Source organism: Zalophus californianus, chromosome 13 (genome assembly GCF_009762305.2).
Source record: "Zalophus californianus isolate mZalCal1 chromosome 13, mZalCal1.pri.v2, whole genome shotgun sequence".
Lineage (NCBI taxonomy): Eukaryota > Metazoa > Chordata > Mammalia > Carnivora > Otariidae > Zalophus > Zalophus californianus.
The window spans coordinates 57,193,410-57,265,498 of NC_045607.1; the positions used below are offsets into that span (position 1 = coordinate 57,193,410).

Below are 72,089 nucleotides of genomic sequence, written 5' to 3' on the forward strand. Positions count from 1 at the left end.
GATGTGGAGAAAAAGGAAACCTGTGCACTGTTGGTGGGAATAAAAACTAGTGCAGCCTTTCTGAAAAACACAGTAGAGTTTCCTCAAAATGTTAAAAATAGAACTATCCTACAATTCAATAATCACACAACTGGGTATTTATCCCAAAAATACAAAAATACTAATTCTTTGAGTGGTTCATTATAAAAGTGTGTATGTGTGTGTGTGCATGTGCGTGTGCATGTGCGTGTGCATGTGCATGTGTGTGTGTGTGTGTGTGTGTGTTGGGGGACAAGGAAGGCAGGCTGGAATAAAGGGGTGCAATACCTAAGGAATAGGATATTTCTTTCCTGCTAAGTAGTGATGATGCACTCCTGGAAATCAAATAGTTATTATTAAAAACTACAGGATAAGCAATTTTTATAACAAGCAGCTGTGTAAATGTTTAATAATTTCCATTGTGATGCAAGGTAGTTTAGACTGCTTGGAGCAGTCTGGGAGCAGGATGCCCCAGATTCACTGTCTTTGTTCTAAATCTTCAGCTTGCCAAATATTCCTATGCTGGGGACACTAAACTAACAAGGAGCTTCATTTATATATATTCAAAAAATATTATATATTATAACTATAAGTATATATATATAAATAATTCTTATCTACAAAAAGTCAAATATATTAATCCAGGGTTGTGAGGAAGTGGTTCACCTTTGTGAAATAAAATTGCAGCAGGATGCTTTCACAAAATACACCCTGAGAGAATAAAGTGCTACACTAAACTGAGGCCTGTATACTACTTCTATGAAGACTCAGATCTTTAATGTTTTTCCTGAAGTGCAACATTATGTGTCTCATTACACAATACTGTCTTTGTAATGTAAAAAAAAAAAAAAGTGACACCAGCATTTTTTAATGGAAGCATAATAATAGGTCTATGTAACAGGCATTTGCTTGGAGTATATGAAACAATGGTGAGCCCTCTGGACATATTGGTACATTGACATTAATTATTAAGTTCTAGTTAGTAGAACCACACATTAAATACTATAGTGGGTTATTTTCAAATTCATTATTGAATATATTACTAAGCCTTGATTTACATTCTTGGGGTACATTAAGATATCAGCCTTCTTATCTCTACTGAGGAAAATATATAACATTGCATGAATGATAACTGTTCTATTCAACAGGTTTTAAAAACAATCTATTATTTCAAGTAATACAGAAAGAAAACCTGCTTTAAATTAAAAATCTTTTTTTAATACAAAAGTAAAGTTGTGCCCTTTATTGAAGAACAAAAATGATAAATCCTTAGAGTCTAGTCAGATGCACATAATAACATTAAAAGACAAAGGACACTCCAGTAGCAAATACATACATACATATATATATATATATATACATACAATGGAATACTTTGCAGCCATCAAAAGGAATGAGATCTTGCCATTTGCAATGACATGGATGGAACTGAAGGATGTTATGTTGAACAAAATAAGTCAATCAGAGAAAAACATGTATCATTTGATCTCACTGATATGAGTACTTCTTAATCTCAGGAAACAAACAGGGTTGCTGGAGTGGTGGGGGGTGGGAGGGATGGGGTGGCTGGGTGATAGACATTAGGGAAAGTATGTGCTATGGTGAGTGCTGTGAATTGTGCAAGACTGTTGAACCACAGATCTGTACCTCTGGAAAAAATAATACATTATATGTTAAAAGAAGAAGAAGAAGAAGAAGAAGAAGAAGGAGAAGGAGAAGGAGAAGGAGAAGGAGAAGGAGAAGGAGAAGGAGAAGAAGGAGAAGAAAAAGAAGATAGCACAAGGGGAAGAATGAAGGGGGGGAAATCGGAGGGGGAGATGAACCATGAGAGACGATGGACTCTGAAAAACAAACTGAGGGTTCTAGAGGGGAGAGGGGAGGGGGTGGGAAGAGGGGTTAGCCTGGTCATGGGTATTAAAGAGGGCACATTCTGCTTGGAGCCCTGGGTGTTATACGCAAAAAATGAATCATGGAACACTACATCAAAAACTAATGATGTGATGTATGGTGATTAACATAACATAATAATAATTAAAAAAATAAATAAATGAAGAAAGTCACTATTTTAACACACTGGAATTTTTTTCTTAATTTTTTAAGTGAAAATCTATATTCTTGCCTGATTTTGCATCTCTATTTCTCATTTATCTTTGCTGTTTTTTAAACACCAGATTGTGATATACTGGTTGTCCCAGCTTTGCAAACATACAATCATTTGTAAAGGAATTGTTTTGCAAATTGGCACTGGACAATCATTCATTTTGCAGTTGAGGTAGCTATTTACAAAGTTGAGAAAAAAGGAGTATCTTAAAAAGAGTGGGTCCACAAGTAGACAGCATTACAAGGAATTAGTCTCTTACTTGGGAATCAAAACTTCATAGTTCTTATTGTAATTTTTATATACAGATAAAACAGAATAAAAGCCCAAACAGAAATATATTTTCTTTAATACCACTTTAAAGATGTGTGTGAACAGCAGTTGACCTCTGAGAGTTGACTATATTAAGGTTCAATTCTTTTATTATGTCGGATTACTTTGTGACTAACCAAGAGTGTGGGGGAAACTCTATGATAGTAAGCATTTGAAATTTATACCTTCTACTGTGTCACATATTTATAAAATGTAATTTGATTATGTTGCTTATGTTTTGTTTACATAGGCCTATGTTTGGTATATTACCATGTAGAATGAATTTTCCCTTTATCTTATTTTTGAAATACTGTCCCATTTTTCAATTGTGGTATTGTGGACAAATTTGTATATCTATATCCAAGCAGCTAATGAAATGTCAAGTTTAAATTAACGGTTTGTTGTCTGATTCTGTGAGTTATCTATAAAAGATTTTTTTATTGGTAGGGGTATCAGCATGAAAATACTTAAAATGAAATTTGAATAGTATCAAGTGAAAACAATAACTTCCAAACCTTCGATCTGCCATTCAGATACACAGAGCTTGAGGCTAAAAGAAAAGGAGCAAGTAGAGAAAAGGAAAAATACTTCCAAATGAAATACATATATACACACAGGAGATTCTAGACAGTTCCCTAATGTGTGAAACAAGAGAATACATATGTTCTAAGAGTATGCTGTATATAACCACAATCGTTTAAAAGATAGACTATAATATATAGGCACTGTTGCACACATATTGCAGTATTAATAGTGATCCCATTTTTAGATAACCTTTCTATGTTTCTTAAGATAATTGCTGATATTTTCATATTACGGTATTTTGCTACAGATATAATTTTGCAGCACAACTCAAATGCTACTTGAGGAGGTGTTATAATCGACCAGCTCATTTGTGTGAGAGTTTCAAAACTCTCATGATATCTGGTCTTCTCACTCTTCCCAATGTGAAAGGAAATCTTGAAAAACCCAAAGGTTATGGATTTCATTTTTTGAAAATCAAAGTTTTAGTTCTCATTCTTTTAAATATTGCTTGTGAGACCTTGGGAATATCTTTTTTCTCTCTCTTAGAACTACAGTTCCTCCATCTATAAAATAACAAGTCATTATTTTATGGAAAATGGACCACAATAGACTATGTGAGTCTTCAGTAGATGTATATTGAGTTGTTTCCCTATGTAAAAGCCTATTCTCTGCTATTCAATGCTCTCATAGGCATAGATTGCCTTTAAACATCTCTAAAATTGTGACAACTTACTCCATAAAAATATGTCGAAGTACTTTTTAAAATCCAGAATCAAAAGTTGTGATTTAATTTTTTAAAACTTAAAGATGTTTAACCTATTTAGTGTTATTTCGGCATCTAATCAACCAATTTCCTTCTACTTGCAGTTCTTAAATTATGAATTCAGAGAACTAATGGGACTGATACTTCAGCAGATGGTTTAGCCCTAGAGTTTCATCTGAGTCTGAGATTTTTAGGTTCCTTGGCAGAATAAAAGATATAGCTGTTTGCTCCAAATTTAGACAGTGTAATTTAAATAAAGAAAGAGTGATATGATTGGAATGATTCTAAGAAAAGATTATAAAATATATTAAGTATTAAGAATACCTGATAATTATCAGAATTGGTAAGTAAAACCAATAAACTCATGGGAGTGTAAAACATAAGAAAACCTATAAATTTCCTGACTTATTAAAAAGGCAGATGCTAGTGTGTGATGATTTTTCTGAATTATCAAATGGGATGGTCTCTGACCATTACCTAGAGAGGAAAATAAGGAATAAATTGAATTAGCCTCTTCAGCTGCAGCTATGTGAGGCAACCAAACCAGATTTATCAATAGTGAAGTTATATTTAAGAATCAAAATTTTTCTTTTAATTCTTAACACATGAAAATACAAAGATAGAAATATATAGTGAGAGACTTTATTGTATACTCAGACTGACTTCTGTCACCAATCCTAAATGTACATTCATTCCTGAGGATATGTATTGAAATTTTTTATCTCAAATTTAATAATGGATTTTCATTTATAATGATTCTTCTCTTCCCACTGAACCAGAAAACTAATTATAAAATATTTAATTATCTTTCTAGTAGGTGTGTTTCTTTCTAGGGCTAGGTCCAAGGAAACCTGGTATGAGTGTGAGAACTTTCATAGGTCTCCTAATCAACCTTTTTCTTTCTAGGACAATGTTTATCAGTCACACCATGTCTCCCTGGGGACTGGCATTTCTTCCCCAGCTTTCTGTATGAACTAAACAGATACAAAAGGCTGCCATATTGTTTTTTTCTTTTTAAATAGAGTGCATTTACAGGAAAATTAGGAGCTTTATAGAGTTTCAACTACATACAGTATATTAGAATATTTCACTATCATAGAATCACTCTATTCTCAACTCCCAGTGAGGAAAAGTCTGTCCAAATAAAAAGTTGATGTGATTGAATTGGTTGCAAACCAAGGCCAGTCCAAAAACTCTTATAAGCCACAGGCTAGTGAAGAGCCTTCCACAAGAATTGGAAATGATTAGGTGAGTGTTGATGCTTTCCCCTAGCAGCATGGCTACATTAATGCCACTGTTGTTTAGTTAATATATTAACAAATGAATCTATCATATGTAGGTTATTTGAGGGGTCGAAGTATTATGTATTAAAAATCTAGGCTCCATAAAAAATCAAGCAGTTTATTGCTTAAATAAAGACAGCTGCAAAAAAATCTAAATGAGTGTTCAAATGTTCAAAGTACCTATATTTTTTAGTAATATGTCAAGCCCTTTCCTTGTATGTGTTTTAATTATTTTCTTTTGAATCTCACCTTTGATAATATTTGGTTTTAGATTTAGAAAATTATGAACTTCTTGATCATCTTAAAAGAAACTTTATTTCTTCTCTGTATTTTTTTCTTCTTCTTAAATGACATTATATCTCATGTTTTCATCATGCTATGTCTGGACTATTGCTATACCCTAAAACATGACTTAATTTATTTGCTTTTAGAGCATACTGTAAAAACAATGGACTTCATAAAATGTTTGTGACCTCGTTGACTTTCATTGAACTGGAGTAAAACACCTTCTCTGTAGTGTAATCATATACACAGTGACAAAGTTAGGCCTTTCTTTACAGGGTTAAAACTGTAATTTTGGTCCTATCAAGTAATGAGAGTTGCACACTCTTTATTTGTTCTTTTATTAATAAAAAGCATGCCTATATTGTGAAGAACAATCTGAATCTGCCTTTTAGCAAATTTCATGTGGTAAGTTCCTCAGCATCACTTGAGTCCACATTGCAGATTTGTGTGCAATCTGTATATATGAGTGCCTAATACAGGGTCACAGTGGCAAGGAGACTATTTGCTAGTGTTCCTAAATTGTGATAAACAACAACAAAAAATTTACAAGTGAATATTATAAACATAATTATTTCTTTCATATTCTATTTTTGTTTGTTCATTAATTCTGTATTTTGGCAGCCCCAATGGTTTTGGTAGAGGAGCGGATGCATAGAAAAACAATGGGCAAATATACTTTATAAAAAAACAAATTTTATAAAAAGTTTGACGAGTTGGCTTTAAAGTATACATTTCACTGAAAACTCTAAATATGTCTATATATTTGTCCCTTATAGAGGTAATTCAATTTATTTAAGTCAAACTAAAAAATGTCTCCTTTCTAATCTCCTTCCCCACCTCCACCAAGTACTGAGGAAATGATGATGGCAAAAGAAAGACATATTTTTGTTTGTTAGATTTCTATGTGTGACAAGAAAGAATTGAGGTAAGGGGTCTCAAATTTCTTCAATGGAGACATTCAGACAAAACTCTGAATTATGGGGGAAGTACCTGTACATACACATGCACACATATACCCTGTAAAGAAAAAAAGAAAAAAGAAAGAAAAATATGGCACCAATAGCTAGATTTGGATACTTTTCTGAGAAAACAAGTTGATGATTTACTGATCAGATCTGTAAGATGCTTCACAATGTAAATCTTATTAAATATTAGGCTAATGTCTGCTTTAAAATCAAGATAATTAAAAACTATTTCTTTGGAAAGGACCCACAATCATGTATTTCTAAAAAAATTAAATAGCTTCTGTTTTAAAAATATTAAAATAAATTAAATTTTAAAAAGAAAAATAAATTTTAAAAAATTAAAAATAAATTTCAAAATAAACAGTTATTTTTATTATTCAGAGTAAAGACAAGCAGAATTTATTAACATAATTGAAAATATCAAATGACTTTTAAAACCAGATTTAAACATCATTAATTTAGAAATCCTAAATTGGTCAGAGCTACTATCTATTGAAAAAATTTGCTAGTGTCAAATGGAATGAGGTAAAGAGAAAATTATAAGACACCTTTGAACTCTTTTCAGACAACTCAGAATAACAATTCACAAATGAAGAATACATGTTTATTGTAGCATTGTAAAGCTATCAAGAAAGAGGCTGGTATTTTAATTTATTCATAATAAACTATAATTTTCTATGCATCAGGCCTAACCATTACTAGATAATACTTTGGCAGTCTTAGTCCAACTTACTTATAACAAAAAACAAAACGCATCTATATGTTGCCTTCAACAGAATCATTTTAGACTGTAAGACACCCCAGATTGAAAGTGAGGGGATGGAGAAATATTTATCATGCAAATGGATATCAAAAGAAAGTCATAGTAGCAATACTTATATCAAACATATTAGACTTTAAACAAAGACTGTAAAAAGAGACAAAGAAGGGCATTATATAATCATAAATGGAATAATCCAACAAGAAGATCTAATAATTGTGAAATATTTATGCGCTCAACATGGGAGCACTCAAATATATAGAACAATAACAAACATAAAGCAACTAATGATAATAACAAAATAATGGTAGGGAACTTTAATACCCTACTTACATCAATGGACAGATCATCTAACTAAAAAATAAACAAGGAAACAATGGTTTTGAGTGACACACTGGACCAGATGGACTTAACAGATAAATTCAGAACATTCCATCCTAAAATGGCAGAATACACATTTCTTCCAAGTATACATGGAATATTTTCCAGAATAGATCACATATTAGATCACAAAACAGGCCTTAATAAATACAGTGAGACTGAAATCATGCCATGCATCTTTTCCAACCACAACACTATGAAGCTAGAAGTCAACCACCAGGAAAAATTTGGAAAGACCACAAATATATCAAGGTTAAACAATATGCTACTAAATAATGAATGGTCAACCAAGAAATCAAAGAAGAAATCAAAAAGAAAATACATGGACACAAATGAAAATGAAAACACAATGGTCCAAAATCTTTGAGATGTTTCAAAAGCAATCCTAAAAGAGAAGTATATAGCAATATAGGCCTACCTCAAGAAGCAAGAAAAACTAAAACAACTTAACTTTACACATAAAGGAGCTAGAAAACGAACAACAAATAAAGCCTAAACTCAGCAGAAGGAAGGAAATAATAAACATTAGAGCAGAAATGAATGATATACAAACTAAAAAAGCAGTAGAACCAATCAATGCCACCAGGAGTTGGTTCTTCAAAAACATCAATAAAATTGATAAACCTCCAGCCAGACTTTTCAAAAAGAAAAAGAAAATAGACCCACATAAATAAAATTACAAATCAGATATGAGAAATAACCATCAACAACACAGAAATATAAACAATTATAAGAGAATAATATGAAAAACCATAATTTCAGAAGAGTTAATACCTATTCTTTCAAACTATTCCAAAAAATAGAAGAGGAAAGAACACTCCCCAATTCATTCTATGAGGCCAGCATTGCCCTGATACAAAACCATATAAAGACACCACCAAAAAAGAGAACTACAAGTGTATATCCTTGATTAACATTGATATAAAAATTCTCAGTAAAATACTAGCGAACCAAATTTAAAAATACATTAAAAAATTCATTAACACCATGATCAAGTGGGATTTATTCCTGGGTTGGAGGTATGGTTCAATATTTGCAAATCAATCACTGTGATACAACACATTAGTAAAAGAAAGGATAAGAACTGTATGATCTTTCCAATAGATGCAGAAAAAGCATTGGACAAAGTACAACATCCATCATGATAAAAACCCTCAAGCAAAGTAGGGTTAGAGGGAACATACCTCAACAAAATAATGGTCATATATGAAAAACCCACAGCGAATATCACCCACAATAAGGAAATAAGGAAAAACTGAGAACTTTTCCTCTATGATCAGGAATAAGTCAGGGATGTCCACTCTCACCACTTTTATTCAACATAGTACAGGGACGCCTAGACACAGCAATCATACAACAAAAAGACATAAAAGGCATCCAAAACAGCAAGGAAGAAGTAAGACATTCACTACTTGAAGATGATGAGATACTCTATATAGAAAACTTGGGGCACCTGGGTGGCTCAGTTGGTTGGGTGGCTGAGTCTTGATATTTTGCTCAGGTCATGATCCTGGGTCCTGGGATCAAGCCCCGCACTGGGTTCCACACTCAGTGGGGATTCTGCTTCGGTATTCTCTCTCTCTCCCTCTGCCCCTCCCCCCCTCTAAATTAAATAAATAAATCTTCAAAAAAAAAAAAAAAAAGAAAAGAAAACTCAAAAGACTACCCCAAAAACCCGCTAGAACTGATAAATGAATGCAGTAAAGTCCCCCAAAATCAATGTTCAGAAATCTGTTGCATTTCTATACATCAAAAATGAAGCAGCAGAAAGCAGCAGAAAGATTCCAAATTAGGAATCAATGAAATTTACAATTGTACCAAAACCAATAAGACAGTTAGAAATAAACCCAACCAAGAGGTAAAAAAGATCTGTACTCTGAAAACTATATGATACTGATGAAAGAAATTGAAGATGACACAAAGAAATGGAAAAACTTTACAGGCTCATGGATTGGAAGACCAAATACTTTTTAAATGTCTATACTACCCAAAGCAATCTACACATTTAATTCAATCCCTATCAAAATACAACCAGTGTTTTTCACAGAGCTAGAGAAAAGAATCTTAAAAATTGATGGAACCATAAAAGATACCTAATAGCCAAAGTAACCTCGAGAATGAAAAGCAAAGCTGGAGCCATCACAGTTCCAGACTTCAAGTCATATTACAAAGCTGTAGTAATCAAAACAGTATGGTACTGGCACAAAAATAGACACATAGATCAATATAACAGGATAGGAAACACAGAAACGAGCCCACAAGATATGGTCAATTAATCTTTGACAAAGCAGGAAAGAATATCCAATAGCAAGAAGACAGTCTCATCAACAAATGGTATTAGGAAAACTGACAGCAGCATGCAAAAGAATGAAACTGGACCACTTTCTTAGACCAAGCAAAAAACAAATTCAAAATGGATTAAAGACCTAAATATGAGACTTGAAACCATTAAAATCTTGGAGGACAACTCTTTGACATTGGCCATAGCAGCTTCCTTCTAGATATGTCTCCTGAGGCAAGGGAAACAAAAGCAAAAATAAACTATTGGGACTTCATCAAGATAAAAAGCTTCTGCACAGCAAAGAAAACACTTAACAAAACTAAAAGGCATCCTACAAAATGGGAGAAGATATTTGCAAATGACGTATCCAATAAAGGGTTAGTATCCAAAATATATAAATAACTTATACAAGTCAACACCCAAAACCCAAAAAATCCAATTTTTAAAAACGTACAGAAGACACGAAGAGACATTTCTCAAAGAAGACATCCAGATGACCAATGGACATATGAAAAGATATTCAACATTACTGATCATTAGGAGAATTTGAATAAAGACTACAATGTAATATCACCTCACACCTGTTTGTATGGCTAAAATGAAAGAAACATAAGAAACAACAGGCATTTGTGAGGATGTGCAGAAAAAGAAACCATCTTGTACTGTTTGTTGGGAATGCAAACTGGTGCAGACACTCTGGAAAACAGTATGGATTTCCTAAAAAAGTTAAAAATAGAATTAACATATGATCCAGAAATTGCACTAGTAGGTATTTGCCCAAAGAAAACAAAACTACTAATTCAAAGGGATATATGCACCCCTATGTTTATGGCAGCTTTATCTACAATAGCCAAATTATGGAAAGAGCCCAAATGTCCACTGACTGATGAATGGATAAGAAGTGATATATATATATATATATATATATGCAATGGAATATTATTCAGCCATAAAAAGAATGAAATCTTGCCATTTGCAACTGTATGGATGGAGCTAGGGAGTATTATGTTAAATGAAATAAGTCAGTCAGAGAAAAACAAATACCAATACCATATGGATTTAAGAAACAAAACAAATGAGCAGGGGGAAAAAAGAGAAAGAGGCAAATTAGGAAATAGACTCTTAACTATAGAAAACAAACTGATGGTTACTGGAGGGGAGGTGGGTGGGAGGATGGGTTAAACAAGTGATGGTGATAGAGGAGTGTACTTGCTGTGATGAGCACCAGATTTTGTATGGAAGTGCTGAATCACTATATTGTACACCTAAAACTAATATTACACTGTGTGTTAACTAACTGGAATTTAAATAAAAATTATAAAAAAATATGACCAGGATCAGAACCCAGTGGTTAAAGATTCTGATGGAGGATGTCCTTTATTATGCAATAGATGTAGGCTATAACATAGATAACCAAAATGGCACTGCAACTGCAAAGTTAATAAGTACCTCAAAGGATGTATATACAGGAATAATAGAAATTGACAGACAAAACTACTAACAACAGAGGGAACAAAGAAAGACGTCACTAATTCGATACTATTTGAGTTTTGTATTCAAGGTTATGTAGAACTTGAATGCATGGATATTTAGGTTAACAGCATGGAAGGTGGAGGAAACATCATGAACATAGACACAAAAGCAAGGGAGGCTTATTGCAAAGAGGAGAGTTAATTCAATCAATGCAGAGATATAGAACGGTAATAATGAAGAATAATAATGGAAATAAATGTAGGGGCTATATTATAGAAGACATGAAAGGCCAAGATAAAAATATTAAATGACATATTTTGAATAATCATGAACAATCATGAAAGATTTGTCAGGAAAGGACTGTCCTCCACAAAATTAACTTTGAAGAAGTAGATAAGATGGACTATGTAAGAAAAAAAAGGGAGAGAGAGAAACGTAAGAACACTAATTAGGAATCTATTGTTATCTAACTATTAAAGTAGTGAATCCTTGGGTGGGGGGTGCCTGGGTGGCTCAGCTGGTTGAGTGTCTGACTTGGTTTTGGCTCAGGTCATGATCTCATGGGTTGTGAGATAGATCCCCACATTGGGTGGGCTCCACACTCAGAGGGGAGTCTGCTTGAAGATTCTCTGCCTCTGTCCCCCCCACTCTCTCTTTATTTCTCTCTCAAATAAATAAAAATCTTTAAAAAATAATAAAAACAAATAGTGAATCCAGGGGGGCGGAAATGGAATTGAAGAGAGATCAGAATCCTGATTTATTTGCATGCAGTACTGGGAGAATTGGAAATTCGTTGGAAATGGATTAAAAACAAACAAAAATTTTGAAATGTATGCCTCAAATTTTGTAGTTATTTTGTTAATAGAAAAAATCCTGAGAGGTGATATTCAAAATATTCCCTAACTACTATGTTATAAATACTAATCATATGGAATGGGCACTGGTTTGGGGCTATACTGTTGGTATCAGGTCTGAATTTAACACAGGGGAAGATGATTGAAAGAAAAGAAAATGCAGTAACTGTTAAGAACTATCAAGATTATCAAGGTTTGAGTTGCTCGTGGGATATATATTGGTCATGTCCTAGAGTCACATGCAAATTGAGAATATTACTCTACAATCTGGTATATTTCATATAAACCATAAGTGGAAAAATTCCATTCAGGTAGAGAAAGGGATAATTTGAGCTCCAAGGTACAAAACACCTTCAAGCAATTATTGCCAGTAAAACATTACAGAAGTTTTTCAGCTTGTAAACACTAAGGAAGATGGCAAGCACTAATTTTTGGTGGGGGAATAAAATATACTGTCTTTACTCCACTAAAGAACTCATGGTATATTAGGTGAAGTGTTTCTGATTATACACTTTCATTAAGATAAGGAACATAATGCAGTGTGTTATAATGGAAGAAATACACAATTTTAATTTATATGCATTTTCCTGCAAATTTTAGATACCTAAGTTTAGGTAAGATAATTAATGCTTAACTTCTCTGAGACTCTTTCCTCCCACAGAAGATATGAAAAGTAATACCTTAGGGTTTGTAGTTAAGGTTCAAGTGGATAATAAATGTAAAGGACTTTAACCAACACAAAATGCCAGAGTAGTTTCCCCACGAAATCCAAAGTTTACTTTATCATGCTAAAGCAGCTGGATGGATTTCCATTATGTTATAGTGTATGCTTGAGAATGGTCTGACTTAAAGTATACTTCAGGGGCACCTGTGTGGCTCAATTGGTTAAACAACCATCTCTTGATCTCAGTTTAGTTCTTGATCTCTGGGTCATGAGTTCAAGCCCTAGGTTAGGCTACACACTGGGCATGGAGCCTACTTAAAAAAAAATGTTAAGTATATTTTATATGGCATAATCAATATTAATTTTGGTGGCCTTTGGAGTATGTATCAAAGTGAAAGGAAGTCTTCTATCTGAATGGCTGAAATCAACATGCTATATGTGGTTGGCAGGACCATCTTTTAGAAAAACATGAAATACTTTCTAAAACAATGTGGACTGTAAAATCAACAGTTGTTTCAAAATCACCAGTACAAACTCATAGGGCACAAGGACTAAATTCTAGACTTCAAAAAAGTCAAGATTTACTTATTCAACACATATGCCTGGATATTTAAGTTCATGATAAGCAATATTCTTTTAGATGAAATATGAAAGTATCATCTAAGTATTTAAGTTATTCTTTCATAGAAGTTGAGCCTTAGAAAACATTCTTCCTTTTGCAGAATACAGGATGTTGTACTGATTTATGTGAAAGTAGATTGACAGAAGTAACCTACCTCTAAGGCAACAATCTCAATGTGAGAGAACAATTTAAAATAACACTGGGCATATCGAGCTTTAAGGGTAATAAACATGACTGTGTTATTGTCACCAAACTAATGAAAATGTGGCTAACTCCCTGTGGATTTGAATGGCTTAAAATGGGCAAAAATTCCTTTTTTTTTTTTTGAATATTTGTGATCCAAGTCAATTTTTTTCCCCACTCATGAACTAACCTCATCAAAACACACTTATAGCAGAGAATCTCTTGTGTGAAATATACTGAATTCTAGGCCAACGAAAGACCTGCAAATTATATGTCTGCTCTTTCTTGAATCAAATCTATACTAAGATTCATTCATTCAAATCTCATTTCTGGGGCATACCTGATTATTTTAAACATCTCCTAAGGATTGTAGTATTTCACCATTTGATTTACTATATACTCAAATCTCTTTATAAAGTTTTCTGCGCTTTTATTAAGAATTTTGAAGGAAACCATAACCAGTGAGAGTAAATCAGAGATAAATTCAAGAAACTGTACAAAAGAAGAATTTGTTTTTAACCTGTTTTGGAAAGAACTGAAAATAAGTGAAAGTAATTTGATATAATACATTTATAAGATGTTTTATGATAGCATATCTCTTGAGAGATGGCAGATCTTTGAATATACTGTGGTTCTGTAGATATACAGGTGTGACAGTAGCCTTAAAGTCAAAGACCTTCAGGGCGCCTGGGTGGCTCGAATGGTTAAGCGTCTGCCTTCAGCTCAGGTCACGATCCTGGAGTCCTGGGATCGAGTCCCACGTCGAGTCCCACGTCGGGCTCCACGGGGAGCCTGCCTTTTCCTCTGCTTCTCTCTCTCTTTGTCTCTCATGAATAAATAAATAAAATCTTAAAAAATATTGGCATTTTTTTGCATTTCTGAATAACACATATGTAATTGTTTTTATTATGTAGCCAATTTGATGCATTTTTGACAACTCTGATACATTCCCAATGATACAATCACCTGCCCGCTCACTCACACACAGGAGGTGCGCCGGGAGGTGGTAGGCAGTATGTTCTTCCTGGTCGTCTTTGAGACGCTGATTTGCCTAAAAGCATAGAAGTCGGTAAGAAAATTAGGAAAGGATACTAGGTTTCCAAAATCTCAATCTACTACCTTTTCCTTTAACCACGGTCTTCTGAAAATACAGGGTAAGTCAAAAACTTCTGAAAAATAGCCTAATTCATTTTTAACACAGACATGTCCATTGAATGTAGTCATTTTTTATCCTAAATCATTGTCGTAAAGCATCCTATGTGCATCCTATGTGCATCCTGAGATTCCAAGGCAAACTTCTTTTTACATATTCCTCATTATCTCAGTTATTATGTCAGAATCGTAAAATGTTCACCTATTCACTGAAAAAAATACCATCTCAAGTGGCATTTTGTTCAGGGAATCTAACCGTAAGCATGGTTCCATCTTACACTGGGCATACTTTTTTAATGTCCTTCATGTTCCATTTAGTTGTTGCAGAGGTACTCACCATTTAGGACACCATTATCAACTGTTGCTAATAACAGGAAACTGCAATCTTAAATAGTTGTACCCCTTAGGACCAGATGTAACAGGTGTGATATTTTACATATTATTTTTATTTATTTTTAAATTGTAAATTTTAATTTAAAATTATAAATTTTTAAAATTATAAAATTTTTTTAAAAATATATTTTTATTATTATTTTTAATTATTTTACATGATCATTTTTTACCTTCCCTTATAGATCTATATGTTGCTTTAAGAAACAGTGAAGGGTTTCCTGGGTGGCTCAGTTGGTTAAGCGGCTGCCTTTGGCTCAGGTCATAATTCCAGGGTCCTGGAATCGAGTCCTGTGCAGGGCACCTGGCTCAGTGGGGAGACTTCTTATCCCTCTCTCTCTGCCTCTCTCCACCACTCATGCCATCTTTCTCTCCCAAATAAATAAATAAAATCTTAAAAAAAAAACAGTGAAGATCGGGATATATGATATGAAAATGGTAAGTTATACATAAAATTAAAATAGTCTAAATTTATCTGTGAGGATAATTTATCATATTAGACTCCGATTTAAGTTACATCTCCTAGAAGCAGGCTCAGGTGGAGATTTTTGCTCAAGTGGTATGTTGAATGCTATTTTCCAGAGGAGGGGAGTGAGGAAAATTAGATGAGGCAGGAAGCCAAAAGGTGATCTCAGCAGCACAGACAGCATCACAGTTAGCCCCGCCTTGTGACAAGGGACTGGCCTTTTGTACAAGCCCTAGTTGGCTGCAGGTGGAGGTGGAGGAGTCGGTGTGTCCAACCAGGCAAGGTGGCTATCATTTTGTCATGGGCAATTCACCAGAAAAGGGGACATGTGCGAGTTGTTACTGGGTAGATACAAAGAGCAGGAAAGGGGAATTAGGTGAACACATAGAACATCTAGGACAGATTCTGTTCCAATGTTCTAACATGAGTGGAAGCTTTATTTTAGCTTCTAAGTGTTGCTTTAAAACGTAATTAACATCAGTTGTTGCCACCTCAGCAGAATGAAAATTTCTCCAAACTGAAATAATTATTTAAAAAATATTTAGTGAAAACTACACAGACTCAAAAAATTTGTTTAATTCGGCTTCACCCACAGTAAAACGGCAGTTATATTAAAATCTTGCGTGAAGTGATTTTACTCACATCATTGGATGGAATTTTAGAAATATATGTAATATATATGGGTCTCCATTTTATTGCATAAAATACCACCAACTTATCAACATAACAATGAGACAGACACAGTAATAAATGAGTTCATTGCCTAGGTTAATTGATGAATTTCTTCTTCCTTTTTGTTTTGTTTTGTTATAAAGCTATTATTAGTTAATGTAGAAGAATTGATTATATTTTATTTAGCAGTTTATCTTTAATTTAATAAATGTAAAATATTTTAATGCAGGTATGTGTTTTCTTGCCCTGGGCTCCTAAATGATTAGGTCTAGGCTTGCCCCAAAATGACCACTTTTAACGCTTTTTGGTTTGGGATCATCTGGAAGGTGTTTTGCACTTTTGCACCAGTTAAAAAAAATATTTGTCACTTTTTAATTAATCAGTTTTAAGTAGAATATAGTCTAATTCCACATTTAAAAATATGGTACTTAATAACCCTCATATGGCATCTAAAATTTTCCTCCTCTGTTACTTTTCCAAGTTTTTTTAATTAGATGTTTACTTTTATTTTTTTTATTTGCTGTTTTCATTTCCATAAGTGTATTTAAATTTCTATTTCTTTAGATATCACATATAGACCATACCATTTTTTCCTTCTTAAAAGGCTAAGAATTAGACTCCTTTACCAGACCCTACCTTATCTCTCCCTCTACTTAAATTCTACTTGTTATGTTGTTACATTTATAATGTCAAGGTATGGAATATTTACTTTAGGTTTATTTATTTTTATTTATTTATTTATTTATTTATTTATTTATATTTAAATTCAATTTAGTTAACAGATAGTGTATTATTAGTTTCAGGAGTAGAATTTAATGATTCATCAGTTGCATATAACACCCAGTGCTCATTACATCAAGTACCTTCCTTAATGCCCATCACCCAGTTACCCCATCCTCCATCTACCCCTCCTCCAGCAACCCTGTTTCCTCCCTATAGTTAAAAGTCTCTTTTGGTTTATCTCTCTCTCTGTTTTTATCTTATTTTATTTTTCCTTCCTTTCCCCTATGTTCATCTGTTTGGAGGATAATAAACATGACTGTGTTATTGTCCTCAAACTAATGAAAATGTGGCTAAAATTCCCCATACGAGTGCAATCATATGGTATTTGTCTTTCTCTGACTGATTTATTTCACTTAGCATAATATCTTCTAGTTCCATCCACCTTGTTGCAAATGGCAAGATTCCATTCTTTTTGATGGCTGAGTAATATTCCATTCTATAGATATATAGATATATATTTATATATCACATCTTTTTTATCCATTCATCTGTTGATGAACATCTTGGCTCTTTCCATATTTTGGCTATTGTGGACATTGCTGCTATAAACATTGGGGTGCATGTGACCCTTCGAATCATTGTTTGCATCTTTGGATAAATGCCTAATAGTGCAATTGCTGGATAAATGCCTAATAGTGCAATTGCTGGTATAGGGTAGTTCTATTTTTAATTTTTTGAGGAACCTCCATACTGTTTTCCAGATTAGCTGCACCAGTTTGCATTCCCACAAACAGTTACTTTAGGTTTATAAATGCAATTGAGCCATCTGCTGTTGGTACTTAGAGTGACCCAAATACAAAACAAAAAATTGCTTATAAGATGGTAATTATGCTAACGTATTGTTAAGTGTTAAACTCTAACTTTGGGTCATGCATAAACTTCCTGGGATGTTATAGAAGAAGATAAATCATTTTAATAACCTAGACCACTTCCAGAGTGACCAAATTACCCAGAGTACCAGGAGAGTGGCTTTTCATTTCACTTTATACCCAATGGTAATTTCTTCATGGAAGTAATTTAATCAAAATGAGGCACATTAGGGGGCACCTGGGTGGCTCAGTAAAGAGTCTGCCTTCAGCTCAGGTCATAATCTCAAGATCCTGGGATTGAGCCCCACATTGGCTCCTGCTCAGTGGGGAGTCTGCTTTTCCCTCTCCCTCTGCTGCTCCCCCTGCTCATATTCTCTCTCTCTCTCAAATAATTAATCTTAAAAAAATGAAGCAAATTAGGCATAAAGATAATTTTTCCAACCTATGAGCCTAATCATATCCGTGATGTAGATTTGCTGTATCCAGGAAATTTTCAAACATACTGTCTTAAATTTATAGATTTACCTAAAACCAATATTTTTTCCCTTTTCCCTCTCTTACCCACACGACCTCTTGCTCAGTACTTTCCAGTTCTTACTATGACTCCACTATGATACAAAACTATAATTGGAACTTACTTTTGCTTTTGAAAAATTACCTCATTTTAATAAGAAGGATATTTTGTTTCTTTTCCATCATATTTTTCAGGTCCTTGACACAGTTATATTCAATGTTTTTATCATTTCTCTATGATAGAAATGTTATGTTAGAAATCATTTTTTCTTAAATCACATTTAAATTTTGTTCCAATGTTTTTAAATCAATGTGAGACCTACCTATTTTTTTTAAATGATCCTCATTGGTTCTTAATTTCATAATCCTTGTCTCTAAAACTTTGCCTTTCAAAGCTCAAAGTCAAATGTATTCTAGTCTCTTAAGGCACAGACAGGTTAAATAACTTCTTTAAGGACACACATCCCAACAGGTGGATGACAGTCTGGCTGTTCTGCGTCTTCTCTGGCATCCAGTGCAACTGATGAAATCTGATGTAGCTCAACTATTTCTTTTTAGGCAAACGAATCTTTGATTCTGGAAACTTTAAGAATTCTATCTATACTTTTGATATAAGGAAGTTCCACAAGACTCTTTCTAGGTATGGACATTCTTCCATTCTGCTTCATACTCAACAGGCACATAATTCTATAAATAAATCTATTCACTTCTCAAAAGTTTGTATTATTTTTTTTTTATATATAATTGCTCTGCTTGTCTCCCTCTTGTGCCACCATTTTCTCTATTCTTTTTTTTTTAATAGAAAGTTTGTTATTTGAATATAGGGTATTCTGGATTGATCCCCTCTATCTGTTGTTTTTCTGATTATTCTCACCGCTTCATCATTTTTTCTGTTCTCTACCCTGGAAATTTATTTTAAATTTATGTGCCAGAATTATTTTTATTCTATTCCTGAAAAATGCATTTCTTTAAAAATTCTAAGATATGTTTTTGCATTTCCTTAAAAGATGATTCAATTTTTGAGACCAGATATCATTTTTTATCCTGGGTTCCTATGTAATACTTAAAATTTCTCTATGAGCACAGGGATGAGAAACTAATATGGAACTCTATTCCATACATAGGGAACAAATTATTTAAACTCATTATTAAACTACAGCCTATTCCAGCTGTCTATGCTATCTGATTTAGGCCTTAATCACTCTCAGGGATCTGCCAGTAAGAAAAGACCAACCTTTGAAGCTGCCTTATTAAGTATATATTTTAGTTGCAATGTTTTCTATTTTGGCTTATCCCCTTTCCTTTTCTCTCTCTCATACTTTGTTCTTAAGAATATATCTGTTGCTGGTCCACAATAACCCAAGTCACTTTCAGTGATCAATTCTGTTATATGTTTATTACTCTTTGTATGTAATTATCATAATTTCAATGAGATATTTTGGAAGGGAGGAAATGTAAAGACATACAGTCTTCATTTTTTAAGTTATAAACATGATGCCTGAAAAAAATTTTGTTATAGAGGCTATATTTTAAAATTAATTTGAAAGTTATAAAACCCTATGGCTTCTAGTTATGAGGAAGTATTTGATTCATGAATATTATTAATTGAAACCCAAAGTTTTAATACTATGTCCTTGATCTCTTTTTCCTGTAAGATCTAGCAAATATATAACAGCTCTTATTCCCTTTCATAAAATGTCTGTTCTCTCCACTCCTTTTTTCTACTATAACTGTTAGAAAGTAAGTATGTCTTCTGTACTTGTTTTTTGTGACAAGTTCACTGTCCTAGAGATCTCTGTTATATTTTTTCATCTTTCATTTCCATGGTTGAGCTATATATGCTACCTCAAGCAGTCTTTCCTTCTCTTTTTCATTGATATCCTTGTGATTGAAATATTATCATCCACCTCCAGGGCACTCAAGAGCAGTCACAGTTCTCGAATATTCATCTTGAAACTCCAATAATTGAAGTCCTTTACCTTTCTGTTAGATGTAAGATTTGTCTGTTGCAAGAAATTTCCATTTTGTTTCGAGATTACAGATAGGAGCTGAAGTGTATACTACATTGAAGAATAAGCTCTCCTCCCAAGATTCTAAAAATTCCTTTTCTCAACAACTGATGAGCATGCCCTTCAGATTACAGAAGGTGAAAAGCAGATCATCATGAATAAATAATTTGTCTAGTTTGCCCCTCAATAGAAAAGATGACAAAAAATTGTAATTGAAGTTTTCATAATGTCTTCAATAGATTTTCTTTTAAGCACAGGAGTGAAAACTTCTGAAAAGGGGAATGAGAAGGGCGCCTGGGTGGCTCAGTAGTTAAACGTCTGCCTTTGGCTCAGGTTATGATCCCAGGGTCCTGGGATTGAGCCCCGCATCGGGGTCCCTGCTCTGCTGGAAACCTGCTTCTCCTTCTCCCTCTCCCACTTTCCCTGCTTGTGTTCCCTTTCTTGCTCTCTCTCTGTCAAATAAATAAATAAAATCTTAAAAAAAAAAGGAATGAGAAATCCTTAGAGACACTTAATGCATTTATCAAATTTTTTTCTCCCTACATTTTCCAGAGAATCCCAAGCTATATTGTTATTTTCTGCCTGAATTTCTTATCTCTCTAAATCATTCTTTTACCACTCTTCCCTTTTGTACTTGTCCTCACACAGAGAACTGGAAGAATCCCAGACTGGGAATCTCATGTACTTCAAGGAAACATCTGACCTATTGTACGTTCTTTTAAAACTTTCTAGGGTCAATTCATTTTGACCTATTAGTATTAGTTACTGTGGAACATACTAACAATAGGAGTGGCCGCTCCTGATATGAGAATAATCTGTGTATGGATTTTTTTGACCGTTCTCTTCTCAGGAAGGTGTTGAAAATTGATTAGTATCCCTTCTCAGATGTAAAATGTTTTGAACAAGAGTTCAATCTTCTGGCAAAGATAAGTGAAGTTTCCCCTGGAAGTAAGAAAAAAAAGTTAATATTTTCTTTATGCCACCACATTAGAACTTTTAAAAAAGTTTATGTCACAACTTATAATTTATCTTCTATAGACAGACTACCTCTTAAAGGATTCTCTAGTGAAATTACAAGTTGTATGATAGTTGTCTGCATCACTGGATTTTCTTAAAGATAAAAAGATTGTAATAAACATTCTAGCAACTGAAAAATAGTCATCAGCAATGTCACAGAAACTTGGAACGCTGATATTTTTATGGAGTGACTACTCCCCATTCAAGAACATTTACTAGTAAGTTATCTCTATTCTGCTGAGCGAGGTAGAAATGCTATTGGATGCAGAGAATGGAGGCTCATAGTGAAACTCATTCATACTGCCACAGTGTTTGTGGAAAATGACTGCTAATAGTATGTCAGGTAGTGCAATGATGCAAAATTAATTGCTTCACTTAACAGACTTTGAGAATCCTTCTGATCAGATTTCACTGATTCTTTAAAACAAGGCAGAGATTCATTCAAAAGATCAGAGCAATTAAGAGTCAAAAAAAAAAAAAAAGCCTCTCTCTCTTCCAATGTACCGTGCACACAAACTTTCTTACATTAGCAGTTCAGAGGCTGTGCTTCGAGCATAAGGAAATTGTTGGGATTCGGAGTGTGACATTGAGAAAGTACACAGGGTTTTATCAAATGAAAATCTAAGAAATGAAAATCTAAAGTGTTAATATCTATCTTTACAAACTTATGAGGATAACCATACACTTTGATAATATTTATTCAACATGTACTACAGAAACTTCTATTAGCATGTATTTATTTATTTTTTTAAGATTTTACTTATTTATTTGACAGAGAGAGGCAGCGAGAGAGGGAACACAAGCAGGGAAGAGCTGGAGAAAGAGAAGCGCCTGATGCGGGGCTCAATCCCAGGGGATCGTGACCAGAGCCAAAGGCAGACGCTTAATGACTCAGCCACCCAGGTGCCCCTATTAGCATGTATTTAAACTGTAGACTCATGTCTAATTAAATAAACAAATTTTTAGCTATCCTACAGTCCATATCCATTGCATACATTATATCTCATGTTTCCCTGACCCCAGCCTCCCCAGAAAAGTTTAGAGAGCATATCTTTATTTAATAATAGCTTTTATTATATTGTGCTTAATAGTCATGGAACACAGTTTCAAATTCCATCTCCAGCTGGTATGACTGTGTGGTCTTGGACAAACAATATAAATTTTACCTCAATTTTCTTATCTTTAAAATGGGAGTAACACATATCTATCTTATAGTTGTTTAAAAAATTAAGTGAGAAAAATCATTATGTGCCTTATCAACTGGCACATCAGAATCAATCATTAGATACTATTATCATTAGCACCATCTTCCTCTTATCTGGCACTGTACCTTCATTAGTAAAATCATGTGATGCCTCTCCCTGCCCCTCATATTCTTATTTCCTTGAGGTAGATTACATATTCCCTTACACTGCCACAATAGAGATCTTGTGAATGTTTTGCTTGTTTCCTTCCTTCCCTCCTTCCTCTTTCTCTCTTCTTTCTTTTCTACCTCTGAAAATGATCTTCAAGCCAACAAGTCCCTTCTTTCCTAATTATCACTGCTGGACATTTTATTTGTTGATTGGTTTGGATTTTTAAATTTTTTTTTTTTTTTTTTTTTGTGGCTCAAGTCATTGAAAGATTACTCACCAATTTCAGTGCTACTGTGACTGCTCTAAGTGTGTGGCTGTCTCATTCTAAAGCAGCGGGGTCATCCATCTTCTATCTTGTTTTGAGGACCTATTATGTCCCCATTTTCTTACCCCAGGAAATGTGAAGCATTTCCTATCCACCCACTCTGCCCCTAGCTCTTCCAACCCTAGGACCTCCTGCACTATACAAGTTGCCTGAAATTTGGACTGAGATACATTTCCTGAACTAGATTTACATCTACTCTCTAAATGTCCTGATTTACAATACCCATATAAATATAATATATAACACAATTTAAAACATTGAATTTAGATCTATTTTAGCAGGCATTCTGATATATCCACAAAGTTTTAGAACTATCACCTATATATTTTCTTTTATTTTGGACAACCTATGACTTTCTCATTCAATTTAGACTGTAACAATAAATTGTTTCTCTATTCTTCAAAAATCAGTTATTTTTATTCCTTTTTTCACTGAATTTCAAAGAATTATGACTTACCAAATATATGTATATGGTTCTTTGTGATCAATTAATGGCATTTTTTCTCCTCATCCAAGTCATCTTTCAGCATGGATATAAAGATGTGAGTCAATGTGACATATTTATGACTTTCTATTGTCAATATGAATTATGAATTGACATGTTTGACTCTCAATTTTTGATTAAATATTTAAAATTTTTGAAACACTGTAAATTATATATATGTATATATATATATTTTTTTAATTTAAATTCCAGTTAGTTAACATACACCATAATATTAGTTTCAGGTGTACAATTTAGTGATTCAATACTTACATACAACACCCAGTGCTCACTACAGCAAGTGCACTCCTTTAAGACCCATCACCCATCCAACCCATCCCCCCCCACCTCCCTTCTATAACTATTACTTTGTTCTCTATAGTTAAGAGTTTGTTTCTTGGATTGCTTCTCTCTTTTTTTCCCCCCCTATGATCATTTGTTTTGTTTTTTAAATTCCACATATAAGTGAAATCATATGACATTTGTTTTTCTCTGTCTTATTTTGCTTAGTATAATACTTTCTAGCTCCATCTAAGTCACTGCAAATGGCAAAATTTCATTCATTTTATGGCAATAATATTCCATATATATATATATACACACACATATATATATAAAGAAGTGGTATATGAATATTCCATATATAGTAATATATGTTTCCCATATATTCATATATATTCCAAATATATATTCATATATATTCTAAATATATAACCATATATATATTCCATATATATATATATATTCTGTATGTATACCACTTCTTTATCCATTCGTCAGTTAATGAACATTTGGTCTCTTTCAGCAATTTGCCTATTGTTGATAATGCAGCTATAAACATTCAGGTGCTTGTATCACTTTGAATTAGTATTTTTGTATTCTTTGGGTAAATACCTAGTAGTGCAATTGCTGGCTCATAAGGTAGTTCTATTTTTAAGGTTTTGAGGAACCTCCATATTCTTTTCCACAGTGACTATACCAGTTTGCATTCCCACCAACGGTGTAAGAGGGTTCCCCTTTCTCCATATCCTCACCAACACCTGTTTCTTCTTGTGTTGTTAATTTAGCCATTCTGACAGCTATGAGGTGATACCCCATTGTAGTTTTGATTTGTATCCCCCTAATGACCAGTGGTGTTGAACATCTTTTCATGTGTCTGTTGTCCATCTGTATGGCTTCTTTGGAAAAATGTTTATTCATGTTTTCTGCCCATTTATTAATTGAATTATTTGTTTTTTTGGGGAGTTGAGTTTTATAAGTTCTTAACATATTTTGGATACTAATATATATATTTATGTAATATATATATATATTAATCTAACACACTTGTGTTCTCTAGGGAATTATTTTTGATGTTGTTGTTTTGCTCCTACTCCATAAGCTATACCATAAAAAATTACCATGTTCATAAATGGCTCTGCAAGTACATTCATGTAAAATCTGCTGGTGCACGTACACAAAGGTGTCCTTAGGGTATACATTCAGAGTAGAACTGCTGGACCTTAGGGCATGTGTATCTTTAACTTTAGAAGCTGAAGTCAAACTATCTTCTGCAGGGCTTACACCCAACAACAATGAGTACACATTCATGCTAATATTTGATACTGTCAAAGTTTTCACTTTTTAAAATTCTTTCATTAGGTCCAAAGTGTCTAATTTCAGTTTAAATTATATTTCTGAGACACCTATTAAGTTTGAACATCTTTTTCCTATTTTTATTGGTAATTCCTATTTCTTCTTCTGGGAAGGTTGGTTTTGGCCATTTTACTTTGATCATTTTATTCCATAGTTATTTTGAAATAATCACTGGATGAAAATTCTTTATAGGTTATATATGGTGGAATTCTTTTTTCAGTAGTGGGTATTTTGATTTTCTTCCAGGTGACTGCTGATGAACAAAATTTCTTAAGGTATTTTGGTTTGTTGATTTCTTAATTTTTGATTTAACAGTGGTTTGTGCTCTTGTATCTTAAAAATTCCTTCCATGGGGCACCGGGGTGGCTCAGTTGGTTAAGCAACTGTCTTCGGCTCAGGTCATGATCCTGGAGTCTCGGGATCGAGTCCCACATCGGGCTCCCTGCTCAGCAGGGAGTCTGCTTCTCCCTCTGAACCTCTTCCCTCTTGTACTCTCTATCTCTCATTCTCTCTCTCTCAAATAAATAAATAAAATCTTTAAAAAAAATTCCTTCCATGATGCTGGCTCATAAGGATTCTCCTCTTTAACTTCCAAAAACATTAAGTTTCTGTTTTCCACATTAGTCCAGGATATAAACGTGTGACCAAATTTGCTTTCATGTTCCTCTCAGCTGGACTACATTTTAGATGGGCTTCTTCTTGTTGGATAGCCCCTCACTTGCCTTTTTTAAAAGCATTTACTTTAGAAAACCTGTCATAATAAGTTCTTTATCTTTCCCCTTTGAAATGTAAAACTGTTTAAAGGCCACCTGCCAATTTTACCACCCAGAAGTGTTTTTCTCAAGGACCTGGGAAAATCTCTTTCAAATATAATCATTAAGGATAACCTCCAGGTTTTTGTGAGAGGGTAGGAACCTAACTGTCACTGGCAAGTTACTCCACATTATAACACTATCTCCTATCATGAAAGTATGAGGAAGTTTACTTTTCCTTTGAGTACAGTCACTTAGCAAACACAAGTGGTCCGTGTTCTCCCCCTCACCCCAACTCTTAAAAACCAACAGTGTTTCTTTTGGTTCATCAGAGCTAAATTCATACTTCATTCTGATCTCTCTCTCTCTTATTGAAATAGCTATGAATAAAGTCTTCCTTATGTGTTCAGCTTTGTCTGGTGGAATTTTTGTTTTGACATTAGCTCTCACTCTTAAAAAAAAAGCATTTAGAAAAAAATAAATCTATTTTCTATTGAGCTATTTTGAATATATTTTGTCTACTCTTTGCTGTTTTGAGTTTCACTATTCTGAATGAAGTAGAATTATTATTATACTTTATTTCTCCTACTTCAATTAATTCATTGGGTTTCTGAAATTTAAGAATTGTTGGCTTTCCTTAGTTTTGGAAAATTCTCAGCCATTATCTCATGGAATATTTATTTTCCATTCTCGTTTTTACTCCATAACTTTGATTTTAGACATTCTAAATCTTTGTTGTTTTCAACTTCTTGTTTTGCCATTTTTTAATTAAGTTTCTTTTTTTTAATTTTTTTAAAGATTTTATTTATTTATTTGTCACGGAGTGAGAGAAGAGAGCACAAGCAGGGGGAGCAGCAGGCCGGGGTTTATAGAATTATAAACTGATGAAATAAAATTTATCACTTTGCGTTAATATATTATGGACTACCTTAAAATAACCTTTGAACAAGATCCCTTTAGTGCATATTTAGTGTTGTGAATGCTAATATTGATGCTTATTTTTCTTTGCTCATTACAATGAACAATACATTTGTTACATGTTAAAAAACATATAATTCATATTTCTCAATAAATTAGCAGCAAATATTTTGATTTTTAAACAAGTTCTATTTTTTCTTCCATTGTTGGGACAACTAGTTCAGATTTGACCTTATAATTTTGAAAACATTTTAAAATCCTATACTCTTTGAACTTGCAATTTGTTTATTCATTACTTTCTTCATATACCAGATACCTGCTAGAAGTGCAAAGTACAGAGATGAGCTTTTAATAACTCTTCAATTTGCATTCCCTTTTTTAAAACTTTGTTTTATTTTTCAAAATACTTTATATCTACCTTTTTAAATTTTTTTTCCATTGGAAAAAGTCAGAGTTCAAAGGTCCAAGGTCCCTTCAATAAGCCAAATCATGTTCTGATGCCAGAGGTAATGTTGGAATTTGCTTATGCATTGAATAAATTATGCATTATTTTAACACCCTAAAAATTATTAAGGTGACACTTTTAGGTCTATGTAACATTTACTTCGAAAAATGTAAGTTCCAATTAATGGAGACAGGGATTATAACCATAAAGAATATATGTAGACAAATTTGTTAAGGTAAAGTTCATGGGTGGTTTTAGTGGGAAAAATGTTCTAGAACACTGTCTGTGGTGCCACTTCCAAAGGCATTTGCTAAACCTTCTGAGTATTATTAAAAAGTGTCCATAATTATAAAATTCAGTATAGTCAGTAATGGTTATTCAGTAATTCAGAATAATCTTCTTCTTAGAAAAATGGGAAATGCTATTTAAATGTGTATATGTCAGTATAAATATATAAATTATGTATATATTTGAAATTATGTGTATATATGCACATACAAATTTACATATAAACATACATAAATTTGTATATGTATATATCAAGATCCAGAAGAAGACAAAAATCAAAAGCTGAAGCCACTGTTTTAAAGTTGCTTTTGGGGAAACTGGGTGGCTCAGATGGTTAAGTGTCTGCCTTCAGCTCAGGTCATGATCCCAGGGTCCTGGGATCAAGTCCCGTATCTGGCTCCCTGCCCCTTGGGGAGCCTGCTTCTCCCTCTGCCTCCCTCTCTCTTTCTCCCTCTCTCTCTCTGTCTGTCTCTCATGAATAAATAAGTAAAATCTTTAAAAAAAATAAAGTTGCTTTTGTTAAACTGGTATAGCCCCTGTGAAAAACAGTATGAATATTTCTCAAAAAATTAAAAATAGAAATGCTATGTGTTCTAATAATTCCACTATCGAATATTTACACAAAGAACACAAAAACACTAGTTCAAAAAGATATGCACTCCTATGTTATTGCAGCATTATTTAAAATAGCCAAGATATGGAAGCAACCTGAGTGTCCATCAATATACTGATGAATAAGGAAGTTGTGGCATATTTATATATAACAGAACACAATGCAGTCGTATAAAAGGTAAGATTGTGCTTGGAAGGTATTATGTTAAGTGAAATAAGTCAGACTTAGAAAGTAAAATGCCATATGATTTCAGTCATATGTAGAATCAAAAAAGGAAAAAAAATGAGCAAAAGAAAAGCAGAATCAGACCTATAAATGCAGAGAAAAAACTGATGGTTGCCAGAAAGGAAGGGTGTAAGAAGTTGGGCAAAATGGATGAAGTGGAGTGAGAGATATAGGCTTCTGGTTATGGAATAAATAAGTCATACTAATAAAAGCACAGCATAAGGTATATAGGCAATAATATTTTAATAGCAATGTATGGGGACAGATGTTGGCTACACTTGTGAATACAGCATAATGTATAAATCTGTTGAATCACTATGTTGTACACCTGAATCTAATGTAACATTGGGTGTCAACTATATTAAAAACAAACAAACAAACAGAAAACAAAAACAAAACAAAACAAAGAACAAGGGATCGAGAGTTTAAAGAAGGTATAAGTACAATAAAACAAAAATATGGAGGGGCGGAGCAAGATGGCAGAGGAATAGGAGACCTGGATTTTGTCTGGTCTCAGGAATTCAGCTGAATAGAGACAAACCATTCTGAACACCTATGAACTCAACAGGAGATCGAAGAGGAGAGTAGCAACAACTCTCTGAACAGAGAAGAGACCACTTACTAGAAGTTAGGACGTGAGGAGAAGTGAATCCAAGGCGATATTCAGGAGGATAGATGGCGGGGGTGGGGGCCTCCATCAGTTGCTTCTGGCAAGTGATAGAGCTGCGGAGCACAAAATCAGAACTTTTAGCAGTCGGTTCCACTGAGGGACGTCACTCCAGTGGCTAAGCGGGAGGTGGAAACCTCGCGGTACAGTGTGGACTCAGGACCCTCGGGGTCACAGAAAGACCGGGGGTGCCTGAGTGCAGCAGAGCTCCCAGGTATCGGAGCGGGGAAGCCGGCTACAGAGATGGAGCCAAAACGCAGGCTTGCAGCTCAGGGTGGCCATAAACTGTGATCCGGGGCCCAGTCGGGTCACTGTTCCTCCAGCAGGGACCCAACAAGCAGCAGAGCCAGGGAGACTTCCTTCCCTCCCCAAGGAGGAGCGGCACAGGAGCTCACCGCAGGGATCTGCTGGGTTTGGAGACCCCACATAGGGTTGGGTGCCAGAGATAGAAACGCTCGGTCACAGGCCGGGTGAGCGCGAAGTGCACCCGGAGACCTGGGAGATGGGAGTGATTGACTGCTTTTCTCTGGGGGCGCACTGAGGAGCGGGGCCCCGAGTTCTCAACACCTCTGGGCAGAGATTGGGAGGCCAACATTTTCACCCTGGTCATCCAAAGCTGTGCCGAGAGCTTGCAGGGAACAAAAGCTCCTGAGAGCAAAACCAAGCAGCTTCCTTAGCCTGGACCGACAAGGGCAGGGCAATTCTGCCTCCGTCAAAGACATCTGCGAACCACGGCAACAGGCCCCTCCCCCAGAAGATGAGCGCGAACAGCCAGCAAGCCAAGACCAAGTTTACCGATCAAGGAGAATGGCAGAACTCCAGCGCTAGGGGAATATTGCACATAGAATTCATGGCTTTTTTACCATGATTCATTAGTTTTTCAAAGTTAATTTTTGTAAATGTTTTTTGTTTTTTTTTTTTTAATTTTTCTTTTTCCCTTTTTCAACCAACATCTTATCAATCCCTTTTTTAAAAAAACATTTTTTTATTTTTCATTTTTAGAGTCATATTGTATCCCTTCATAGAAGTTACCCTTATTTTTGGCATATATATATATATATATATATATAAGATCTTCTCTCTTTAAAACTTTGATATACAGTTTCTTCTAACAGATCAAAATATACCCTAAATCACTAGTGTAAGGCTTTGTTCTAGTCTCCTGCCTGATTGCAGTCTCTCCCATTTTTTTCTTTTCTTTTTTCTTTTTTTAAATTTTCTTCTTTCTTCTTTCAAACAACTTCTTATCAATTCCGTTTATAAAACCTTTTATAAGTTTCATCTTTACAGTCACCTTCCATCCATTCATTGTATCAACCCTTATTTTGTACATATATAAGTCTTTCTTCCTTTAAAATTTTAGGAGGCACTTTCTTCTAACAGACCAAATACACCCAAAATCTTGTGTGTGGCACTGATCTATGCACTAGCCTGATCATATTTGATCATATTGTTTTTCTGTGTTTTGTTCTGTTTTTCTTTGTTTTTATCTTTTTCTTTTTCTTTTTTTTCTCTTTCTTTTTTCTTTCTTTCCCATTCTGTTCCCTTGGTTTGAGGTCTTTTCTGATTTGTATAGAGTATATTTGCTGGGGACGTTGTTAACCTGTTAGCACTTTGTTCTCTCATTTATCTGTTCTCGTCTGGACAAAATGACAAGACAAAAAAAATCACCTCAGCAAAAAGAACAAGAGGTAGTACCGTCTGCCAGCGACCTACTTAATACTGACATTAGTACGATGTCGAACCTAAAGTTCAGAATCATGACTTTAAAGGTACTAGCTGGGCTTGAAAAAAGCGTGGAACTTATTAGAGAAACGCTTTCTGGAGAAATAAAAGAACTAAAATCTAACCAAGTCAAAATCAAAAACGCTATTGATGAGGTGCAATCAAAAATGGGGGCACTAACTGCTAGGATAAATGAGGCAGAAGAGAGAATCAGTGATATAGAAGACCAAATGATGGAAAATAAAGAGGGTGAGAAAAAGAGAGATAAACAACTACAGGATTATGAGGGCAGAATTCGAAAGATAAGCGATACGATAAGACGAAACAACATTAAAATAATTGGGATCCCAGAAGAAGAAGAAAGAGAGAGGGGGGCAGAAGGTATATAGGAGCAAATAATAGCAGAGAACTTCCATAATGTGGGGAAGGAAACAGGCATGAAAATCCAGGAGGCACAGAGAACCCCTCTCAAAATCAATAAAATAGGTCAACACCCTGACATCTAATAGTAAAACTTACGAGTCTCAGAGACAAAGAGAAAATCCTAAAAGCAGCTCGGGAGAAGAGATATGTAACCTAAAATGGTAGAAATATTAGATTGGCAACAGACCTATCCACAGAGACCTGGCAGGCCAGAAAGGACTGGCATGATATCTTTAGAGCACTAAACAAGAAAAATATGCAGCCAAAAATACTATATGCAGCAAAGCTGTCATTGAAAATAGAAGGAGAGATAAAAAGCTTCCAGGACAAACAAAAACTAAAGGAATTTGTAAAGACAAAACCAGCCCTAAAAGAAATATTGAAAGGGGTCCTCTAAGCAAAGAGAGAGCCTAAAAGCAGCATAGATCAGAAAGGAACACAGACAATATACAGTCACAGTCACCTTACAGGTAATACAATGGCACTAAATTCATATCATTCAATAGTTACACTGAATGTAAATGGGCTCAATGCCCCAATCAAAAGACACAGGCTATCAGATTGGATTAAAAAACAAGACCCATCCATATGCTGTCTGCAAGAGACTCATTTTAGACCCAAAGACACCCCCAGATTGAAAGCGAGGGGGTGGAAACCCATTTACCATGCTAATGGACACCAAAAGAAAGCTGGGGTGGCAATCCTTATATTAGACAAATTAGATTTTAAAACAAAAACTGTAATAAGAGATGAAGAAGGACACTATATCTTACTTAAAGGGTCTATCCAAAAAGAAGATCTAACAATTGTAAATATATATGCCCCAACATGGGAGCAGCCACTTTTATAAGGCAATTAATAACAAAAGCAAAGAAACACATTGACAACAATACAATAATAGTGGGGGACTTTAACACCCCCTAACTGAATTAGACTGATAATCTAAGCAAAAGATCAACAAGGAAATAAAGACTTTAAATGACACACTGGACCAAATGGACTTCACAGACATATTCAGAACATTCCATCCCAAAGCAACGGAATACACATTCTTCTCTAGTGCCCATGGAACATTCTCCAGAATTGATCACATTCTAGGTCACAAATCAGGTCTCAACCGATACCAAAAGATTGGGATTATTCCTTGCATATTTTCAGACCACAGTGCGTTGAAACTAGAACTCAATCACAAGAGGAAAGTCGGAAAGAACTCAAGTACATGCAGGCTAAAGAGCATCCTACTGAATAATGAGTGGGTCAACCAGGAAATTAAAGAAGAATTAAAAATATTCATGGAAACCAATGAAAATGAAAACACAACTGTTCAAAATCTTTGGGATACAGCGAAGGTAGTCCTGAGAGGAAAGTATATAGCAATACAAGCCTTTCTCAAGAAACAAGAAAGGTCTCAAATACACAACCTAACCCTACACCTAAAGGAGCTGGAGAAAAAACAGCAAACAAAGCCTAAATCCAGCAGGAGAAGAGAAATAATAAAGATCAGAGCAGAAATCAATGAAATAGAAACCAAAAGAACAGTAGAACAGATCAACGAAACTAGGAGCTGGTTCTTTGAAAGAATTAACAAGATTGATAAACCCCTGGCCAGACTTATCAAAAAGAAAAGAGAAATGACCCAAGTCAACAAAATCATGAATGAAAGAGGAGAGATCACAAACAACACCTAAGAAACACAAACAATTATAAAAACATATGATGAGCAAATCTATGCCAACAAATTAGATAACCTGGAAGAAATGGATGCAATCCTAGAGATGTATCAACTACCAAAACTGAACCAGGAAGAAATAGAAAACGTGAACAGACCTATAACCTCTAAGGAAATTGAAGCAGTCATCAAAAATCTCCCAACAAACAAAAGCCCAGGGCCAGATGGCTTCCCAGGGGAATTCTATCAAACATTTAAAGAAAAATTAATACCTATGCTCCTGAAACTGTTCCAAAAAATAGAAATGGAAGGAAAACTTCCAAACTCATTGTATGAGGCCAGCATTACCTTGATCCCAAAACCAGACAATGACCCCGACAAAAAGGAGAATTACAGACCAATATCCTTGATGAAGTTGGATGCAAAAATTCTCACCAAAATACTAGCCGATAAGATCCAACAGTACATTAAAAGGATTATTCACCATGATCAAGTGGGATTTATCCCTGGGCTGCAAGATTGTTTCAACATCCGCAAATCAAACAACGTGATACAATACATTAACAAAAGAAAGAGCAAGAGTCATATGATCCTCTCATTAGATGCAGAAAAAGTATTTGACAGGGTATAGCATCCTTTCTTGATCAAAACTCTTCAGAGTATAGGGATAGAGGGTACATACCTCAATATCATAAAAGCCATCTATGAAAAACCTACAGCGAATATCATTCTCAATGGGGAAAGGCTGAGAGCTTTTCCCCTAAGGTCAGGAACGTGGTAGGGATGTCCACTATCACCACTGCTATTCAACATAGTATTAGAAGTCCTAGCCACAGCAATCAGACAACAAAAAGAAACCAAAGTCATCCAAATCGTCAAAGAAGTCAAACTCTCACTCTTTTGAGATGATATGATACTGTATGTCGAAAACCCAAAAGACTCCACCTCAAAACTGCTAGAACTCGTACAGAAATTCAGTAAAGAGGCAGGATATAAAATCAATGCACAGAAATCAGTGGCATTCCTATACACTACAACAAGACAGAAGAGAGACAAATCAAGGAGTCGATCCCATTTACAATTGAACCCAAAACCATAAGATACCTAGGAATAAATTTATCCAAAGAGGCAAAGAATCTGTACTCAGAAAACTATAAAATACTCATGAAAGAAATTGAAGAAGACACAAAGAAATGGAAAATGTTCCATGCTCATGGATTGGAAGAACAAACATTGTGAAGATGTCAATGCTACCTAGAGCAATCTACACATTCAATGCAATCCGCATCAAAATACCATCCACTTTTTTCAAAGAAATGGAACAAATAATCCTAAAATTTGTGTGGAAGCAGAAGAGACCACGGACAGTCATAGGAAACTTGAAAAAGAAAAGCAAAGCTGGTGGCATCACAATTCCAGACTTCCAGCTCTATTACAAAGCTGTCATCATCAAGACAATATGGTACTGGCACAAAAACAGACACATAGATCAATGGAACAGAATAGAGAGCCCAGAAATGGACCCTCAACTCCTTGGTCAACTCATCTTTGACAAAGCAGGAAAGAATGTCCAATGGCAAAAACACAGTCTCTTCAACAAATGGTGTTGGGAAAATTGGACAGCCCCATGCAGAAGAATGAAACTGGACCATTTCCTTACACCACACACAAAAATAGACTACAAATGGTTGAAAGACCTAAACGTGAGACAGGAGTCCATCAATATCCTAAAGGAGAACACAGGTAGCAACCTCTTCGACCTCAGCCACAGCAACTTCTTCCTAGAAACATAGTCAAAGGCAAGGGCAGCAAGGGCAAAAATGAACATTGGGATTTCATGAAAATAAAAATCTTTGCAAAGCAAAAGATACAGTCCACAAAACCAAAAGACAACCGACAGAATGGGAGAAAATATTTGCAAATGACATATCAGATAAAGGGCTAGTATCCAAAATCTATAAAGAACTTATCAAACTCAACACCCAAAGAACAAATAATCCAATCAAGAAATGGGCAGAAGACATGAACAGACATTTTTCCAAAGAAGACATCCAAATGGCCAACAGACACATGAAAAAGTGCTCAACATCACTCAGCATCAGGGAAATACAAATCAAAACCTCAATGAGATACCACCTCACACCAGTCAGAATGGCTAGAATTAACAAGTCAGGAAACGACAGATGTTGGCGTGGATGTGGAGAAAGGGGAACCCTCCTACACTGTTGGTGGGAATGCAAGCTGGTGCAACTACTCTGGAAAACAGTATGGAGGTTCCTCAAACAGTTGAAAATAGAGCTACCATACAATCCAGCAATTGCACTACTGGGTATTTACCCCAAAGATACAAATGTAGGGATCCGAAGGGGTACGTGCACCTCAATGTATATAGCAGCAATGTCCACAATAGCCAAACTGTGGAAAGAGCCACGATGTCCATTGACAGATGAATGGATAAAGAAGAAGTGGTATATATACACAATGGAATATTATGCAGCCATCAAAAGGAATGAGATCTTGCCATTTGCAACGACGTGGATGGAACTGGAGGGTGTTATGCTGAGTGAAATAAGTCAATCAGAGGAAGACATGTATCATATGACTTCGCTGATATGAGGAATTTTTAACCTCGGGAAACAAACTGCTGGTTGCTGGAGTGGTGGGGGGTAGGAGGGATGGGGTGACTGGGTGACAGACATTGGGGAGGGTATGTGCTATGGTGAGCACTGTGAATTGTGCAAGACTGTTGAATCACAGAGCAGTACTTCTGAAACAATAATGCAATATATGTTAAGAAAAAAAAAGAAAGAAAGAAGAAGATAGCAGGATGGGAAGAATGAAGGAGAGTAAGTTGGAGGGGGAGACGAACCATGAGAGACGATGGACTCTGAAAAACAAACTGAGGTTTCTAGAGGGGTGGGGTTTGGGGGGATGGGTTAGCCTGGTGATGGGTATTAAAGAGGGCATGTTCTGCGTGGAGCACTGGGTGTTATGCACAAACAATGAATCATGGAACACTACATCAAAAACTAATGATGTTTGGTGATTAACATAACAATTAAAAATAAATAAATAAATAAAACAAAAATATAAAACTTCCTAGAAGTTTTAGATAAAATAGAAAAAAATACTCATCTCAGAAAAAAATAGGAAATACAAAATAATAATAACAAAATAAAGTTGCTTTTGCTTTGGGCTAAGAGGCTGAGAAGCAATTTTAAGAGACTTGAGATGAGAAGCAAAAGTTGAAGTTCAAGATCTCTGAAATGTTGGGAATCTGGTAAACAATCCTCTATTTATACTTAATTATAAAACTGTACAACTGCTCACCAGAAATATCCTTAAATCAAAATTAAACTTGGTCTTGGAGACACAGAATCCTGACTTCAAGACAGTTTGATAGTTCAGGAAATTTCAGTTTGTATAATTGGCTTACAGTGATTTTAGATTGTTCATTCCATCATATGGCTGTAAAAGCAAAAGGAAATTCTCTCTGAGGAAAGGTAATATTCTTCTAATTATTGATTCTTCAAATTATGTCCCATAAATTTCTAAAATACATCGCCTAGCACACATTTAAAATAATCTAGGGATTAGATAAGGCAAATCTATATACAAACACATTATTTGAACCTAAAGAAAATCAAATACAAAAAGAAATTTTGAAACAGATTACCTTTAAGTTAACAACAGTTAACAACCATTGGGCTCATAGATGACTTCTAATAGCAGAATGGACGCAAGATAGCAGGAGAATAGTATTTTAACACATAGATTGAAAATAATTTCCAATCAGATATTTTAAATACAGAAAAAATATTCAAGAATGGATGTGAAAAATAATATTTCTAGATAGAAAAATTCTAGTAAGATGCACCATCAGCAAACCTATCATAAAGTGAATGCTTAGAGCTTTCTTCAGGAAGAAGAAAAATGATCTCAATTGTCAGTTTGGACATGCAGAAAGGAATGAAGTGCAACAGAAATGAAAAATTATACTTTCACCCAGATATCTAAATTCTGGGCCATCTAGCACAGTTCAACAAATTTGAAATAATAGAAATCATACAGTATCTGCTCTCAGACCACAGTGGAATTTAACTAGAAATCAATAACAGAAAAATGGAAACTCCCACACTATGTGGAGTTTAAACAACATGCTACTGAGTAACACATCGGCCAGAGAAACAGTCAAAGGAGAAACTTGAAAATATTTTCAACAAAATAAAAATTGAAAGCACAACTTAATATTTGTGGGATGCAGTGAAAGCAGTAGTTAGAGGGAAGTTTACAGCATTGAAAATATATTAGAGGAAAAAAGAAAGATTTAAAATCAATAATCTAAATTTCCACCTTAGGAAACTAGAAAAAGAAAAGCAAACTAAATCCAAAATAAGTAGAAGAAAAAACGTAATAACAGCAGAAATCAATGAAATTTAAACAGGAAATCAATACAGAAAAATCAATGAAATTAAAACCCTCTTCTTTGAAAAGATCAATAAAATTGGCAAGCCTTTAGCCAGACTAATAAAGAAAAAAAGGACACTAATTACTAAAATCATAAATGAAAGATGGGGTTCACCTGGGTGGCTCAGTTAGTTGAGACTCTGATTCTTTTTTTTTTTTAGATTTTTATTTGTTTATTTGAGAGAGCGAGAATGAGAGAGAGAGAGAGAGCACATGAGAGGCGGGAGGGTTGGAGGGAGAAGCTGACTTCCCGCTGAGCGGGCAGCCTGATGCGGGACTCATCCCCGGACTCCAGGATCACAACCTGAGCTGAAGGCAGTCACCTAACCGACTGAGGCACCCAGGCGCCCAAACCTCTGATTCTTGGTTTTGCCTCCAGTCATGATCTCATGGGTCATGAGATTGAGCCCTATGTTGGGCTGCCCAGGTAGCGGGGAGTCTGCTTGAGATTCTCACTCCCTCTCTGTTTGCCCCTCCCCCCACTCATGCAAACACACTCTCTACCAAAAAAAAAAAAAAAATCAACACCGAGAAAAATAATCTAATTTAATATTGGTAGAGGACCAAAGGAGCTTGGGAGCAACAAAGCAGGAAAGATTATACAATGGGAAGAAGGGAGTCTAACAAATGGTGTTGGAAGGGTGCCTTGGTGGCCCAATTGATTAAGCATCTAACTCTTGGTTTTGGCTCAGGTCATGATCTCAGGGTCATGAAATGGACCCCAGCATCCAGATCCATGCTCAGCAAGGACTCTGCTTGAGATTCTCTCTTTCCCTCTCCCTCTGCCCCTCTTCCTGCTCATATGCTCTCTCTCTCTCTCAAATAAATAAATCTTAAAAGAATAAATAAAATAAATGAAAGAGGGGACATTACTACAAATCTCATGGATATTAAAAGAATAATAAAGGAATACTATGGACTCTATACCCATAAATACTCTATGCCCACAAATTTGATAACCTAAAAGAAATGGACAAATTCCTTGAAAGATACAATCTGCCAAAAGTCTTACAAGAAATAGACGACTGGAATAGGTCTATATCTTAAAGATATTAACTCAATAATTAATAACTTTCCAAAACAGAAAGTACCAGTATGAGTTCAGATGAGTTCACTAGTAAATTTTATCAAGGATTTAAAGGAAAAAAATTATACAAAGTTTCTACTATTTCTTTAAGAGGATAAAGCAGAAGGAATACTTCTTAACTCATTCTAAAGCCAGCATTAAGCTAATACCAAAACCAAAGATATTAAAATAAAAGAGCAGATCAATATTATTCCTGAACATAGATGCAAAAGTCCTCAAGAAAATATCAGTGAGTTGAATTATACAACATGACCAAGTGAGATTTATACCAGCTATATAAGGCTTGTTCAACATTTGAAAATCCATTAGTGGATTCATCACATCAACAGGCTAAAAAAGAAAACACATAATCATGTCAATAGATGCAGAAAAGGATTTCACAAAATCCAACACCCATTCATAATAAAAACTCTCAGTAAAGTAGGAATAGTAACAAACTTCTTCAAATTGATAAAGAATATCTAAAAAGCATACAGCTAACATTATAATTAAACTTTCTCATTAAGATCAGGAACAAAGCAAGGACACCTCCCATCACCACTGTTTTTCAAAATCATACTAGATGTCCTTGCTTAAGCAAAGACGTTAGCACCCCCCCATTCAAATACTTAGGGACAAATCTAACAAAATGTATACAAAATCTACATGATGAAAACTACAAAACTCTCACAAATGCAAAAAAAACTAAATAAATATAGAAATATTCTATGTTCATGAATATGAAGACTTAATATGTCAAGATGCCAGCTCTTCCCAACTGATCTATAGACTCAGTGCAGGGCCCAGCAAGTTATTTTGTGGATATTGACCAACTCTGAAGCAAAAGACCCAGAATATCCAACACAATGTTAAAAAAGAACAAAGTTGAAGGACAGACCCTACCCAATCCCAAGACTTGTCCTAAAGCTATAGTAATCATGACAGTATGCTATTGGCAAAGAATACACAAATAGATCAATGAAACAGATTAGAGAAATTAGAAATAGACTCCTGTAAGTGATGAATTTATGTAGCACAGATATTTTTTTGGGTTGATGGAAATAATATGTATGGTACCATGATGGGAGATACATGTCATTATACTTTGTCTAAACCCACAGAATGTGCAACATCAGGAATGAAGCATAATGTCATAATGTAAAGTATGGACTTTAGGTGTTTATGGTATGTCAGTGCAGGTTCATCAATCTTAAAAAATGTACCATTCTAGTTGATAGTGGGGAAGGCATTAACCCATTAGAGGTATATGCGCAAATCTAAATGAACATTGGCTACATAGCTGTAATGGTAATGCAGTATAAGGGCTTAAAAAGGATTAGAATAAAAAAAAATAGGAAAATAGCATTTAAATTGAGGGATACATAAAACCAATAATGTTTATCCTCCATTCTGTTTCCCCATATTGTTTCCCACCCCCATTTCTGTTAGCCTCTAATTTCAATTCTTTGAAATTCTTGGCCAAAAACTCTTTGTCACTAGAGCATAAAAACCTATCTCCTTTGCATGGGTTAAAGCAACACTGAGGTGTGGCTTACACTCCAGAGTTACCAGGTGAGACTTTTCTCTTTCCTTTCCCTTGCTATTTGCTACATGTCTTAGCTGTTTCTCCTGGAAGCCCTTTTTTAATACATTAACAGATGATACCTAATCTTAAAATCTGCTTCTGCCAAAGACAGTTTTCAGTTTGGATCTAATAGTTAAACTCTACTATAGTGTTTATTAATTCATGGAAGGGAGTAAAAGATCCAAAAAACATTAACTTTGATCAGTCAAGCTTGCATGGTATAGTCTTTAGCCTATGACCAACTAATAGTAAAAGTGGGTATAACTTCCAAACTAAATGGAAAAAAATAAAAGAATAATCAAATAATCAAATCAATAGAATGTTAGAAAGGGGAAATAAAGAATCACAAAACAGGACAAACAAAAAACATATTGTAAGATGATAAATTTAAAATCAAACGTATCACTGGCTACATTATTAATTTCACAAATATATTTAGCAAAAAAACCCAAACAAACAAAAACTAGATACAGCATGTGTTGGATGACAACATCTGCATGGCATTTGCAGGGCTCATCTCCGATGTGAGGATAGTCATCAACAGGGCCCGGGTGGAGTACCAGAGCTACCGACTGACCATGGAGGACCCGGTCACCATGGTGCGGCTACATTGCCAGTTGCAAGCAGGGCTACACACAGAGTAAAGGACACAGGCTGTTTGGCATCTCTGCCCTTTTTGTGAGTTTTGATTTTGATGGCACCCCCAGAATCCATCAGACTGACCCTTGGGAGACGTACCCTGCCTGGAAGGCCAATACCATAAGGTGGGGTGCCAAGTCAGGGCATGAACTTCCAGAGAAGAATTACACCAACAAAGCCATAGAGACAGCTGACCTGAGACAGATGACCTGAGCTGGTTATCAAGGCCCTCCCAGAAGTGGTTCAGTCTGGCGGCAAAAACATTGAACTGGGGGTCATGAGGTGAGATCAATTCCTCAAGATTTTAAATCCTGAAGAAATTGAGAAATACATTGCTGAAATTGAAAAAGAGGAAAAAGAAAACGAAAAGAAACAAAAGAAAACATCATGATAATGAAATCCTCCTGGTAGTGCTTTTCAAATTCAGCATGGATGATTCTCAAAACGACATGTAGGCATTTCCTTTCCATTTATCTACTGTCCAAGTGTCCTGCAATAAACTTCTGAATGTATTAAAACAACAACAACACATATACTGAAAACATGCTCTACTATTCCATTCATATTCAATTCAAAAACAGTTGCACTTAAATCATATTGTTTAGGGGTTTGTACTTATGTAGTAGAAGTATAACAAAGGAAAGCAAGCAATCACTTCTTGAACTGAGGCACTTCTTGAACTCAGCACAGTGATTACTTTGAGCAGGGAAGGAGGCACTTGTTATTTTTAAGGGGCATTGTCTGTGATGGTCAATAATTTTTTAAAGATTTTATTTATTTATTTGAGAGACAGAGAGAGAGAGAGAGCACAGGAGCACAAGGAGAGGCAGAGGGAGAAGAAGACGCCCCGCAGAGCAGGGAGCCCAATGCAGTCTGGATTCCGGGACTCTGAGATCATGACCTGAGCCGAAGGCAGATGCTTAACTGACTGAGCCACCCAGGCGCCCCTGTGATGGTTAATTTTATGTGTTAACTTGACTGAGTGCTAAAGTGCCCAGTTGTTTCGTCAAAGACTACTCTAAATGTTGCTGTGATGGTATTTTGGATATGAGATTAACATTTACAATCAGGTGACTTTAAGTAAAGCAGATTACTTTCTGGGGCGCCTGGGTGGCTCAGTCATTAAGCATCCGCCTTCAGCCCAGATCATGATCCCAGGGTCCTGGGATCGAGCCCCACATTGGACTCCCTGCTCGGTGGGAAGTCTGCTTCTCCCTCTCCCACTCCCCCTGTTTGTGTTCCTTCTCTTGTTGTCTCTCTCTCTGTCAAATAAATAAAATCTTAAAAAAAAAGATCGCTTTCCATAATGTGAGTTAATCTCAACCAATCAGTTGAAGGCCTTAAAAACAAAAACTGAGGCTTCCTACAGAAGATTTCTGCCTCAACACTACAATATAGAAATCCTACTTGAGTTTTCAGACTTTGGCCTGTCCTATGCTTTTCTTTTTTTAATATTTTTTATTGTTATGTTAATCACCATACATCATTAGTTTTTGATGTAGTGTCCATGATTCATTGTTTATGCATAACACCCAGTGCTCCACGCAGAACGTGCCCTCTTTAATACCCATCACCAGGCTAACACATCCCCCCACCCCCTCCCCTCTAGAACCCTCAGTTTGTTTTTCAGAGTCCATCGTCTCTCATGGTTGGTCTCCCCCTCCGACTTACTCCCCTTCATTCTTCCCCTCCTGCTATCTTCTTCTTCTTTTTTTTTTTCTTAACATATATTGCATTATTTGTTTCAGAAGTACTGATCTGTGATTCATCAGTCTTGCACAATTCACAGCGCTCACCATAGCACATACCCTCCCCAATGTCTATCACCCAGCCACCCAATCCCTCCCACCCCTCACCATTCCAGCAACCCTCAGTTTGTTTCCTGAGATTAAGAGATGTATCAACTACCAAAATTGAATCAGGAAGAAATAGAAAACCTGAACAGACCTATAACCACTAAGGAAATTGAAGCAGTCATCAAAAATCTCCCAACAAACAAAAGCTCAGGGCCAGATGGCTGAGTGTCCTATGCATTTTGGACTGAAGGTTGCACCATCAACACTTAGCAGAATTTTCAACCTATTGGTCAGCCGTACAATATTCAAATTTGACAACTCCCACAATTGCATGAGCCAATTCCTAAAATAAATCTCAATTTCAACCTCCTTCTCTGTCTCTCTCTCTCTGTGAATATATGTATACATATATGTATAAATGCATGGAAGGGAATACATACACATGCACACATACATATAGGAGAGAAAAAGTGAAGGAGAGAGAAAGAGAGAGGGAGAGAGAATATCCTATCTCAATATATATCCTGTTGGTTTGGTTTCTCTGGAGAATGCTAACTGATAGAGAGGACTTCTAAATTGCTGGGTATTTTTTTTTATTTTTTACTTGTGTACTCTTTTTTTTTTTTTTTTTGAGAGTGAGAGAGAGTGCAGATGTGTGACTGGTAGGGAGTCCAGAGGGAAAGAGAGAAAGAGAATCTTAAGCAGTCTCCACGCCCAGTCCTGAGCCCATTGGAGGGCTCCATTTCATAACCCTGAGATCATGACCTGAGCCGAAATCAAGAGTTGGAGGCTTAACTAACTGAACCACCCAGGCACCACATGGGTGCTCATTTTCTAATAATTCTAAGTGTTACATTTATGTTTATGCCATTTTTCTTATATTTTTATATTTCACAATAGAAAATGAAGAAAAATATATAACAAGGAAAAAGAAGCGTGAGGGAACCCTTACCAGGGACAGTTATATTTAAACTTCTATGACAAAACGTCCAATTTGCATATCACACTTTTGTCATTTGCCCACATTCTGACATTAACCAGCGTCAGAGCCCTGTGACAAGAAACTTCAGTCATGCAGTCAAACATGCCAGTCCTAACATACCGAACTTCTCTTCTCCAATCATGACGTCTTTGTAGCCATGCTTTTCTTTGTAGTTTTATTGCACCTGAACTGAATTTATACTTCCTTAAACCTGAGGTAATTTCCTTTAACTTCCTTTTCGCCAGAGGCACAGACCAGTTTACCGCAGTGAGTAATCCCATGGTTTCCACAGAAAGCTCAAGTCACTTAGCCACTGAAGAATCTGATTTAACCAAAACAAAGTGAAAAAAACTATCATTAAAATAGCTTTGGCCTGTATAGAAATCTAGAGATTACCAGCAGTTTAACAAACACAACTCATTTCATCTCAAATCATTAACCATGTGAGCTTAGCATGATTATCCTTATTTTGTAGTTGAGGAAACTGACGTTAATAGAGCATATCTAATGACTCCATATCACTCAGCTACCACCATGAAAGAAACAGACTAGGAATCCAGGGTTTCTTTCAGATCCAGTGTGTTGCTGGTGTATCACTGGTATTGGCTCCAAATGGAACTAGTCTATTTAAATGACTTTCTTGAATCCTAAGGTTCATAAGCAAACTAAAATCCCCCAATAGAATGATGTTGTGTGGCAATTTACATCTTCAAAGTGTTTTGAATTTCTCTTTTTAGCCAATTGTCAAGGTCTAAATATTGGTTTTAATATTACCTTGCTTGTATATCTATATTAATATTGTCCAGATGAAGGCACTGAGGTTCAAAGATAACTTAGAACACTTGAATTCAAAGCCTGTGCTTGACCCAATTGTCATATTACCCCTATACAATTATATTGTTAGAAATATCTTCCAAATTTTGTAAGCCCCTCTGGAAATCATATTATTATGCTTGCATAGTTACAGGGGTATTAACTGTATAAGCAGTATATGTGTGTGTGTGTTTTTATAATCTGTATAATATCGGGGCACCTGGGTGGCCCAGTTGGTTAAGCGACTGCCTTCGGCTCAGGTCATGATCCTGGAGTCCCAGGATCGAGTCCCACATCGGGCTCCCTGCTCAGCAAGGAGTCTGCCTCTCCCTCTGGCCCACTTCCCTCTCGTGCTCTCTATCTCTCATTCTCTCTCTCAAATAAATAAATAAAATCTTAAAAAAAATAATCTGTATAGTGTCTGCAAAGGTATTGTAATGAAGCCATGAAGTTCTAAAACTTAATGCTATAAATTATAATGCTATAAATCTAAAACTTAATGCTATAAATCCAGACAGGGGAGGTAAACCTAGGCTGATAAATATCTTTAACTATGATACAGCAGTTTCATTAATTTGAATTTCACTAATTCACACTTCACAGCAATTCATTTTGGGCATTTACTAAATTGTTATAAAATGGCCTGAGCTTTTACTTATCTATAATGAAGGGGTTGGAAAGAAAATTAATACTTGCCCAGAGAATATCGAAATAACTGAAAAGGATGTAAGGACCTGTTTTCAGGTGTCCAAACACTCTAGAAATCATTTACATACAAGCAATTGATGAGCTAATTTCAACTCATTCTTATCTATTCATTGAGGCTGTTCAGCTTCAGAACTCTAGTGCTTTGTTAGTCTAATTCCAATTATAGTATATAAGAGGGTATTGAAAATGCATTTTGAAAAAAATGCATTTCATTAGAAAGAAAAAATTACAATTTAGATCTTTCACTAAGGGAAATTAATCCAGATTGGGAACCAGATTAATGAGTTTTCTTTATTTATGACTAAAAACTTTATGCTCTCTAATATATTAAATAAAGGAGAAACCATGATCTAGTTTATAGTTTCTATTCTCAGGATTAATTGCTTTTTTAATTAAGAATTTCTGCATTGGTTATAACTTTAATTATCCAGTGAATATATATTTACACTTCCAAAAGTATATAGGAATTTAACAAATTTCAATTTTAAAACTTGAGTGAGTCAAGGGATATATATAAAATACCAGTGCAGCCAGGATGTTTGGTTAAGGTTTTACAATAATCTAAGGAAAATGAGCAAATATTGGTACAAATCCAGTCATGGGATTGAAACCATGCCTGGTAACACGTTGATATAGCAAGTGTGTTAGGAGTTATTATCAGACAAAAGGTCAATTAATCAATATACCAAGTATTTACATGTTCATGGATGACTGCTGGGGGCAATGTAGAACATACATAAATCATTCAAAAATCACTATGAAAAATTATAGTTTAGAGGCAAGAAAACCATCTGATTCAAATTGTAACATTACCACTTAGGAATTATATGGTTTTTTGCCAATTAACTTTACAGCACCTCTATTTCCTTCTCTGCAAAAATTCTGAGAATAATGTTTTCATTCCCCCATACAAGGATCGAAAATATCAATCTGTTTTGAAAATGGTAAGTCGCTCTCTAAATACAAGGTATCAATTAGTTTTAGGAATAACCTACTACATGACTAATTTGACCTAGAAAAATTCTGGGAACGGTGCTTTTAAACAGGTTAAGAAAGATCACTTCATTTCTGCCACGTGAACTGAGAGCTCATTGTCTTACACCAGCTGAAAATCTGTCAGATATGAGATGCTGACCAAGAATGCTGGGAAAATGCATGATGGAGTGACACTGAAAATAGCAGAGCCAGAGGCGACAATATGATTATATTAATTGTTAACCTACAGGACCCTAAAATTGTGTTGCAGCACTGGAGAGACAGTTGATAATACCTAATAATCCCAAGAACAAGTGTTTCATCAACAATGTAAGTTTGTACGTGATGCCATCCTGAAAGCAACTTTGATTTTATCACTGAGATTATATTCCCTGCAGCTTAAAGTAGATTTATTAAATCCCTTTTGTTCTAGACCAAGTTGTTTGTCTAAGCTTCAAATAAAAGTAACATTAGTTTGTTCCTTTTATGCTTTTTTTTCAATAGAAGCAAGGCAAGTTCCAGGAATGACACTATGATAAATTATAAAAAAAAAAAATTACCAATAGAATAAAGAGTACTGGTGTCACATGGGTTGTAAATTATTCTGACAGCCCAAGGCAACAAGCAGCAAACAATTTGTACAGAATATTTCAGGAAGGCATCACTCTCCAAACTCAGAGCTAAAGTTCCCATGGAAAGTTATTCATATAAGTGGGCTTATGTCATGAAAATTGTTCATCTGAGAACTGCAGCTAGCCACACAATCTCAAGGTGTAAATTAGATAAGGTTCTACTGAATCAGTATCTATCTAATAATATAGAGAATAGTGAACTAGTTTTTATCTTTTGGAAACTTCACTGGATTTAGGACTGAGAAAATTTAGCCCAGTGAAAACTTGAGTCTCCATAAGACTTCAGTTGGAGGATAAAGATTCTAATTCCAATTTGATAAGTAAGTAGATATTTAATTTTGAGCAAATAAAATAAATTCCCTAAGATTATTTTCCTTATCTATGAATGAGATAACAGATAGCAGAAAAAGTATTATTGAATGTCTTTGTTAAAATAATCAGATGAAGCCATATATCCCAAATAGTCAGAATCTACTAAGTGCTAAAAACTATATTCACTAAATCAGAGTTCTAAATATGGCATTGTGTTATTTGCACAGCTGACCTTTTTTTCTATTAATTTTGCATAATTACTGTGCCTTTATGTTGTGTGTCTCTTTGTTTTAGTGGCCCAACCCCAGAAAGAACACAGACATAGAGAATTTCCTAGACCCCTTTATCTTCTTTTGCCCTTGCCTTTCTTCCATCAGTTTTTCATCTCTCGTTTCTGCCGTCCACAGTAAAATATGCTGGGCGGGCTTCCTCCTGGACCAGCACTAGTGTTCTAAGTGAAGGTGCTGTCATTCTCTTTGTCTACTACTTGCAAAACTTCAGTGATTTAAGAAAATTCTTCTTGGCTCAACTCCCCTGAGTTCAGCAAGTATGTTTCCACTGCCCTCGTTATTTCTGTTCCTAATTGCTAATAGGAAAAAATAAAATAAAATCTCAGCAGTAGAAACTGCAGAAGGTGCTACTTTACTACGGAGGCTTCCTATAGTCTGCCAAAAATTTTTCTTTTATTCTCTTCACTATATGAGTTAGATTTAAGGAATTAGTTAAAACAGTGGAAATAGATATGTTGAGATGAGTATTGGTTGGGAGTGTTTTCCCATTATTCAAAAAGCCCTTTCTTCTCTAGCTGTCAGCCTGGGTTCAAATCCTGACTCTAACACACACTAGGATCTTCAGCATGTTACATGAGTTCTGAGCCTCTTGGTTTCTCCTGTAAAATGAGGAAAAAAATATCACATTCATCATAGGATAATAGTTAGAATTAAATGAGTTAATGGTTGTAATGATTTAAAAACCAATGCTGAACATGGTAAAACTGTTACACATTAGCTATTATTATTGTTATTCAATCTTCTACAATATATCATGCTACTTAAAAGGAATTCCATCATCCTTTAGGGGTTATACTTGCCAGTTAACTCTCATATCCACTACATATACTCTGTTTTAATACATAATGAATGTAATATCTATGTACACATATACAACCAAATTCACATATAATTAATCATTAAAATTCTTCTAAATATTTTGGTCAGCTATATTAGTTTCTTCAATGTAGTTGGTAATTGGTTAGACAAAAGAGAGATAAGGAAGCAAGTTAAGGAATATTGGACAACATACTCTGTGAACAGACATTCCTAATATTGTTACGATCTTTCTTTTTCAACAACTGTAGCAACACTGTTTTTTCTCCTATATTCTTAGTCACCACATGTTACTGAAGTCTTCCTGCACATGGGCTGTACCATATCCTTGTAAAGGTTAGAAAGGAGGGAGGTGGGCAGAGACTAAAGCAAGAATTCTATTTTTAAAAAATTATGTATAAAACCCTACACCTGCTTATGTTCATTTATTTAGAAAATAATAACCTCATATTCTTGGCCAGTAACTGTCACAATTTCCTCTTGAGATTTCCATTATTTTGATATTCTCAGATATATTGCAAATGCTACAGCTAAAGCTGTGTGAGCTATTTAATTAAATATAATTTTATGACTATAATTTAGTACCAAACTTTAGGGTTAAGTATAATGACACTGATGGCATTTCTGTGACTGCCTTCCTAACAATTTGAAAAGAAGTGTAAAGAACTCCAACTCAAAAGTCAGAGGACTCTGTTTGAATTACATCCCTACCACTTACTTATCTGTCAGACTAGAGGAAAATTACTTGCCTCTCTGAGCTTCCATTTCCTTTTTTGTAAAATGGAGATTACAATGCTTTCTAACTCAGAAATCTCTTATTATAGGAAATAAAAGACAAATGCACCATTCAGCTCTGCTCTGCAAGGAGAATAATTGACCAAAGGCCTTCAGTTGCCACTCCTCTGAATGTACAAGGTGTTTGTATGAGACCATGCTTCCCGAGGGTTGCTCCAGACAATTAAAAACAGGGATAAGGAATACAATCCTATAGATACAGATAGTAGGTACACTTGTGGTGCCCATAGCATAATGTATAACTTTTTGAATCACTACATTTTACACCTGAAACTAATGTAACAGTGTGTGTCAACTATACTCAAATAAAAAAAAAAATTAAATACAAAAAGGAAAAAAGAACTGTGAGTGTTCAAGCCAAAGTAAGTTCACTCCTGAGAGAATAAGACTCCTTCAATGAAGACTTTGGCAAGAAGATTCCAATGGGCTTGGCCAAACCTTTCTTAGACCCGGGCTGCAGTGTAAGATCCTTTATACCCATGCTTCCTCCTTCCCTCTCTCCTTCATACTGTCTAATCTGTACTGAAATCAGGAAAAAAAAATCCTCTTGTGCTCTTCACTCTAACTCTTTATCCATCTCATACATTTCCCACACTAAGACTCTTACCTTTAATGATATCTTGACATCTGCAAATCCAACCTAGCAAATCATATAACATAGTACATGACACATAGTAACCACTAATAAAATGTTAATGACCTTATAGGAATAGACACCTAATGGAAGAAAGAATTCTATACACATTGTGTGAAGTGAATATACAGAATTTTATTTTCTCCAGCACAAAATGTGTATGTTCTTGCACATAATGTGAAAATGGATTTCTTTTTTTATTTTACATTGTAGCAAAATCATCAGTATATTTTATTTCTGTATAGATTTTCCTCAATACCTTCTGTAGCCATATTTTAATAATTCTGACAATATTTTTACCTAAAATAGTGAGTTAAAAATTTAGAATTTAGCCTTATTCTGTCTAGGCTATTTTAAAGGTATGGAGATCACACGAAAGAGACATTCGAACAAGAAAAAAAGGAAACAGTCTTTTAAAGGAATTGGAGTTAAAAATAAATGGCAAGGGAAATCCCATGGAGCAATGACATGTGTGCATGTCAGGGGGAGGGGATGGTATCAGAATGTGCTAAGGAGGAAGAGTAGAAAAAAGTAGAAAAGAATCAGAAAGAAGAACAAGAGCACAAGCACTCACAAGAAATGGAGGAGGTTTAATTTCTCCAAAAGATGAAGAAGCAATTTCTTGTTCCATATCATTTCTCTTCTTTTCCCTATATCTGCACAACAGAAAACTGAAGTTTGTCATTCTTGCTCTGTAATTTCTGGATAGCCACCTTTGATTCTAGAGTTGCATTTGTTATTAAAAAAAAAAAGGCATGCTTAAAAAAATGCATGCTTATGTGCTATTATTTTGATTCTACAAACTTTATTAGGAACTTGTTAAGGGCTAAAAATTGTCCAGAGGATTCATAACTAAAAACAATATGTTTCTTGCTTTTCAAGGCTCTACACTGAAGTGCAAGCATTAAAAAAATCATATACTGTGTAAACTGCTTTATTAGAAGACTGTACAAGTGGTCTGGAATGATCAGAGGGAAAGATTTGCTCTGCCTTTAAGAGTAGAAATACTCTAGGGCACTTGGGTAGCTCAGTAGGTTAGGCTCATCTGCCTTTGGCTCGGGTCATGATCTCAGGGTCCTGAGATCGAGCCCTGCAATGGGCTCCCTGCTAAGCGGGGAGTCTACTTCTCCCTCTCCCTCTGCCCTTCCACACCCTGCTCATGCTTCTCTCAAATAAATAAAATTTTTTTAATGGAAATACTCTATAAAAAGTGAAATTGCACAGAGTCTTGAAAATAGGCCTTCTCCAGTGAGATGGGGTCAAGAAACATCTGAGGCAGAGGGAATAAAAACATAAATAAATTCATAGAAGCATGGGGAGCCATGAAACACCCTAGGAATGACAAATAATTCCTTGTGATTGGAGCTAGGTTGACATAGATGGACGAGAGCATGGCAAGAGATGAGGCAGGGTTGGTGAAAAGAGGTCAAATTATGAGTAGCTGTGTGCTATGCTTTTATTATAGGGAAGAGACCGTTACTGTCAAACTATTAAGAAGACTTGTTGAAGCCTCTCTGTTTATCTAAAACTTCATCTCTCATTCTTATTTCCCAATTGTTTACTCAGAGAAAACTTTCTTTCTAATCACCATTTTGGACTATATAGGAAGAGATTTCAGATATGTAATTTAGCAAAACAAAAATATTAAAACCCATTTAGTTTCCATTTGTTCTGCATGTCAGCATTCTGCAACTAATTTGGTTCGTATAGCATGCTTTTCCTTCATTCCAAGTTTTGCTAAAATTTATTCTTTGAAAAACACAAAAACATGCCTCATGTTCAAAGTTAAAAATTTTACCTGAGGGATTTGAGATCTATGAATAAGAAAGTCTGTGAAAAAGTGGTTTTTCCCATTGGTCTATATAAATGCCAAAAAAAAAAAAAATCACAAAGTTAACTGCCCTCTTGTCACAGTGCAATATTAACAAAATATTCCTTAGAAGAACCCTTAATTTGATGCTGGTACTTTGGGGACTGAACAGAACTAAAGTTTTAGTTCTATATTCTGTTCATCTGGTAAGCAGAGAGAGTTCAGTCTTCCAGCCCCAGTCTACAGAGGAAAAAGAGAGAGAGAAAACTCTTACAGTCCTATTGCCAAATCTTATTGCATGACCTCTCAGACTAGCAATTTTGGATCAGTAATAATTGCAAAGTTAGGATCAACTGTATTTGCAAAATTTAAAACCTCAATATCATGTTAATAGGGCATGGGTTTAATCAGTCAGCCATGTAAATTTATTTTTAATCATTAGAACAACTTTCACAAATTTGAACAAGTTTCTTTTCAAGCCAAATTGTTTTGTGTGAAAATTCCTTTTCATCACTTGAGCCACAGCTTTATTTTATTCAGTACCTGAGCCAGATCCCTATTACTGAAGAAAAAACAAAACAAAACAAAAAACCAAAAACAAACAACAAAAGAAACCTACACTCCTTTAAGACTTTAAACTGGGCAGTTGTAGCCTGAAACATTAAGCATAGAAGTCATCATTCTAGAAAGGGAGCATAGGGCTCATCTGCAGGTCCAATATGGAAATGTTTTATAATGATTCAGGAAACTCAATCCCTTTAAAGTAAATCATTAGGAACTTCGATGCTTCAGAAGTCTAGATTATGGATTCTCCATTAGTAATTTGATAACTTCTAAAGTTATAAAACATAATATTGGGAAGGAAAAATTTTTGAAAAATCTCATCTTTTCAAATTATGTTGAAGGTTTTTTCAGATAGAATTTTTTTGTAAAAATGTAGAATGATTCCATTCTAAATGGACTCCAGTGGATTTTTTTCAAACATTGTGTTGTTTTGTGGGGAAGGGAGACTGATACAGGTAATGATTCAAAAAAACTAGGTATTGTAACTATTTGTAACATAAAGATAATATATTTAAAGCATGTGAATACTTCATCAATCTATTCCTTAGGTACTAGAATAAACCTATCTAATATTATATGCTTGCATTGTAAATCACTTACAGTCATTTGAAAAGTATAGTAATTATCAATGGTATTACCCTTCCTCTAATGCATTGGACTTTGGGACACATCCTGCAATGTATTTTCTCATTCCTCTGCAAGTATGTACCTGCAATATAAGACTAAGGTGACAATAGTAAAATTTCCATGACATAAAGATTTCCATATAAAAATTTAAATACCTTAAATTGTCAAAACCTGCAACTACAGGCAAGACATACTTGTATAGGGGCACCCGGGTAGCTCAATTGGTCAAGCGTCTGCCTTCGGCTCAGGTCATGATCTCAGGGTCCTGTGATCGAGACCCACATCAGGCTTCCTGCTCAGTGGGGAGCCTGCTTCTCCCTCTCCCCACTGCTTGTGCTCTCTCTCTCTCTCAAGTAAATAAATAAAATCTTTAAAAAAGAGACATACTTGTATAAAGATACTTTTAAAGAGGAGATTCTATTAAATTTTATTTAATGGAAAACCCATGTACACATGTTTATCCTCATCCTTGATATGTTATATGCTCTTTGACTAATTTTCCATTCATATTATCAGTCTTAGAGTGGACGTTCAAAGGATCTGTGACCAAGACATGAAACTTTAAGGAGACATCATATTTAGACAGTGTTATATGATTTTTTGTTGTTGTTGTTATTGTTTATCATTGATATTTTGTTCCTTTCCTTGACATCTATGTTTTGATCAACATCAATTTCTGCAAATAAATTAGCCATGATTTTGAAAGGGATTACAATGAATCTGTACATTAATTTGGGGAATATTGTCATCTTAACAATATTATTTTTTCCAATCCATGAACATGGGATATCATTCCATTTATTTAGGTCTTTAATTTCTTTAAAAAATGTTTAGTAGTTTTCAGTGTACAAGTCTTGCACTTTTTTTTGCCAGATGTATTTCTAAGTAGATTTTAAAATGATATTTTAAATGGGATTGAAAACAATTGTATATAAATACAACTGCTATTTTGTATATTGATCTTGTATTGTGCAAACTACTTTTACATTTAAGGGAAGTTTGCTGGATATAGAATTCTTGGTTAAGAGTCTTAATTTTTCAGCTCTTTGAATATGCTATCCCACTGCCTTTTGACCTCCATCATTCTAATGAGAAGTCAACTGTTCATTGTGTTGAGATTCCCTGTTTATGATGTTTTCTCTTGCTGCTTTCAAAATTCTGTTTGTCTTTGATGTTTGGCAGTTTGTCTATGATGATATGCTATGACTGTATCTCTGAGTTTAGTGTACCTGATTTTCAGATGGGTAAATTTTTTTTTCAAATTTGATATTTGACCATTATTTCTTGAAGTATTCCTTTGTATCATTTTTCACTCTGATTTCCGATAGATACACTTGATATTACCTCACATATCTCTGAGTTTGTTTTCATTTTTCTTAATTCTTCTTTCTTTCCTTCAGTCAGGGTATTTTAATTGACCTACATACAAGTATGTTAATTTTTTCCTCTACCAATTAAAATTTGCCTCTGAATCTCTCCCTGAATTTTTCATTTCAGTAATTATAGTTTTCAATTCCAGAATTTGTATTTGGTTCTTTTTTTTAAAAAATAACTTCTTTATCTTTATTGATATGTTTTATTTTGTGAGGCTTCCCTTTAGAAATTATTCTCTTTGCTGAACATATTTATAATGACTGATGTAAACTCTGTCTTTTAAGTCCAGCGTATAAGTTCCCTCAGGAACAATTTCTATTCCCTTTTTATTTTTATTTGTTTGTTTCCTTCATACATATAGGACAATATTTTCTTTTTTCCTTGCATATTTCACATTTTTAAAATTATGAACACAGTCCAATTGAAGTATTGAAAAGTGGCAAATCTGGAAATTGGATATCCACTTTCTAGGGTTTGTAGTTGTTGCTTTTTAATATTGCAGCTTGTCATGGTTCTTTTTCTCTGTTTAGTGACTTTCCTGATCTAATTCCTTAAAATATATTTTCTTTGTTGTGTGTGGCTAGTAAAGCTTCTCATTGATTAACTTAGTGGTCAGATAATGTATGGATAGGAATTTTCTTAAATGCAGTGAATCGATAAATTTTCCATGTCTTGCTGAAGGGCTTTGTATGTGTATTTGGGGACATCTTTAATGTTTCTTCAATTTACACATCTGCCTTAGCCTTCACTTTCTCATTACACAATGTCTCAAGGTCAGACAGAGTTGAGAGATTAAGATCTTTTCATACCTTCCCTGGGCATTTACAGAGCTCTATACATGTGTGTGGCCTTTTAGGTACCCCAGGAATACTGCTTTGAAAATTGAAGAATTTCAAAATTCCCTACTGACATCCTTTTACACCATATTTTCTTTTCATGCTTTTCAGCCAGTCACTCATTTGCCCCACTGAGTAAATTGCCAGCTGAGGCAATTGTGATGTTAAACAATTGCCACTGATTTTTTGACAAACACTCTGAAAATAGATCTTTTAGTACTGAAGAGTTTTGGTTAAGGTAAAATATATATAGAAGTCTTGTGAATCAGGCTTGTCCAGAGAACCTTCAGATATGTGAAATAGTGACAGTTCTTGAGAATGGGGCTTTTGGGTGAGCTATAAATTGATTCTATCCTCCTTCATAGTGTGTGCTGGTCATCTGACTTTCAGAGCTACTGGGGTTATAAGACTGATGATTTTTAAATCTACTGCAGGATTGGAAAGAGACTTATGAAAATAGGACAAGGTAAAATGCCACAAAGTTTACTATTCCTACTGAGATTCAACTGTTTCATTGAATAAACACCCCTCCATTGTTGCACCCACTGATTAATTTCTAGAATTTGAAAAGGCTGTTTTTGACAATTTTTGCCAATGTTCTTATTACTCTTATGTGAGGATCAGATTTTTAGAGGTTTTTCTCTCCTACATTCACTGGAAGTGCTTCCCTCCTTCATTATGATTTTTATAAACAGAATAAATGAAAACCTTAGATATTTTTATAGCTCTCCACTTTATGTTAGTCAAATGAATTTGGAAGGAAAAGAAAGATGTCTAATTGATTTTTGATTATTGTACTAAACTATATTGTTATTTTCTAAGGATAGATTACTACTCAAAAATAGAACTGTTGAATCTAAAATAATTCTAAACTTTGTATAAAAACTTCACTTTTTAAAGAAACTAAATACTTTGATCCCATTTCTATCTCTAAATCCCATGATCAATACCTGTCAATACCTGTACTATCAATACCTAGTGCTCCATCATGATGAGGCTATATGCTATTTAAATCTATTTACCTGCATGTGTGTGTGTGTGTGTGTGTGTGTTTAAAGAATAGCATATAGCCTGATAATAATGGTGTATTAGGTATCTATCAAAGATTTTATATGTGTATGCATATTCTTATTGTTAAGTCTATTAAATTGCAAACTGTGTGTGTAAAGCTAAGTGTGTATGGTTAGATGTGGCTGTATTTAACCATCTTGTTATGCCTGTTAGGTATTTTCATAGTGCCTTATAATTAACAGACATTCAACATTATTTCTGAATAAAATATAATCGCCAGTTATTGTCCAATATCTAATGGGTCTGCTACATAAATATTTTCCCATAAGTGAATAAATAATGTTTACCTACATATTTACCTTTCTTATTTAATATTAGAATAGTGTACTCCCAACGAATCTAACACCCTCTCCCATAATGTGGCAATTGTATGCTTGACTCTGACTAAAGATTTTATAAATATATAAATCTCTACAAATATATTTAATGTCATTATTTGCACAATAATTGTCTTTAAAGTGAGAACACTAATTTTGTATACACAAGACAGGCACATATTCATTTCTAGAAAAATTTATCTGGATCTTGGCTCCTAAATCCTCTTGTACTCAACATCTGTACATTACTTCCCCCCCCATTTTGTTATTCATTCATTAATCATATGCTTTACCTTTAAGTTTGAATTTATACACCTTGTTTTTAACTCACTCTATTTTCTGATTTTTATTTTGTTTTATAATAATTTTGTATGAATCACTCAACCATGCCAAGGTTTTTCCTATATACTGATAATGATCTTTAATGTACTTAGCACTGTGATGTTCCATGACCTTTTTATAATATGAGCATTGGGTTTTATTCAGATTCCTGGCTTGACCTTACCTAATCTTTTCTTTCTCAACTGACACTCAATCCTCCATGTCAGTTAAAAAAAATAAATCATACATCTGACACTACTCCTAATGAGAGGGGAGATTTATATTTTCTCCCTTGAATCTGGGAAGTCTAATACCTGCTTTGACCAGTTTGGTAGAGCATACCTGGCACTTCTGAGAACAGGTCATAAAACACTATGCAGTCTGCCTGATTCTCTGGGAACATTTGCATTTAGGATGCAGCCTTTCAGAATGTAGCTGCCACAGTGTAAGACACGCGAGTCACATGGAGAGGCCATGTGTAGGCATCCTGGCTGACAGACTCAGGTGAAATCAGCTTTCATATCTCCACAACCCATTTAGCAGACAATATTGTCCGGATAATTTCAACTCCCAAATGTTCACATCATTCCCAGCTAATTGAGTCCTCTCATCTGAGGCCCCAGATGCAGACAAGCCATCCCGTTAGGCCCTGCCTGAGTTCCTAAGCCACTGAAGCTGAGTATAATAAGTTGACAGTTTTATGTCCTTAAGTTGGGGCTGTTTGTTTTACATTAATAGGACCAAGGGATCTGGCCTAGTTCCAAGTCCTCTCTATGACCACCCACACTGCTCAGTAAAGTCCTGGCAAGTGGAGTCTGACAATTGGTATATCAGTCCTTCAAGGACTTTTGAGAACCTTGTTTCTTAAAAATTCACTGGGTGACATGTATTTTCTTTTTCTCTCTCTAATGTCCCTTTCTCTTGGAGGTAGCTTCATGGTCAAGGATGTAAGTCAACACACATCCCTGGACACTTGGCTTCTCATTGTAACACCATATGTTTTGGGAAGGTAGAAAGAGTGTAAGGAAAAACTGGCACTTGAGATATCCCAGAGTCTCAATACATCATAGTTTTCACTAAAACTGGGGCACCAAACATTTTGAAAACTTACTGTTGATCATTGAAATGGCTGGTCCATTAAGCTGTAATAAGTTCAGGAAGAACATGGGTTTTAAATTAAATCTGGCACTAAGATATATTTGTATTAGCAAAGTGCATATAAAGTAGCAAACTGCCTCCCTGCAGTCAGGTCTGTTCCTGCCATTTAATGTTGCCATACATATGTCTTATGATACTGTATTCATCTAACTGCAGTTTGGACCACTTAATTAATGAAAATCTGCTACAGTAAGTGATAAAAAATTCAATCCAAATCTGTAGACTTTAGTTTTAAACCATTAGCACAAAGTATTATTTAATCCTCTGCTATCCAACTAAAAATGGCACCTATTTGGTCATTGAACTTAAAGGAGTAAATAACTAAGATTAAGATAAACGACATAAGATAAGGCTTCCTCTTATGCTAACAGTGATAAGATGCCTACAAAAGAGGAGTAATAATTTCTGTACATCGATGATTTATAGACCTAGTGGCATATTGTACATATTAAGTAGCAATTTAGTGAGCTAAGCCAAAATTAACTGAAAATTTTATATTTCTTTGTCTTAACCTAAGGAAAAAAATATAAATTTTATTAACTTTCTTTCTCTTTGGAAAAGCTATTATAAACCTTTCTTCAAAATAATCAATTAATACTCTAAGTGTTAATTTCTAAGGGTATAGTTTATACATTGAGCCATAGTCTTTTTTTTCCCCTACATGGTGACATCTCAATTAATTTTATTTATCTTATTTTATTTTTTTATTATGTCAGTTAGCCAACATATAGTATATCATTAGTTTTTGATGTACTGTTCAATAATTCATTAGTTGTATATAACACCCAGTACTATATTCTGTTCCTTAAAGTTATTTGTAGTTGAACAAACAAATCAGCCAGAGTGCACATTAATTTAACATTTGTTCTTCAAGAAAATAATGATTATAAAAAAAGAAAAATAACAAAATCCGTGGAGAATCTACTCTATATAAAGCATCCTAAGAAATGTGTAAATGGAAAAAGAAAATTAGAGTAAGTTAAAGGTCACATTAGAAAATAAGACACCTATAAATAAAACATTATAAATGTAAAGAGAAAATATATTAATTCATATTTTCAGAATAAAGATGAAGCATATAGTTCTTATGTTCATTTTTTTACCTAAGAATTTCACTAAACATCTTATAAAATAAGTTGATCAAATTATGTTTCTAAAATTGTAGGAAATTAAAAAGCAAAGTAAGAAATTAATTTGGGGGAAAAAACAAGATTATAAGAGTCAAGTGTATAACTTTAGGAGATTTTTAAAACAAGTGTACCAAGGTAACTGAAAATGTGTATTTCATAATTTATGTATATCTATAATAAAATACTATGCATGTCTTTCTCTGATTGACTTATTTCACTCAGCATAAAACCCTCCAGCATAAAAAAAAAAATACAATGCAATAGTTTAAGGATTTAATAAATCTAAAGAAACTCCTCCCTCTTAATTTCAGTCTTGTCCGGATTCAAGCATGACAAAGCCTCCTAAAAATCAGATTGTTGAGAAAATAATTTATTTTTCAAAATTGTCTTTTAAAAATATGTAATTTAAATTTAATGTAGTTTAAATCTGTCCAAGCATATGTTGTTCCTAGCATTAGGCAAATTACAATGAAAATATGTCTTAGTTTTTGTTTGGTTCAACAAGTAAGAATGATGTGGAAATGGCAACTTTTATAAGTAAATTGATTATAAAAATAATTGGATTTATTTAAAATGCTTAAAATCAATTATAAAAGATTGCTTTCCTAATAGTTAAAAATATCTGGGGATGGTATTATAATACCCTACATATTTTGGTACATTGATAGCTTTTCCAGGCACTTAGAATACTTGGATGAAGAGAAAAGCAGTTGGTTCTGTCCAAAAATCTAATATGTATTAGAGTAGAAAAATACAGAAAGAGGTAAATTACAGAACAATGCCAGAAGCTTAATGATCAAAGAATGTATTAGGTAGAGAGATCACAAGATGAAGGAGCTATCAATTCTATTTGGAGAGAGGTCAGAGATATCTTCCCTGGAGAAATTCTTTCTGAGTGTTTTTGAGAAATAATTGCTTCAGTTTGAGGACATGGAATGAATAGTTATTACAATTAGAAAGAATAACAGTCAGGAATGTATGGTAGAACAGAAATTTGATTTTCATGTATTGTACTACTGTGTCAGTAAGTGAAGTGTGAGTTATTTGAAACACACACATCCTGGACTGTTTTCCACCACCCTGTATCCTATAAACTGGAAAGGGCAACATCCATATCCACGAGAAAGGTCTCACACAGAGCTGTTATGATAATCAAATAGCTTCATAGAGTTCTTTGAATTTGTTCTTAACATCACATTCCTACTTCTAAATCTCTATAATATAATGTCAACCACTTTCCTTAATTAGTGTGACCAGGGGAAAATATCATTTATATTGGTTCACTTTTTTAAAGTGAAAGTAGATAGTTATGTTGGGATAGCTGGTACCAAATAGGACTGACACAGGTCAGTGAGTATGTGTAGTAACACCACTTCTACCTTTCCTCTCCTGTCAATCCAGCCTGCTCTCTCTTCTAAATTGATCCATGTTTAAAAGAAACTGCCCAGATATTGATCACTTTGGAAAACTTTTAACAAATCCCAATTATCTTTTAGACAAGGGGAGGTTAGTTTTTAATGAAGATTTTTACTTTATAGCCTCACTTAACCATTCCATATTCAGCTCTTACTATCTGTCTACATGTTCTTTACAAGAGAGTCCATCTTAGGTGACTCATTATTTAATGTATGTATCAGGGAAATATTTTCACATTAAATTGTTTGTGTTGTTTCCCAACACAAATTTTCCTGCTTTTATTTTTTATTCTTCCTGTTTTATTCCCCCTTATCTTCACTTAAGGAGCAGCAAGGGGTGTCTATATGCATTGCCTTCAAAGTAACTTCACTTGGGCGCCTGGGTGGCTCAGTCGTTAAGCGTCTGCCTTCGGCTAAGGTCATGATCCCGGGGTCCTGGGATCGAGTCCCACACGGGGCTCCCTGCTCAGCAGGAAGCCTGCTTCTCCCTCTCCCAGTCCCCCTGCTTGTGTTCCTGCTCTCGCTGTCTCTCTCTGTCAAATAAATAAATAAAATCTTTAAAAAAAAAGTAACTTGACTTTTATAGAAAGATGTGAAAGAAGAAAAGAGAAAAGCTCAGTTATTTTTTTAAGATTTTATTTATTTATTTGACAGAGAGAGACACAGCGAGAGAGGGAACACAAGCAGGGGGAGTGGGAGAGGGAGAAGCAGGCTTCCCGCTGAGCAGGGAGCCCCGTGTGGGACTCGATCCCAGGACCCCGGGATCATGACCCAAGCCAAAGACAGAAGCTTAACAACTGAGCCACCCAGGCGCCCTGAAAATCTCAGTTTTTAACTTTGGTTAAACTTTCAGTTTTAAGGAGCTAAAGACCATACATTTGAAATAAAGGCTCTGGGGATTAGAAGAGCTTGAGAACCCAAAGCTAAGGTTTATATCATGAACAATAAACTTCCAGTAAAATAGAGGAAGATCCAGATTGTTCTCCCCTCACAAGGCTAGATAAGAAATGCTGAGGCTGTGGTGGAAAACAAGAAAGAAGACACAGCCCAGGGTATAGAAGGATGGGTTAGCTAGGGTAAGAGAATGGGTCTGTAGGAATTAATGAGCACAAGTAGAATCCACCTTATGGTTCCCAAAGAATGAGCACTGTCTTTTCTTAGCTGCAAGAAACAGGTGGGAAACAAGTTCCCACTAGTTATTATTAGAAACTAGAGGGCATTCTGCCTATATTGACTGTAATATTAGCTGTCCTTTTTACACTCAAGCAGTGATGATCTCTCACCTGCAGTAGCCCAAATGTTGCTGGTCAATAGCCCAGGAAGAGCAACATAAAGAGCAAATTAAAACTACAATTAGATATCACCTCATACCTGTCAGAACAGCTAAAATAAAAGACACAAGGAATGACAGGTGTGGCCAGGATGTGGAGAAAGGGGAACACTTTTGCACTGTTGGTGGGAATGCAAACTGGTGAGGCCATTCTGGAAAACAGTATGGAAGTTCCTCAAAAAGTTAAAAAACTACTCTATGATCCAGCAATTGCACTTCCAGGTATTTACCCAAAGAATAAAAAAATACTAATTCTTAGGGATAGATGCACCCTGATGTTTACAGCAGCATTATCTACAATTGCCAAATTATGGAAACAGCCCAAGTGTACATCAATTGAATAATGGAAAAAGGAGAAGTTTTATATATATATATGATTCAGACATGAAAAAGAATGGAATCTTGCCATTTGCAACAACATGGATGGAGCTAGAGAGTATAATGCTAAGCAAAGTAAGTCAGTCAGAGAATGATAAATACCATATGATTTCATTCATATGTGGGATTTAAGACACAAAGCAAATGAGCAAAGGGAAAAAAAAAAAGAGAGAGGCAATCCAAGAAATAGGCTCTTAACCATAAAGAACAAACTGATGGTTACTAGAGGGGAGGTGGGGGGATGTTTTAAATAGGTGATGGGGATTAAGGAGGGCACTTGTGATGAGCACTAGGTGTTGTATCTTCCACATTCTTGTCAACCTGGATAGATGAAACACAAAGTTACCCCAGGACTCCTCATTTCTCCTCAGAGATGTTAAATCTCCCCATCACCATTTTTTTTGTGATTTTGAATTCCATCTTCTGCTTCTATTCACACTACCCCTTTGCCTGAACTATTATTGCCTCACTTCTTGCTGCTATGGGATGTCCTATTCATCAGCAAAGAATCAATATAGATACAGGCTATTTGAAAATCTAATTGTTAGTAGTCTTCATTGTAGAATTTATTGTTTTAAGCGGTATTATCTGTCAATGTTCATCTCTAGTCCCTTTTTGGTAAAATTTCCTCAATAAATCCAATCATATGTAATCATTTCTTCTGTTAAAATTGCACCTCACTCTTTGGTTTATAATAAGCCTGTAACATATCAGTCAGAAATTTTGGATGTGATAAATCATTTGGCCCAGATGTTAGTACCTGAACTGATGGTGTCAATTCTTTTCAAAAGAGAGATTTAATTCTCTTTCTAACCAAGTCAAAGATAAAGACCTTAAAATTATCTTTCATGCTCACTACCATTTCCCATCACAAGGTTTTCTAGATATTCTAGAATACTTAATCTTGCCAGCAATATTCAATAAGGAATGCTATTTGTTCTTCTTTCTTCCTTCTGGCAGTTATCAACCCTGAATTTGTATTATCTTACAATACTCTTTCTTAACCTAGCTTGTGATATTTCTGAAATCGTTTTTGCTATCTTTTATCTATATTTCCTCATCAGTGTTCCCACAGAGTAGAGGTGGGCAAACTACCATGCAGGGGATCAAATTGCCCATTGGCCTGTTTTGTTTTCCACACAGGTAACTAATAATGGATTTAAAATTTTTAACAAGGTGTACAAAAAAGACTATGCAACAGAAACTGTGTGGCTTGCAAAACTTACAATATTTAATTTACCAATTGTTGATAACAATTAGTCGCTTTAGGGAAAAAGTTCACTGAAATCTGAGTTTTAAATATTTACATTTATTTTCAAACATATATTCACACCATGAATTAGATCAATGGTTTAATCATTACGTACACATGTGTAAATTTAGAATTTGAACCTTTCTCTTTATATGATAATATTTAGTAAACTATGCATATTTTAAAATAAGGTGAAATGAAGAAAAGGGAAACGATTTTGATTTCAACATCTTCAGTGTTACAATAACTAGCCTCTCTTCTGAAACAAAGAACGAGGCATTTTTATTGAGGGATATTATACAGTTATATTAATAAAATTGCAATGAAAAGAGTTTAAAATCCATTTTTAAAATAAAGGTAGTTGTTTCCCCTGAAATAGTGGGTGACTATTTCTGTTCTCTGACAGTAGGGGAGGTTCCATTATTTCAAAGGTTACATTATACCTCCACTGAGAGTGAAATAAACAGTCAATTCACTGAAAATAAGAGCGACAGGAAGGTAGTTGCATTCATTTAAATCCTGAAAATTTATAGAAAGCATTTATCTCAAGGTGAGCTGTTAGGTGCTGTTGTAAGAGTGCATATTATTCAACTAGTCATCAGCATATCCAAATGAACAAACAAAAAGGATTAGAAGAATTTAGGAAAATTCTCTTTGTTTTACATTTGGCATGCAAGAAATAATGAACTTGGTTCTCTATGTGCCCAGAAGATGATTGGCAGTGTATCTTTAACAATGCAAAAATTAAATGTTTTTACTAATATGCTCCTCTCATATTCATTGGTGTAGCAAATAGAAATGCTAAACAATAACACACCTGCCACCCCCAAATACACATGCTGATGTTTGTCATTCAAGCAATAGTTTATTTACTGAGTGAGGATGCACTAAGCACTATCTGAGCCAAATTGTTAAGGAAGCAGTTGCCCCTTCATTACTATCTGCTTTTCCTTTTCTCTATTCACTACTCCTCTACTTATCACTCCATAGGAAACTGGTATCCTCATGCTTGGGATGCTAAAAGACATTAATCTGGGTGCTGCCACTAAAAATATCTGTAACACCAGTAATTTATTCCTTCATCCCATTCTTTTCCTAACACATCATATTGTTAGGTACACTGTTTTCTCTTACCATTTCTCTGAAGGAGATTGAAGCTACCAATCTTAATGAACCATTGAAAAAATAAAAAATTAGGTACAAGTTCTGTTAACTGACTTCCACCAAACTGATTTTACAGATTACTTAATACTCTCAACACAATTTGTAAAACATACTAACTAAAGCATATGCTAGTAAGCTAATAAAAGCTACTTTTTATTACATCTGCACTGATTATTGATTTGCCAAGTGTTTATTGGGTTTGCACCTCAACCAGCTTAATTTAGATGTAATACTTCACTTAATAACATAATTTTATTAAACCTTATGTATACCACCAAAATATGCATATGAAAAGATAATTATTTTAGCACAGTTACTGAAAGGCTTAAATATGGTGGATATTGTGAGAAAAACCAACAACTTGACCACATGTGGAAGTAAATTTTCCTCCAACAATATTGCTCAACATCTTTTTAAGGGGAGCTAAACTCACTTATTGATAAATAAAGTTAAATTGAGAAATCACTATACAATACAGAATTAGTTTCAATGTTAGCTACAAAAAAAAAGAAACCTCAGAAAGCATTATATATATGACAAAAGGCATTTTAAAAAATATAGAAAGAGTATAGTTTTGCAACAAAGCAGATGAATTTTCAAGTTCCCAGGGTTTTGTTATAGGAAAGTCCATATTTTAAAACTTGAAAAGTTATAAATAATTTATGACCAGATTAATGTGACACACAAAAATTAGCATGTACTGACTTAAACCAGATTTTTTTCTTTCTTTATATTTGAAGAAAATAGAATCATACTTTCAAATACAAATTATTGGTTAGTTAGTGATATGTCATTTTTCATCCAACCTATGAAATAAGTGGAACTGAGGGCTAAATGCAAAATTCTTTGAGTTCTATTTTGGAATAAATGGCAGATAATTATGTGTCATATGGAACTGTTAAAAGTTAGCAACATTAAACATATAGTTTATAATATAGCAGTCACAAATAACAAAATTCCAGATTCAATAATTCAATAAATCTTGAAGAAAATGTTACCTGAATTTTTAACACCACCACCCAAAACTCCTGAACTAAAGGAAAACTATGAAGAAAATGTTTTAAGTGATATAAATCTAATTGGAAGTTTGGCAATATAAGGAAGGTGATGTTAAGTGATGATGATTTGTTAGGAAAAATTATGTATCATATGATAACATAACTCTCCTTCATAAAGCAGACACATCTAGAATGGAAAGGATAAAATAGGCAGGTAAAAATAATTTATGCAGTAGCTAAATCGTGCCTGATTTCTAAAAAAAATAATATTTTGTCTAAATAGATGATAATATTGGGGCACCTGGGTGGTTCAATCTGTTGAGCATGGGACTCTTGATTTTGGCTCAGGTCATGATCTCAGGGTGGTAGGATCGAACCCTTCATCGGGGTCCCTGCTCAGCAGGGCATCTGCTTGAGATTCTCTCTCCATCTCCCCCCACCCCCCCGATTTGTGCAAACTTTCTCTCTAAAATAAGTAAATCAATCTTTAAAAGAATTAAACAATAATATGAAGAATGAAATTACTATGCTGTAAAATTCCTATTTTTCATCCAATTTATTTGTTTTATTTTTCAAATAAGCTTTTTAATTTTTTTGTTAGAATAATGCATTATTAAATGTTTTTGTGATAAGTAGTTTCACTGAGTTTTTTCAAATTATTACTAACTACATATGCCAAAATAATTGATGACAGCATCTACATTATAGGGTCTCCAGTGTTAATGAAATTAGCAACAAAGCATTCTTCTTCTTATTCTCTCTGCATTCTTCTTGTTATTTCTCTGAAAATTTTAATTTATCTTTTCTGGTACTTTTTCTGATGTTCTAAATAACACTAGTCTAATTTTTCTACCCAGAGTAACACTCTATACCCATTCACAGCATTAGCAGTGTGTTTATCACCATGTTTTTTTTTTCTTCTAAACTGTTCAGACCTACTTTTCAAACAACATTCTTGAAATTACCCTTTATACCAATGGTTGACACAAATTCTGCATGTCCAAATTAAAATTAAATTTCTTCTCCCCTCAAATTGATTTCTTCTTTATTTATTTAATTAATATATCACTGCCTTACAAGTAACTTAGACATAAAAAGCTGAATCACCCATAAACTACTCTATTGGAATACTTTTTCTCCTTCCCTTAACTAATCATCATTCTCTTAAGTTGTAAGACCCTGCTTTTCATTTTACTTCCTAGTTAAATCCTTCATTACTTGACTTATGAACTATAACAATAAATTCCTAAACTATTGTGTACAGAAAAAATAAACTAATAAGCTATTTTTTCCTTCAAAATTTTTTGATGATTCCCTATAAAAACACAGTAAATGCAAATTTCCTTATATACTATACAGAGCTACTAGCAATTCAATCACATACTAAACTTTCAAGTAACATTGACTATTCTCTCACTACTTGCTATTTTCTACTTTCAAAAATATTAATGTAGCTTCATATCTTTGAGTTTATTTATATATAATCTTACTGTTAATACTTTTTTGCAAAGATATATTCACCACTTAAAGTTCAGGCTAGATGCCATCTCTTCAATAAAATCTTCAAAATCTTTTATTGATAATGTGATATGTTCCTCTAAGGCAGCAAATTTTCATAATTTTATGTGGGTTTTAGTTTTGGAAATAAAATAAAGTTATCCATCACTAAGCAAACAGATAAAGTGTTGAGTATCATTTTTGGGAGCATAACTCTACAAAATTTTGATTGTGCAGTTTGTCCTGGCTGCATAACATGTTAGATGTAGGGACAGACAGTTCTTTTTTTTTAAGTGGTAAATAGAGTAAAAGTCATGAGAACCATATGAGAGAACTGAGACTAATTCTAACATACTTCTCTAGAATGAGAAAGAAAGAGGCAATGGGGGAAAAGAGCAATGTTCAAAGATATATTGACTGACATTTTCAAACTTTACAAAAGAAAAACAAGCAAAGGTTAATAGTAAAACTGCTGAAAATAGAAGACAAAAGGAAAATCTTAAAAGAAGAAAACAGAATTAAATAGCACATTAAAAGAATCATATACTACAATAAAGTGGATTTTATCCCTAGGGTGCAAAGTTTGTTAAACATATGCAAATCAATAAATGTGACACAATATAGACTGAAAGACAAAAATCATATGATCATCTCAATAGATGCAAAAGCATTTAAAAAAATGCAACAACCTTTCATGATAAAACCCTCAGTAATCTAGGTATACATTAGTATATAGGTATATTTAATATAATAAATACCACATATGACAAACATGCAGCTAACAGAATATTCAATGGCAAAATTTAAAAAGCTTTCCTCTAAGATCAGGAACCACAGTATGCCCACTATCACCATTCTTATTCAATATTGTACTGAAAGTCTTGGCTAGAGCAATAAAGCAACATATAGATATAAAAGGCATCCAAAATGGAAATAAAGACTTAAAATTGTCTATGTTTGCTGATTATGTACCTTATACATAAAAATTCCTAAAGATTTCACAAAATATTTGTTGGAACTAATCAATAAATTCAGTAATGTTGTAAGATATTAAATCAATATATAGAAATCAGTTGTTTCTCTACACTAACAACAAAATATGAGAAAAAGAAATAAAGCAACAATTTCATTCACAATAGCATCAAATCAATAAAATATTTAGCAATAAATTTAACTAAGGAAGTGAAAGATCTTGCAGTGAAAACTACAAGACTCTGATGAAGGAAATTGGAGAAGACACAAATGGAAAGATGTATTCATGCATTAGAATTAACATTGTTAAAATGTCCATATTACCCAAGGCAATTATAGGTTAAATGCAATTCTATGAAAATTCCAATGGCATTTTTCATAGAAATAGAAAAAATAAGTCCTAAAATTTGTATGGTTCCACAAAATATCCCAAATAGCCAAAGCAATCTTGACAAAGAAGTTTAAGCCTGGAGGCATCACACTTCATGATTTTAAGGTTTATTACAGGCAAAGTAATCAAAACAGTATGGTACTGGCATAAAAACAGATGCTTAGGCCAGTAGAATAGAATAGAGAGCCCAAAAATAAAGCCCCACATATACTGTAACCTAATATTTAACAAGGGAGCCAAGATGGGGAAATGATAGTCTTTTTAATACATGGTATTGGGAAAACCAGATAACCACATAAGAAAGTGAAATTGGACCTCTATTTCATACCACTCACAAAAATTGAGTCAAAGTGGAATAAAAACTTAAATGTAAGACCTGCTAAAACTCTTAGAAGGCAACATGGAAAAGTTTCCTTGACTGGATAATTTTTTTAGATATGACACCAAAACCAAAAATCAGTGAGACTAAATCAAACTAAAAAAACACAGCATAAAAGAAGCACAGCACAGAAAAAAAAAATCAGCAAAATATCAGCAATCAACAAAATGAAAGACAACTTATGGAATGGCAGAAAATATTTTCAAACTATCTATCTGATAAGAGATTAATATCAAAAACATATAAAGAATTCATACAACTCAATACCAAAAATACAACTAAAGAATGGGCAGAGGAACTGAATAGACATTTTTTTTTTCCTAAAGAAATATAAATGTCCAACAGCTACATGAAAAAATGTTCAACATCACTAATCATTAAGGAAATCAAATCAAGACCATAATGAGATAACACCCCACACCTGTTAGGATGGCTACCATCAAAAGATGAGATAAAGGTTGGTGAGGATGTGGAGAAAAGGGAGGTCTGTGCATTGTTGGTGGCAGTGTAAATTGTTAGAGCCATTATGGAAACAGAATGGAGATTCATCAAAAAAATTAAAAATAGAATTATGACGTGATTCAACAATCCCATATCTGGGTGTATGTCTGAAAGTAATGAAAACAGGATCTCAAAGAGATATCTGTACTCCCATGTATATTGCAGTATTATTCATAATAGCCAAGATAAAAGCAAGTTGTGTCCATCTACAAATGAATGGGTAAAGAAGATGTGATATATACCATACACACATCTCTCTCTCTCACACACACACACACACACACACACACACACGACTATTACTCAGCCATAAGAAAGAAGAAAATCCTGCTATTTGTAACAACATGAATGGCCCCTGAAGGTATTATGCTGAATGAAATAAGTCAGATAGAGAAGACAAATACTTCATGTGAAGTATTCATGTGTGGAATCTAAAAAAGTAGATCTTTGAGAACTGGGAATAAGGTGGTGGTTACCATGGGCTGGAGGTTGGGAGAAATGGGCAGATACTGGGCAGAGGGTAAAAACTTCCAGTTAGAACATTAATAAGTTCTAATGTACGTCATTGTGATTATAGATAATAATATTGTATTATATCCTTGAAAGTTGTTAAGAAAGTAGATTGTAAATGTTCTCAGCACAAAAATGTAGTGTTAACTATGTCATGTGATGGCAGTGTTAGCTAAAAGTTATGGTGGTAACCATTTCCAAATCAACATGTTGTACACCTTAAACTTATACAATGTTATATATCAATACATCAATTATATGTCAATAAAGCTGGGGAGAAAATATTAACTGTATATAATATCAGATATGTTGGCAAAGTTATATATTATAAATTTAAAACCTTGGCACAGGTTATAAAGTTTTACTTATTCTATTTCAAATCAAAATGACACTTTATTTAAAGAAAGAGCATTGAAAAAATTGTTTTCTCATATTTTATGCAGTAACAAAGGATAGAATATATAAAACTACAGAAGTTTAAATGACTGATTGAAATCCACTCACTGAAAACTGCCTAAAAGAGATAATTAGGCAACCAGTATGTGTTTAGAACAACACATATGAAAGTTGAACTTCATGTAATATTATAGAAAAGAGTAATCGTTCCCTGAGCTTCCTCGTTGGCTAGATTGTGGTCTTCACTGTGATCTGGGGACATTTTGGTTAGAAACATTTGGCAATTCATTTTTCAGTCATTTTGCACATGAAGCTAAATAAGTTGGGGGGGGTGCAGAGATGTTGCTAAGTAACGGCTTTCTCATTCATCAATACTTTATGACTATAAAGAAAAAATCTGCCAATTCTATCATTTAAAAAATCCTCATGAGACCTTCTCTTGTAACAATTTGACTTTTATTTGTTCTTCCCCCACATAAAAGAGCTAAAGCTAACAAAAGTACAAACTGTGATTCCTTATAAATAGAAATGACAGGTAAGATATTAGTTTCATTAGATATTTGAAATAAATGCTGCAGTGTGAAGTTATCAGTAATTATAATCTCTTTATTTCTAATACATATTTTTTAATAAGTAACCCATGATCCCTCTTTTTTGTGTTAATATAACAATGGTGACATTTCCTTATACTATAAATTTAAAGATTTTATATTTCTTTCTCCCCTCAAACCTATTCACATATATACAGAGACATACAGATACAGACATCACATATATCCATATGCTATACATAAACACATATCTTAATATTTGCATCCAATACATCACAAATATGTATACTATATACATCTTACCCTATAATAGGGAATAGACATTTTTTTAAATATAAAGAAGTAACAGAATTGTTTGCTTTTATTGTTGTCTATCTGAGCTTGCCATTAAACTCAGCAGCACCAGAAACTCAAAGATTATAGTCCACTTTCCCTCAAAGAGCATTTATAACCTCTGTGATTATTCCAAACACATCCTGGTGAACATTTATACTACTTATACAGTGTTAAGAGCCAGGATGTTAAATCCACAATTATCTGGGTTTCAATATTGGCTTCCCCCCTTACCTGTGAGAACTTAAGCAATTTATTTTTTTTGCCTCATTTTTCTCATCAGTAAAATAGAAATTACTGCTACACTTTCACACAAACTTAGAACATATTTATTAGATGTTCATCAAATGTTCATCTATTCTTCTGTGTACTCCTTTACTCTGTAGAACTTACAATCATATCCCATGCAATTAATTGTACATTTTTTAAGATTTTATTTACTTATTTGACAGAGAGAGAGCCAGAGAGCACAAGCTGGGGAAACCGTAGAGTGGGAGAAGCAGGGTCCCTGCTGAGCAGGGAGCCCGATGTGGGGCTTGATCCCATGACTCTGGGATCATGACCTGAGCTGAAAGCAGATGTTTAACAGACCTGAGCCACCCAGGAGCCCCTAATTGTACATTTTTAAACTACTGTCTCCTCACTAAGCAAGTTCCATGAAGACAGATACTTTTCTTTGTGTTGTTCATTGCTATGCCCTAGGATAGTGTTTGACTCACAATAGGTAATGAAAAGTTATTAATTGTATTAACTCTCTAGTTAAGCATTTTATTGATCTACTAATATTCACATTTATGGTCAGAATATAATACCCGTTTAATCTCACCTAAATGTGATTCAGTGTAATTCAAACATCTTGATTTTCTTGAGTTTCCTAATATTAGAAGTTTCCAAATGTACAAGGTTTAGATTGTTGTCAAATTCAGACAAACGTATATACAAATCATTTGCAACTTCTTAGCATATAAACTATGGGTGTAAAATTACATTATCAATAAATAGCTTTCCATATATCTAAATATGATACTATTTTTACTGATAATGAGCACGGTGGATTTTGCAATTCCTTGCACAGATTTCCCTTCAATAAGGGACTTGTGGCCACAGCTGTTGAAAGTACTGATGGCTCTCAGGGATCTTCAGAGATTGCCTCAACTTGGCTCAAGGTTGCACTGCTTGCTGGGCTGACCCACCTCTAATAGCTAAGTGAATGGGAAGTACAAAGTCCTGATCATAGTGATCGGATCATAAACTTAGGGCAACTCTGAAGAGACATTTTTATTCGAAGGTTCTCAGCAGGATTAGCAAGGCTGCTGTTGAACTTGTAGCACAGCTCATCTTTTGCCCAATTGTGTTTTCTTCCTCTCTATTCCATAGGTGTCAATCCCAAATACCCTCATTAATAAGCAACCTTCAGATCCATTCTAGTTTTAGAGTCACCTTCCTGGGTAACCAAGCATACAACACTAATTTAATAAAGCAGTTATTAGGATTGTGTTTTG

General features: G+C 34.4%; 1 pseudogene; it reads left to right on the forward strand.

The window, feature by feature from the left end:
* The first annotated feature begins 39,616 nt into the window (after positions 1-39,616).
* On the forward strand, positions 39,617-40,950 carry LOC113934110 (annotated as a pseudogene).
* Positions 40,951-72,089: the final 31,139 nt, after the last annotated feature.